The sequence below is a fragment of the Ahaetulla prasina genome, chromosome 11 (assembly GCF_028640845.1).
Source record: "Ahaetulla prasina isolate Xishuangbanna chromosome 11, ASM2864084v1, whole genome shotgun sequence".
NCBI classification, from domain to species: domain Eukaryota; kingdom Metazoa; phylum Chordata; class Lepidosauria; order Squamata; family Colubridae; genus Ahaetulla; species Ahaetulla prasina.
In genome coordinates, this window is record NC_080549.1 from 17,628,801 (window position 1) to 17,700,889 (window position 72,089).

A 72,089-nucleotide genomic window follows, 5' to 3' on the forward strand; every position below is an offset into this window, starting at 1 on the left:
GAAATAACTGAAAAGATCCATTGCGTGGTTGGTGCAAAATCAATACCCACAGAATTTCCTTCACTGATAATCTCCTAAGAGAGAAGACATTTTCTCAAGTACCTAGTCTAATGTTTGCAATTTTCAGGAAGAGGTCCTTAATAAGGAGCTAAATTAAATTAAAAGTGCATGATATCATAAAGGGCACAAAGCAAACCATAAACTCAATTGCTTTCTTCTCTTGTTAAACATAGAGTAACATGATGAGGAGTCATGAGCTAGCATCATCTCCTTGACCTGTTTGCCTAAGTGGCCACCGACACATCTCATTAATGACATGATAGCAGTTTTGATAGCACTTCTTGATAGCAAGAAGAGGGAGTCAAGCTATTCTCCAAAGCACCTGAAGGCAGGACAAGAAACAATGGGTGGAAACTAATCAAGGAGAGAAGCAACTTAGAACTAAGGAAAAATTTCCTGACAGTTAGAACAATTAATCAGTGGAACAACTTGCCTCCAGAAGTTGTGAATGGTCCAACACTGGAAATTTTTAAGAAGATGTTGGATAACCATTTGTCTGAAGTGGTGTAGGGTTTCTTACCTAAGCAGGTGGTTGGACTAGAAGACCTCCAAGGTCCGTTCCAACTCTGTTATTCTATTCTATTCTAAATTCCATTGTTTCATGTGAAAAGAGATGCTTTCATTTGTCTCTTGCATTTCTTCCTTATCATTGAAATGTTTCAGGAGAACATAGAAAGAATTCTACAGGACTCGGTCAGAGACCTTTCTACTTTAACATTTTTTTATTATTTTTTTTTACATTTATACCCCGCCCTTCTCCGAAGACTCAGGGCGGCTTACAGTGTATAAGGCAATAGTCTCATTCTATTTGTATATTTTTACAAAGTCAACTTATTGCCCCCCCAACAATCTGGGTCCTCATTTTACCTACCTTATAAAGGATGGAAGGCTGAGTCAACCTTGGGCCGGGCTCGAACCTGCAGTAATTGCAGGCTTTGTATTCTTAATAACAGGCTTTGTGTTCTTAATAACAGGCATTACCAGCCTGCGCTATTCACCGGCCCTTACATTTGGTCCTAGTAACCAAGCAGAACCCCGTGGGAAGTTCGAGCGGGTCCTACTAGTTTTTCTATTTGTATTTTTGTGTTTCTATTTATCTTTTGGAACGTGTGTTTTCTCTGTGTCTTCTTTTCTTTTGTAAGATCGTTGGTATAACTTCTTGATCACTTTGGCTGCCCTTCTCTGCTCTTTCACCAGTTCTACACTTTCCTTTTTGAAAGCATTCGGTTGTTGGAGGAGAAGTAAATTAATTATACCAACGCTATATAAAAACAGTGGAAGAGCTGCATCAAAGAAATGTTCTCTTTATTTTCTTTTGTTAATGAGCTGATGTGTGCAGTTGTAATGGAGACCTCTGAACCATGCTGTGGATCTCCTTCATAGCCATCTTCTCTAGAGAAAACTCGTGGGAACAAAAGGTTAGAGAAACAGAGGCACAAATTTCATGATTTGGGGTTGATGAGCTTCTTTCATCTGATAGGTCACCAGCAGGTCACCAGTTCAAAGTGGTACCCGGATGATAAGCAGAGAGTCTAATTATTAAAGCAATTAGACCAAATAAGAAATCACTTAAAAGGAGAGATCAAAAACAAGGTCCAGAGCTAAGCCAACTTGTTGCATTTTCTTTTCTTTTTTTTTATTGAAAAAGTTTTACAACAACAATTAAATTTTTTCCTCCCTCCCTCCCCTCCTTCCCCTCCTCCAAAACCTCCTCCCCCCGACTTCCCAGAGCAAACACAAGGTATAGTTCAATAAACAAACAGTCATACATTAAATTTTTAAAATCTAACACAATTATAATCCTTTTCTCTCACATAACCTGACTTCTTCCATTAAAATCAAAAACAACGTCCTTCATTCAAAGGCAATCTGAAATTTCTTAATCTGATATCTATTTTGAATATAATCAATCCAATTCTTCCATTCATTTAGATATTTTTCTTGAGTACTGTCTTTCAAGAAGGCTGAGATTTTAGCCATCTCAGCCAAATTGGAAACTTTCAATATCCATTCTTCTATTGTGGGTAATTCTTTTTTCTTCCAATATTGTCCAATCAACAGTCTTGCTGCTGTTATTAAGTTCAAAATCAATTTAGTCTCAATCACTGTACAGTCTGTTGTTATTCCCAAAAGGAAAAATTGTGGTAGGAACTTTATCTTCTTCTTCAGAACATTCTGCATAATCCACCAAATTCTTATCCAGAAAGACTTAATTTTCTTACAAGTCCACCATACATGAAAATATGTAGCATCATCACAATTACATCTCCAACATTTCGCTTGCATATCTGGATACATACATGATAATTTCTTAGGATCTAAATGCCATCTATAAAACATCTTATAAAAATTTTCCCTTAAATTCTGCGCTTGCGTAAATTTAACATTTCTAACCCAAATTTTTTCCCATGTTTCCAACATTATTGGTTCCTGAATATTCTGTGCCCATTTTATCATACAATCCTTTATTAACTTGTTGCATTTTCCACCTAAGGAAACTGCAGTGTAAAACTGTCCCCATCTAAATGAAAAATGTACGTGCAATAAGAGCACTGATAGCGGTTGATTATGGTCATTGAATTCATATGTTCTGGTGTTCAATCCTTCAGAACAGGACAGGACAGGACAGGACAGGACAGGACAGGACAACAGAATTGGAAGATACTTTGAGGTCTTCTAGTACAACCTCTTGCACAAGCAGGAGTCCCTATACCAGTGATGGCTAACCTTTCTGCCATTGCGTGCCAAAAGTGAGGGAAGCGCAGAGGGGGAGCACGCGTGTGTGCCCATACCCATAATTCAATACCCCCACGTGCCCCGTCGCCCCTGCACATGCACACGTGACACACACACCCATGTTCCCTGTGCTCCACAGGCCTTCTTGGAGCCTGGGGAGGGTGAAAACAGCCTTCCCCACCTCCCCGGAGGCTCTCCAGAGGCTGGAAACGGTCTGTTTCCTGATGCCCAGAGGGCCCTTTTTTCACTCTCCCCAGGCTCCAGAGGCTTTCTAGGAGCCTGGGGAGGGCAAAAACGGCCTTCCCCACCTCCCCAGAGGCCCTCCAGAGGCCAGAAACAGCCCCTTTCCTGACTTCTGGGGGTCCGGAAGGCTTGAAAACAGCTGGCTGGTGCGCGCATGCATGCTGGAGCTGACCCAGGGCAATGCTCGTGTGCCCACAGATATGTCTCCGTATGCCACCCGTGGCACGTGTGCCATAAGTTCGCCATCACGGCCCTATACCATTCCAGACAAGTGATTGACCAGTCTCTTCTTAAAAGCCTCCAGTGATGGAACACTCACAAGTTCTGGAAGCAAGTTGTTCCGCTGGTTAATTGTTAATTGTTAGGAAATTTCTCCGTAGTTCTAGGTTGCTTCTCTCCTTGAGTGGTTTCCATTGTTTCTTGTCTTGCTTTCTTGTGCTTTGGAAAAGAGATTCCCCCACTTCTTTGTGGCAGCCCCTCAAATATTGGAACCCTGCTATCATGTCATCCCTAGTCCTTCTTTCTACTAGACTAGACAAACCCAATCCCTGCAAAATGTTCTTCATGTGTTTTAGCCTCTAGCCCCCTAATCATCTTTGTTGCTCTTCGCATCATCAACTTCTTAAAAAAAAAAGGATTAAATCCTTATGATATATTGACAGCACCTTAGGTAGCACAATGAAGTATCTGGAATGCAAAACTCTGGATGGCTATAAGGTGACAGCCCGGATGCCCATCTTACACTAAACCAGAGTTGTGTGCAAATGTCTGTTGACTTTCTCTATTGAGATATCAACAAGGGGAGGATATTGCCCAGTATAGACAATTGTGTTATGGAAGCTTAGACTCATTGGATTATTTAGGATCTGGACCTTCTTAAAATCAAGAGATAGTCCTCCCCATTGTTATTCCATTGCTCAAAAGCATACAGGGGATCCAGAGGCATTCTGTCCAATTAGCCCCTCAGCCCTGCAGCACTGACTTCTGGTATTCCAAATAATTTTTGGACTGAAATCCAATTTGGATAAAGATCACTGCTGCTCAGGAAAGCCTGAAGGTAAAATCAATTTTCAGTTTGATTAGCCTGAGATGGATAAGCCTTCAAGAGTTGGTGATGTATTGCCATGCTGCAAAGGTGCCAGAGTCCATGAATCATGCATGGGCAACCATTGGGAAAATATATATCTATAGACAGAGAGAAGAATATATCCATTATTTGCTGTTGGGCAGGGTTTGTGAGCAGCTAGAAGATCAATATTAGCGCCTGAAATAAGAGTCTGGAACAAACTGGTACTATTCTTGAGAGGATAGGATAGGGATGAGTCTCCCTTGATGCTTTGATCATGCATAAATACCTCATTATACATCTGTGAGCTAGTAATTGCAATAATTGTCCATGTGTCAAAATGGATAAACTGGAGGTGCAAATAATTTGAAGAGCTGTTTTAAAAACGTTATTGGCTTAGTAATGTGCTTTTCCCTCTTCTCTTGATTCATTGTCAAATTCACAACCAAATTAAGCAAGCTCCCAAGTTCCTCATCAGGTTTTGCTCATTCCAGCTTATAGAAAGTAACAATTTGCTTTCCTCAACATATTCTAAACACAATTCTAAGATGCATGCAGGAATCTGCCACTTTGTCCTCGGTGTAACATTTCACCACCCAGATGTTGTGGGCCTGTATCCTGCACCCTTGTGAAGTACATATGGACCTATTCCTTAATCTATCTATCTATCTATCTATCTATCTATCTATCTATCTATCTATCTATCTATCTATCTATCATCTATCTATCTATCTATCTATCTATCTATCTATCTATCTATCTATCTATCTATCTATCTATCTATCTATCTAGAAGGCTGTATGTATGTATGTATGTATGTATGTATGTATGTATGTATGTATGTATGTTCCAGCATAACTCTGGAACGCCTCGAGCAATTTCAACCAAGCTTGGTACACAGATGACTTACTCTCTAGAAAGAAATACTGTGGGGGTGAGACATCTCTATCACCCCTCAGGATGTGTGTTCTGTTAAGATACAGCCTGTTGTGCCTTAAAATGACTTCTAGTACTGCCTGTACAGCACAGTGGAGTTGCCATGGTAACAGTTTCACAGTACTCCACATGGGGGTTCCCTCTAGTAAGGGGGAAAATCCAATATTAGAAATTATGTTTGGTCCGGACATTTTCAACAAGGCTTTGATTATTCTTGAGGACAAATGTAAGGCCGTGATCAATAAAACATTACTGCAACTCGGTCTGCCTGCACCACTATGAGACCGACACAACGTACTTCATGTGGATTATATACGAGAAAAGAACTACAACGTTGAACACCTTAGTGCATATATCACAGACAAGAAGCCACTTCTAAATCAAGATCAGAAAAAAGCATACCAAATGATCATGGATCAGCTAGCAAAACAACAAGGTGGTATCATTTTGCTTGACACTTCTGGGAGCACAGGGAAAGCATTTTTAATTCTCACTGAAATTAGGGCTCAGGGTGAAGTTGCTCTTCCTCTCTAATAGAGGATTGGGATAAATAAATACCCAGGCAACGCCAGGTTATCAGCTATTGCATATAAATAACTCGTGTTGGAGAAGACTCTTGAGCGTCTCTTGGACTGCAAGGAGTCCTGAGTTCCTAGCAATGAACCCAATTGAATCATGACTCAGAAGCACCATCCAGGCTTGAAAGACCTTTTACTGAGCACATCGTATCGGCACTTAGAAAGGTGAAGCTAGCTCTGTGTCAGCCCTGGAGGCCATCTTTTTTCTTGGATCTTCAGCGCTGCCACATTTAGTGCTGTGGGAAACTGGGAGGGAGGATTCCATGGAATGGTGGAGATAACTAGCCATAATAACATTTTTTTCTCTGGGAGTCAAGGACATTCAGCCTGCACCTGGAGTGGCGTGACTGGGAGGCATCTCCAGTTGGGATAGTGCTTTGATTGGACCATGTGATGGACATGTGGGTGCAGGGTGAAGGATCTTGGACTTTCTTTTGGGTGGGGAAAACCTGGAAGCTTTCAGATTCGGGTTTTCCCAGATGTGCCAATATAACATCTCTAATAAAGTGGCACTTTGAGGAACATCTAGCCTTGGAGTTTTCTTTCGTTGGGGGTGTTACCTGGAACCCTGACACTCTGGGTAATTCCCACACTTCAAAGTAATAAAAAGAATAGAAACTTTCCACCCGCCTCAGATGTCTTGGTTCATGTTAACCAACCAGTCTAGCAGTAGCTCCCCCTTGGTCTCAGCAGATGTTCCTTGCTGTGACTGTGATTCACATGCTTCATCTGGTTGATGTTTTGCCTAGTGAACTCAGGCACCCCATTCCAATCCTTTCTAGCCCACTCTGCTCCCTCCAAGAGTGGCAACTAAGAAACAAAGTGAAAGTAAATATGGCTTCAGCTGAAGTAGTTTCGAAGTTGACAAAATCAGTCAATCAATCCTCAAGGAAATCAACCCTGACTGTTCTTTTGGAAAGACAGATCCTGAAGCTCAAATACTTTGGCTACCTAATGGGAAAAGAGGACTCCTTGGAGAAGACCCTGATCGTGGGAAAGATGGAAGGCCAAAGGAGAAGGGGATGGTAGGGAATGAGATGATTAGATTGTGTCATTGATGCAGTGAACATGAGTTTGGGCTAAACTCAGTGGAGAGTGGAGAACAGGGGACCTGGCCTGCTATGGTCCATGTGAGGGTCACAAAGAGACATGATTTATCAGCCAAACAAGAATAACAATATAAATAATTCAACCATCAGCTCTATGGCCTTCCTTAGCATACATATGGATCGTTTGATGGTTTAGTCTGTGACATATATATGCTCTCTTTCTCCCTTGCTGTTGTGACCCAGGCCCAAGTAGATAGTAGGAAACTCAGTCAGTGTAAAAACAAACTTTATTCAAACAGCTGAGAATTACTTCATTCTCAGCGTAGTTCAACTAAATTAAAGCAAATTCCTCCCAGCACAATTCCTCAGTCCTATCACCAACCTTGGTCCAATTAGGCAAACTGCCAAAGGCCTTTCTTGGCAAAAGTTCAGGAGACATCGATACAAAACAAGTGCAACAAGACAAAGCTATCAACGTTGTTTTCTGGCAAAGAGCCCAAACACCATTGCTGGTCTTTTAAGCCTTATGGGAGGGGCCAATCATCTATTGGCCCTACTCCTAAGTCTTCCTCTTTGCTTGAGCTGCTCTTGCCTTCTGCCAGCTCTTCTCATGCGTGCATTAGGAACAGGCTCCTCCTGTTCCTCTGCCTCACTACTGTCAGGCTCTGGAATCTGTACCTCACTCCCCATGGCCCCGGCTCCACCTCAGCCTCCGACTCAGAGCCCTCATCTGGGCCTTCCCCAGCCTCCAGGACTGGCCCAAGCTCTTCCTCAGTCTCAACGCTGTCTGACTCTGTTGCCAGCTCTGCAGGCTGCTGGTGGACCACAACACTTGCCATCTGTTTTATATTTTCAGGTTCTTAAGGCCTGTAGAAGCTGTCATGCCAGGAAGCCATATTGCCTTTGTGCTTTCATGATCCAGGCCTGCCACAATCCTTCTGTGGGAAGCTGGGAGGGGGGATTGCAAGAGTGAAGTAGATTTAGCCATAACAAAACTCTCCATAGAAGTTCAAGGCCATAGTGTCCGGCAGCTGTGCAAGGAAGAAATTGGAGGATATCTTCTCTTCAAGAAAGAACTGATTGGAGCTGTGGTGGACATGTGGGAGTTGTGGGCAAGGTCTTGAACTTTCTTTTGGGTGAAGAAAACCAGGAAGCTCTCAGATTCAGGTTTTCCCAGATGTGCCAATATGATATCTCTAATAAAAGTTAGCTTTGAGGAACTTCAAGCCTCGGAGTTTGATTTCATTGGGGGTGTTACATGGAACCCTGACATCAGCAGAAAGTCTGCATCTCAGATCCATGAATCATACCTTTTACTCATATTGAACTTCCATGGATGAGTGCTTCTCCATTACAGGACAGGTAAAAACGTGGCCATCCAAAAATACAGCTGTTTCTCCATGTGGACTTGGGGTGAGGAAAGGTACAGTTAGAGGTGTACACTTAAAAAAAAAAGAACTCAACAATCATACACAACCTTGGAACAATGCATTTTTATTGAGATGAACAGCATGTCAACAGAACATTGTATGCAGTGCAATTTACAGCCATTCATTTTGTGACTGTTCAAAGTTATAACTACACTGAAAAAAAGTGACTTAGGACTTAAGCCTTCACATCATGATTGTGGCAGCACGTCTACAGTCACACAATCAAAATTGGTGGTCATATATCGAGGAGAACCTGTACTGTAATTCTCTGATTGCTTAAGCAATTCTAATTTAGTAGAACATCAAAATGCTCACCTAGGACTTAAGTTATGGCCAAAGTCAGCATATGGGATGGTCTTCAGAGAAATAGAGAAAGGATATCTGATGATGTTATTCTAAAGAAAAAGTCTCACTTAGCAACAGAGGTTCTGGTCCCAACTGTGGTCATAAGTCAAAGACCAAAAGCAGCAACCAAAAGAGCCAATGCAATCCTAAATCCTAAAGGGCCTCTGGTGGCTCAGCAGACTAAGTCTGTCTGTTATTAACACAGCTGCTTTCAATTACTGCAAGTTCAAGTCCCACCAGGCCCAAGGTTGACTCAGCCTTCCATCCTTTATAAGGTAGGTAAAATGAGGACCCAGATTGTTGGGGGCAATAAAAGTTGACTTTGTATATAATATACAAATGGATGAAGACTATTGCTTAACACAGTGTAAGCAGCCCTGAGTCTTCGGAGAAGGGCGGGATATAAATTCAATTTTTTAAAAAATGGCATTAACAGAGGGATACAATCAAGATCAAGGGAGGTGCTAATACCACTCTATAACAGGGCTCTCCAACCTTGGCAACTTTAAGACTTGTGGACTTCAAGTCCCAGAATTTCTCAGACAGCAAAACTGGCTGAGGAATTCTGGGACTTGAAGTCCACAAGTCTTAAAGTTGCCAAGGTTGGAGACCCCTCCTCTATAAAGCCTTAGTAAACCCACACCTATGAGTACTGCATCCAGTTTTGGTCACCACAGTATAAAAAAGATGTTGAGACTCTAGAAAAAGTGCAGAAAAGAGCAATCAGGATGATTAGGGGATTGGAGGCTAAAACATATGAAGAACGGTTGCAGGAACTGGGCATGGATAGTCTAATGAAGAGAAGGACCAGGAAAGACATGCTAACAGTGTTCCAATATTTGAGGGGCTGCTACAGAGAGGAAGGGGTCAAGCTATTTTCCAAGGCACCTGAAGGCTGGACAAGGAATAACAGATGGAAACTGATCAAGGAGAGCTTCAACCTGGAAATAAGGAGAAATTTTCTGACATTGAGAACAATCAACCAGTGGAACAGAAGTTGCCTTTGGAAGTTGTGGGAACTTCATCATTGGAAGCTTTCAAGAAGAGATTGGGCTGCCATTTGTCAGAAATGGTGTAGTGTCTCCTGCCTGGATGGGGGGTTGGACTAGATGACCTACAAAGTACCTTCCAACTCTGTTAATCTGTAGACTACCCGTACATACCCCCCTCATGGCAACGTTGCAAAATAAAACACACTTCAGTAAAGGGTGAGAGAGAATACATGGATTGCAAGTATTTCAAGTTATTTCAGCTCATTTGCTTTGATCCAGACCTTGACTAAAACTTTCACAATATGTTCCTGAAAGTTGAACTCATTAAACGTCGGTAGAATGCTCCAGAAGGCACGTAGCCATAAGAGTGAACAGAAGGTCAAGATGAGAAGTCTTCTTGCCTCATTACTGTCTTCACAAGCCCATACCAAAATAATGCCTCACATAAATAAATGATATTTGCATTCAGTTATGCTAAGTGGAGGGTATCAAGCCTGTGTGGGTTAAAGTTGGATTGCCTCTGGAAATGTCTAAGAAGAAAATCTCTCCAGCAAAACTCCACCCTATGCAACACCGTGAGTCCAACTGTAGCTAACAATGTGTTCCCATGAAGTCCACCAGCCCAGAATAGAGATAATAGTGTAGGTGGCCAGAATTCTGGAAACCTTTTGGCAAAAGTGTATTTTTGAGGTTTGATGGCTAATAGCACCACTTTTTTTGGAGTTTCAAAATAATCCTATTCCACTACTGGAATGGCCCGGGGAATAGCTCAGACCTTCACCCAATTGTAAATCTGTGGAGCCGACTAAAGAAACTGAGCCTCTGTGGCTCAGACTGGTAAGACAGTCTGTTATTAACAGCAGCTGCTTGCAATTACTGCAGGTTTAAGCCCCACCAGGCCCAAGGTTGACTCAGCCTTCCATCCTTTATAAGGTAGATAAAATGAGGACCCAGATTTTTGGGGGGCAATAAGTTGACTTTGTATATAATATACAAATGGATGAAGACTATTGCTTGACATAGTGTAAGCCGCCCTGAGTCTTCGGAGAAGGGCGGGATATAAATTCAAATTAAAAAAAAAAACACAATTTGTTAGTCAGAAGCAACCCAGCAATAAAACCCAGTTAATAGAAGCCATCATTCAATCTTGGTTTCCCATTATAACAGCTGCAGAACTAAAAGACTTGGTTCACTCCATGGGAAGACGTTGTAAGGCCAAAATTCATGCTAAAGGTGACCCAACCAAGAACTAACTGACATCAGGATCATTTTTGTATCTCTCATTTTTTTTCTATGGTGATAATTTTTGTATATCTCATTTTTTTCTACGTTTTTCACTTTTCTTCTTTATACTGCAACTGCTATTCTAATGGCAAATCCTTCATAAAAGTTATTGCATTACATTCTTGATTAAATTGTCCTTCCATTGATATATAATTTTATGGTACCACTCCTCCCCCAAAAAAGACGGTTTTATTAGCTAGTTTTAGAAAGTACACTTTTCCCAAAAGGTTTCCACAATTTTGGCCACTACTGCAGTTCTCCTCATTTACTTCTGAGCCAGGGGTCTCCAAACTTGGTCACTCCCAGAATTCTGGGAGTTGAAGTCCACAAATCTTAAAGTTGCCAAGGTTGGAGACCCCTGTCGTAAATAGTTTTAGAGCAAGATTCACCATTAGAATCGCTGATATCAGAACTGCCACCTCACGCTTGCGCTCTGCTTATGGTTGGTGCCAGGCTGCCATGAAGTCTGGATGGGAGGGGGGGAGGATTCAAGGGTAATGAATAGTTCACTTTATCTCCCTGAGACACGGTTTCAAGGTTAAATGGTTGGGAACAGAATGCAGCTGCATACCAATCCACATTTGGAATGACCATTCCGAAAACGTCCTTTTTGAATTTGATTGGACATTGGGGGCCAAAAATGAGAAGTACCTAAGGGTGGGAAAGTTACACTTGAGGATTTTGGCATGCAATTTTCAGTTCTGGCTTTGCATTATTGTAATTCACTTGAAGGGGACACGGTGGCTCAGGGGCTAGGACGTTGAGCTTGTCGATCAAAAGGTCGGCAGCTCAGCGGTTTGAATCCCTAGTGCTGCCGTGTAATGGGGTGAGCTCCCGTTACTTGTCCCAGCTTCTGCCAACCTAGCAGTTTCGAAAGCACCTAAAAATGCATGTAGAAAAATGGGGACAACCTTTGGTGGGAAGGGAACAGCGTTCCGTTCCGTGCGCCTTTGGCGTTGAGTCATGCCGGCCACATGACCACGGAGACGTCTACGGACAGCGCTGGCTCTTCGGCTTTGAAGCGGAGATGAACACTGCCCCCTAGAGTTGGCAACGACTAGCACATATGTGCGAGGGGAACCTTTACCTTAATTCACTTGATTTCTAGTAAACTAGACCTTTCTCAACTAATGGAGTTAAGGATCATTCTTGATTAGAGGTTCAAGCTGAGGCAGGCCTGACAGCTGATCTGTAAGGATTCTGTAGATTTGTATTGATGATCATTTCTTTTTTATAGCATTTGGACATCAATAGGCATTTTACCTAGTTGTTGTTAAATTCAGATCTTTGGACCTTAGAATTCTAACTAAGAAGAAAAGCAGTACACTTGAAGATTTGCATTCATCCACTCTTCTCTTCCATGTCTACGTGAAAATGGATTGCATTCATGCTCCTGCTTCTAGATGAAGATTTGTTTTGAATAACCGTAAAAGTTTATTTATTCTATATGATGCAGCCAGCACATCCACCAAAATCTAATGAAATTAGTATTTAGGATCCAATATGGGTCAGTCACTGGGACCAGAGGTTCTGTCTTCCTGTTGTGACCCGCCAGATTTGGACAGTGAGGTGGTTGGGGAGGAACAAGGGCCAGTCCTGGAGTCTGGGGAAGACTCTAATGAGGTGTTGTGACCCAGGTTCCTGGACCCGGACTCCTGGACTCGGATGATTCAGAAAGTGAGGGAGAAGACCTGGCAAGCCCTGCTTCTCTTGGGCCCTGGCACCCACTCAAAGGGAGGAGGAGGGGCCGGCAAGGCCTGATTCTCTCGAGCCTTCTTCTGATTTGGCAACGCCCTAAGAACAGTTTTGGAGTGATGCAAGACTGCGCAGACGTGACCGGCGCGCACAGCAGAAGCGGCGTTGGGATAAAGCCAAGGAATGATGGTCATGCAGTGACATCTGCAGGGACTATAAATAGGAGGCGGACTTCCTGGTTTTTTGTCTTGGACAAAGCAATGAATTTGCGCGGGCAAACTGTATCAATAGAGGGAAGAATATATTCGTGAGTAATTCTGGCCTTATCTATAATTTCCTCGTTATCTCCAGAAACTTGGCAGGCCCGTGGGTAGACGTGGCCAGGACATTTATCTATGTAAATAAAGTAGAAGAGGAGGCCTTTGACTGACTCTTTGTTGGGAGTATTGGGGAGGGAAACAGAACATGAGGGCTCTGCATTGGAGGCAGGGAAGGGGCCAGGGCCATATTCCATTTATCAGCTGCCTTTGGAGTCAAACATCAGTGAGGCAGACAAACAGCTGGAGCCTGTTCCCAGTGTGCATAAGCGCAGAGTTGCCAGATGAAGAGAAAAGCTAAAGAACAAGGTCGACTAGGGAGTAAGGTCACAGGTGGACGATGAATGGCTCCTCCCAGAGGGAATAAAAGAGGAGTGAAAGGGGAGTGGAGTTTGCAGGAGACAATTAGTTCACTTAACTGGTTCGTGTCTCTCAGAGATTCCTTGCCAAGTCTTGAAAATATCGGTTTGGCAGCTCTCCAAGCCAGATAAGGTCTGTGACTGTAAATTCTCCCTTGAAAGACTTTACTGAATGTGAATGAGAAGAATTCACAGTAACTTAATAAAAAGGGTTTTTTGTCAGGTCAAGGAGTCTGCTTTATGTTCCTTGGAGGCTAGGTCAGAACACTTCCAAGCTTTTGGACTCATGTTGGAGCCAATCCTTAGAAAACTTAGAATAGAATCATCTATTGTAATGTCCTTCCTGTCAAAGACTACTTCAGTTTTAATTGCAATAATACTAGAGCAACTAATAGATTTAAACTTAATGTCAACCGCTTTAATCTAGATTGCAGAAAATATGACTTCTGCAACAGAATCATCGGTGCTTGGAATACTTTACCTGACTCTGTGGTCTCTTCCCATAATCCTAAAAGCTTTAACCAAAAACTTTCTACTATTAACCTCACCCCATTCCTAAGAGGACCATAAGGGGCGTGCATAAGCGCACAAACGTGCCTACCGTTCCTGTCTTATTGTTTTTCTTTTCTTCTTCTTCCTATATATATATATATGCTTATACCTCCTTATATTTACTCATATATGTGTTTATATACTATATTATCTTTTTGTATGATACCTACATATATTGTTGTGACAAAAATAAATAAATAAAATAAATAAAAAATAAATAAACTTCTCTCTACCATAATGTGTGTTTTGAGCTGCAAAATGTGGTATTAATATGGTACCTGTTGTGTGTGGCTTTTTAAATGTTGATTGGGTGTTGATGGCTGGCTATTACGGTAAGTCATTGGCTATTGTCTCCTTGTGCGGCCAAGCCCTCGCCTTCTAAGTATGTGATAAGTTAAAAGCAGGTTAAATGCAGCACTCCTGTTGACCAATGAAGGGCACATTTCCCAGGTTTCAATCACTTCCCTGGCTGTTTTTGTACCGGCTCATCCAACAGTCAGTTTCAAGAGATTGTTTTTCTGAAGACATGCCTGCTTTGATGGTACTGAAGATTAATAACCCAACCCAATGCATGATGTAAGTTGCATTTCAAAAAAATTAAATAAATCAGTATAGGTCACCCGTTCTGAACCTCAGGACTTTAAAGTGTCTGGACTTCAACTCCAAGCTTTCTTAGACTGGGCCAGGGAGTTTCAAAGACTAGTTTAGAGAAAGCTGTAATATCCTACTAATCTTTTCTGGTGGCACCTAATATAAGGTGCTGCTCAGACTGAAGGCATAATCTGTCATGTCTTCCAGAAATAGAAGAGGACTTCTCTATATTCCGTCGCTATGGAAACCTGATTGCTCTGGACCAAATAAATAAATGACTAAGACCAAGTCTCCCTAGATCAAAATGGATCTAAATAATCATTGCTTCCTTTTTCAGCTCTCGAGAGATCTCCATGGGAGGCTGGTTGTGATGCAAGCTGTGACATCAAATGGTGGAATTCTCTCAGCATTTAGCCCCAGGAGCCAGACGTCAATGCTGATAATAGCACATTGTTCGGATGCATCTTTTAATGCCATTAAAGCCGGGCACCAAATGGCAAAGAAAATCAGGCAGCATTAAGGTCAAAAATGCTAATGAGTATTAACAGCTCATAAACAGAAGACTGTGCTTCTGCATGTTATTAGAGCATATGGAATGACTACCCATTGAGGAAGGAAGAAGCACTATAAGAAAATTAAGAGGCTCGTAATTAAGGGGTGAAAATGTGGTCTATTGATATGACTAACGTGTTCGGCAGTAAATAGATTGATGATAATTTAATGTGTGATCCTAGCACTACCACTTATTTCAGGGTGCTAATAGTGCTGGATTTAGGCATAACCATGCCCTCTTGCATTATGACTTTTACAAGTCTACTTGTACGTTCAAAACACGCACAAACATGTCTTTTTTTAAAAAAAAAATCCCTTTAATGGACCTATGGTGAGATTGGCAACAGAAGGGAAACTTTAAATTTCTCAGAATTCGTTTTATTTTAATGAGATTTTAATCAGTTTTCTCTGGTTTCCTTCTGAATTATTTTCGTAATGGCTTAATCGTCTGGGGTAGAACAAACCACGTGCAAAACTTAAAAAGGAGAAACTTCAGACTGCCTGCTCCAAAGTTGTCGGTGGCAAATCTGTATGCGCCGTCTACATTCTGGCTTTCTCTATACCAGGGGTCTGCAAACGTGGCTCTTTTAAGACTTGTGGACTTCAACTTGAAGTCCATAAGTCTTAAAAGAGCCAAGTTTGCAGATCCCTGCTCTGTACCAATAAAGTTAATGAATATAATTTTCCTAATCATCATCTTTTTTTGGGGGGAATAAAGTTTTTTATTTTATACACAAACAAACATTTAATACATCAGTCATTCCTTCCATGTGACATCTTGGTGTTTTCTTCTTGACTTCATCTTCTTTGTGGTTACTTCTATCTTCATTTTCATTTAATCTGTTACATTTTTCCACAAGTACAACATTCTAATTATACCGTTTTCTTACCTAACTATTCATTTGCTTTTCTATATCTTTTTTCTAACCAATGGTAAAATTGATCCCATATCTTAAAATATTCTGAATCCTCTCTCTTTAATCATGAAAGTTAATCTATTCATTTCTGCGCAGTCTACAATTTTTTTTTTAATAACTTCCCCTTCCAGGGGTATTTTCTCTGCTTTCCAGTTTTGTGGAAAAAAAATCCTTGCTGCTGTTAGAATAGAATAGAATAGAATAGAATAGAATTTTATTGGCCAAGTGTGATTGGACACACAAGGAATTTGTCTTGGTGCATATGCTCTCAGTGTACATAAAAGAAAAGATACGTTCATCAAGGTACAACATTTACAACACAATTGATGGTCAATATATCAATATAAATCATAAGGATTGCCAGCAACAAGTTATAGTCATACAGTCATAAGTGGAAAGAGATTGGTGATGGGAACTATGAAACGATTAATAGTAGTGCAGATTCAGTAAATAGTCTGACAGTGTTGAGGGAATTATTTGTTTAGCAGAGTGATGGCCTTCGGATAAAAACTGTTCTTGTGTCTAGTTGTTCTGGTGTGCAGTGCTCTATAGCGTCGTTTTGAGGGTAGGAGTTGAAACAGTTTATGTCCAGGATGCGAGGGATCTGCAAATATTTTCACGGCCCTCTTCTTGATTCGTGCAGTATACAGGTCCTCAATGGAAGGCAGGTTGGTAGCAATTATTTTTTCTGCAGTTCTAATTATCCTCTGAAGTCTGTGTTTTTCTTGTTGGGTTGCAGAACCGAACCAGACAGTTATAGAGGTGCAAATGACAGACTCAATAATTCCTCTGTAGAATTGGATCAGCAGCTCCTTGGGCAGTTTGAGCTTACTGAGTTGGCGCAGAAAGAACATTCTTTGTTGTCCTTTTTAATGATGTTTTGATGTTAGCTGTCCATTTGAGATCTTGCGATATGATAGAACCCAGAAATTTGAAGGTTTCTACTGTTGATACTGTGTTGTCAAGTATTGTGAGAGGTGGAAGTATGGAAGGGTTTTTCCTAAAGTCTACCACCATTTCTACGGTTTTGAGTGTGTTCAGTTCCAGATTGTTTTGGTTGCACCACAAGGCTAGTCGTTCGACCTCTCGTCTATATGCGGATTCGTCATTGTCTCGAATGAGACCAATCACTGTTGTGTCATCTGCGAACTTCAGTAGCTTAACAAATGGATCATTGGAGATGCAGTCATTGGTATACAGAGAGAAGAGAAGTGGGGAGAGCACACAGCCTTGGGGCGCCCCTGTGCTATTTGTACAGGTATTTGATGTGATCTTGCTTAGCTTCCCCTGCTGCTTCCTGTTTGTTAGGAAGCTTGTGATCCACTTACAAGTCTGTTCCGGTACCTGTAGCTGGTTTAGCTTAGTTAGAAGAATGTCTGGAATGATGGTATTGAATGCTGAACTAAAGTCTACAAAAAGGATCCTTGCATAGGTCTTTGGAGACTCAAGATGTTGTAGGATGTAGTGCAGAGCCATATTAACAGCATCATCTGTTGATCTATTTGCTCGGTATGCAAATTGCAAGGGGTCCAAGAGCGGATTCGTGATGGTTTTCAGGTAGGAAAGCACAAGCCTTTCAAAGGTTTTCATGACTACAGATGTTAGAGCAACTGGTCTGTAGTCATTCAGTTCCTTGATGGTGGGCTTCTTCGGCACTGGGATGATGGTAGAGCGTTTGAAGCTTTGAAGTTTGAAGTTTGAAGTTATTACCTGTATAATCAAGTAAATATTTTCTTTGCATCTTCCTCTTGTTGTGCCATATCCATCACCGGACGTTGGTGATCATGTTGACGATCCTATTTTTATCAACAGCTAAAACTAACTAAACTTTGTGATAATAGGCTTGGAGCGAGGAATCTCTTGGACATGACTACAGATAAGGAGGGTGAAGGTTTGTTCTCCGAGCTTGTGGGTTGGATTCCGAATATTTTGTTACCAGGGTAGGTAACAGTGGACCTTAAGGGACATCAGTCAGTATTCTTCTGTTTATAAGGGCTTCATATTAGAATTAAGAACTAAGAACTAAGCAACTTAGAACTAAGGAGAAATTTCCTGACGGTTGGAACAATTAATCAGTGGAACAACTTGCCTCCAGAGGTTGTGAATGCTCCAATACCGGAAGTTTTTAAGAAGAGGTTGGATAACCATTTGTCTGAAGTGGTGTAGGGTTTCCTGACTAAGCAGGGGGTTGGACTAGAAGACCTCCAAGGTCCCTTCCAACTCTGTTGTTGTTGTTGTTGTTGTTGTTGTTGTTGTTGTTGTTGTTGTTGTTATTATTATTATTATTATTATTATTATTATTATTATTATTATTATTATTATTATTATTATTATTATACATGAAACTCAATCAACTGAACATTCAAAAAGGCATCACAAATACCATTGACTGGTGCTAATGGTTGATATGGGTTGCTGCCAGTGTCCTAGTTATCAACCAAGTACCTTCTTAAGATATATGATGTTCCAAGTAGCACAGTTTTTTGCAGTTCTGCTGGTATTATTGCAGGAAGCTGCAATTTGTTGATGTATCCTATAAAATTCTTGGACATGGTACCAAGTGCCCCGATGACAATGGGTATCACTATTTTATTATTTATTTATTTATTTATTTATTTATTATTGTTTACTACTACTACTACTACTACTACTACTACTATATGGTCAGTAGGTTGTCAGCCCTGGGCTGACATTGGTCTTGTAATGGGTTCGGTGATGGGTCAGGTGCAGATGTGTCTCACAACTCTTTTGGAAGGAGACGGATTCCCATCATCCTGGCCTTCTGCACCTCTTTGTAGATTTGTGGGCCTTACCAAATGCAAGCTATGGGCCCATACGTCTAGCCCCACTGATCTCTAGTTCCCTAAAATCAACCTATTCCACGGGAACACAATCAGGGCATAAGGAAACATAATTGTTGGACTATTGCCAGTGGTGAGTGGGGTATTCCTTGAGTTCCATTGAGAAACAGGAAGAAAATAACATCACCATTCATTTACAAAGCAACATATCTAGTGGAAGGTTAAATTTTACATCAAATTTTACATTTCTGCATCTAGCTTTTGCGATGGACGATAGATCTGAAATAACAGGACTCTGGACTCTCTTTATTTATTTTATTTATAGCGCTTCAATCACCTTGGTAACAGAGTAGGTGCTATCAGATATGACTTTTAACACGGTTAATTATATCATTAGCAGTCAGAAGTCCCTAACAACTTGCATAAACCTTCCCCAGCCTAACTCTATCACTGTTGCTATAGAGATGACCCTTGTAATGGGCCTTCTTTTATGGCTCAGAGAAATGATCTACTGTAATGGGTGGTAGCAAGCTAGCTGAATGTGTGTGTGTGTGTCTATCTCTCTCTCTCTTTCTGTGTCTGGGTTCATGTGTTTTTTCTTATAGATGCTAGCTAATATTTGGCTAAAAATAACCCACTCCTATAGATGGCTCAGTGGCTAAGATGCTGAGCTTGTCAATTGAAAGGTTGGCAGTTCAGCAGTTCAAATCCCTAGTGCCATGTAACAGAGCTCCCATGACTTGTCCCAGCTTCTGCCAACCTAGCAGTTCAAAAAAATGCAAGTAGAAAAATAGGGACCACCTTTGGTGGGAAGGGAACAGCATTCCATGCACCTTTGGCGTTTAGTCATGCCGGCTACATGACCACGGAGATGTCTTTGGACAGTGCTAGCTCTTCGGCTTTGAAACGGAGATGAGCACCGCCGCCTAGAGATGGAAATGGCTAGCATATATGTGTGAGGGGAACCTTTACCTTTACCTTATAGATAGAAAATTGGAAGATAAAAATTTTAATAAAAGGAGGACCGGATACTTCCTGGAATGTGTCTTCAAACTCAAGAATTACCAGTCAGTCCTGTCGATGTGTACCTAAATAAATAAACTCATTGAATCCATTCCAGGTGGACCAATGTTCAATTATTTTTCCATTTGGCCACAATGTGAAAAAAAAAATTCATCACGATAGAAAAAAGATGTTGAGACTTTTAGAAAAAGTGCAGAGAAGAGCAACGGAGATGTTTAGGGGACTGGAGGCTAAAATATATGAACAGTTTCAGGATTTGGGTATATCTAGTCTAAGGAAAAGAAGGCCTAGGGGTGACATGATAGCATTGTTTCAATATTTGAGGGGCTGCCACAAAGAAGAGGGGCTCATCCTATTCTCCAAAGCAGGGGTCTCCAACCTTGGAAACTTTAAGCCTGGAGGACTTCAACTCCCAGAATTCTGGGAGTTGAAGTCCTCCAGGCTTAAAGTTGCCAAGGTTGGAGACCCCTGCTCCAAAGCACCTTAGAGTTAGAAGGGTCCTATTCTCCAAAGCACCAAAGTGTTGGAAAGGATCTTCTAGTCCAACCCCCTGCTCAAGCAGAAGACCCCATACCCATTTCAGATAAATGGCTGGCCAGTCTCTTCTTAAAAAGCTCCAGTGATGGAGCATCTACAAGTTCTGAAGGCAAGCTGTTTCACTAATTTATTGTTCTCACTGTCAGGAAATTTCTCCTTAGTTCTGGTTGGTTCTCTCTTCTTGACTATTACACTGGGGCAATTATAATCCTAGGAAGTCTCCGTTTGATCCTGTTTTCCCTCCTACTAAGAACAAAATAGGTTTTCCAGTTTCCTATCAAGTGTTCCGCGAAGCCCGAGAAGTCTTTATGAATCGGCAGGCCTATTAATTCATAAAAGCTCTTAATGCCCTCTCTACGATACTAAACAAATGAGTTAAAATTCATTACAACTCAGCATCACCAATGATCATGTTTATATTCAGTGCTACGTGCCAATTTGACTAAAAAACAAGAGTCTTCCTTTATGAGCAAACCCTTTCCCCCTTACGATACATGAATGAAGCCCAACTGTGAAAACAATGAATTATGAATTAATGATATTTTCCACACCCCGCTAACTAATTATGACCGCTTCCCCAACTGAGTTCAAATCGGGACAGATTAACTAACGGTTGAGATGTAAAGCAAGACTTATCAACTGGCTTTGCAACCAGCTGGTTTCCGCTCATCTCACTAATATTGTTGACATGTCAGCTTTTCAAGTGTTGTCATTATATGATGCCTATGCTTAAAACAAGAGTTCGGAGATCTTTCTCCTGGTTTAAAATGGAAAGTACTCTTAAAACACGAACAGCGTTTTTGGTGGGGAAGAATAAGAATTCATCGCACATGGCTCAGTTGAAAGTGGAAATGAAATTTCAAGGGAACAGTTGTATTAACTAATTGCACAAAGCTGTTATTTCTCCAGGTCACAACGTCATAATCCATTATTTTTACTATTTGCCCATCACCTGAGAAAACTGTTAACTCTCAGTCGGTTTTGTGATGACCCAGGGTGTGACACAAAGGCAACACAGCCAGAGAACCGACATGAGTCCCTTTATTAGCACCAACTGTGCCCCCAATGTCCCTTTCAACTCTCCAGCCTGGAGACAGTTCGTCCACCAACCTGTAAGAGTCTTTGGCTGGCAATACTTCAGTCCCAAACGTTGTAAGCAGAAAACTTCTAACAAAAAATCCAAAGGCAAGACAAGGTAATTAATCCTAGACAGCTACTCTTGCGATGTGGACCTCCGAACCTTCAAACGGGAACTGAAGACTATTATTTAATCGGGCAGGACTAGCCTAAGTATTTTAAGCATTTTAATTTAATTTTAACTTAATTTTAATTAAATTTTAATGTATTAATCTATTTATAATTTTAAAATTTTAAAGGTTTATATCGGGATTGACCGTTTTAGTAAATTTGGCCTATTAAATATTTCGTTTTAAATGTATTTTAAATCTGGGATTTTTGTGTATTTATGTGTTTTAAATAAGGCTGTACACCGCCCTGAGTCCTTCGGGAGAAGGGCGGTATAAAAATTTAATTAATAAATAAAAATTAATTAATTAATTAATAAACTATACTGCTATTGCTTTTCCAATGACATCTCTCTTCTTAAAGCCATTATTCTGTGCTCTGCACTCTGATAACTCAGAATATATTTGGGTATGTATGGCCAACCAGATGTTTGAAGAGTGTTATGGAATCTAGTTTTTTAGTTGGTTCAGGATAACCAGAGTTAGAGTTTTTTTCCCAACAAGTTTGCTCATTCTTTGCTCAAAGAGTTCAGGTGAAGGAACATGTAGATCACTGATATACAGATTTCCTAACTCTCTAACATACTCACCATATATTATTAGCTCCATAGATCATCACATTCAGGAGGAAGCAGAAACATATTTTTCATGTCTTCTTTGGGAAATAAGTAGCTGTAAAGCAAAATCATATTCTCTCTTTTTTTTTTTTAAATATACTTTATTGAACTTTTTTACATTAAAAGCATAAAAAAAAGGAAAAAGAAAAGCTTATATCATTTAACAGCTATTTGTGGTGTTTTTCATCTGACAATAATCCGTGCAATAATGACAAACATTAAATTCTACATATTTGTATTCTTATTTTATCTATTGATTATGCTTAGTAACTAAAAATTCCTATCTCCTTTCCATCCATCCATACCACCGTTCCCATATACCATAAGATACTGATGTCTCTTTACCCTTCAGACTCAGAGTTAGTTTGTCCATTTCAGCGCAATTCATAATCTTTTGTATAATAAGTCTCTCTGAGGGCACACATGGCTGTTTCCAACATTGAGCAAAGGCCATCCTAGCAGCAGTTAATATATGTAGTATTAAATATTTTATACTCTTCAAGTATTTTTTTTTTAAAAATCCCCAATAAAAAAAGTTCGGATTCTAGATCCAATGAAACAAAAATATTTCCACAGACATTTGATTAGAGATTCCCTAATAAACAATTGGATTAAAATTAAAAAGAAACACTATATAAAAATCCCAATTTGGCTATCCACAATGGAAGCGATGATTCACCCAAATAATTTAGATTTGAATAAAATGCTAAAATATAAAGATCTATTAGATACTCATGGAAAATTAAAAACACTACAGGACCTCCCAGAACAAGGACTATGGGTTGACTGGTGGGCCTATCTTCAGTTACAAAATCGATACAAACAAGATATAAAAGAATATGGAATATATCTTAAACCACAGCAATTAGATAAAATTTTACTAGGGCCAGACAAAAAAAATATTACCCCAATTTATAAATATTTGCTAGAAGTAGAATTGGAAGAAGAAGTAGTGAAAGGATGTATGATTGCATAGGGCCAAAATATTGGACATAACATAAATTTATCAGATTGGGAGAAAATATGGAACAGAAATTATAAATTAACAAAATCAGCAGCATACAAAGAAAATGCATATAAAATGTTCTACAGGTGGCACCTGCCCCCTTCGAGACTAGCGAAAATGTATCCCAAAATGTCTCCCATATGCTGGAAATGTAAAAATAAAGATGGAACATATTACCATATGTGGTGGTCCTGCCCCGAATCACGTAAATATTGGTTAAAAATTAAAAAGTGGCTACAAGAAATTACGAGCAAAATCATATTCTCATTCTATCTTTTCTTTTTCCAGAATTGACCAATGCAATTTTTTCCATTCTCTCCTGTCGCCGTTCCCTGAATCCATTTCAGATTAGGGTGAAGGTTCGTTCTCTGAGCACGTGTTCTGACCTAGGCTTCTCCAGCAGCACGAGGCTGAGTCCTCGTCCCAATAAACCCCTTTTGTTTAATTTACAGTGAATTCCTCTCCAGAAAATTCTTTCCTCTCCCACAGTCTTTCAGGATAGTTCACAATTACCGACCTTTATCAGGGTTGGACAGTGGCCAGGCCGATATCTTTCAGATGCTGCAATTCTTGGCAAGAATGCAGTAATGAATTAAGTGTCTCCTGAAAACTCCACTCCCCTTTTGCTCCTCTTTTATTCCCTCTGGGAGGGGCCATTCATCGTCGACCAGTGGCCTTACTCCCAAGTCGACCCTTGTTCTTTAGCTGTTCCCTTCATCTGGCAACTCTGTGCATGCGTACACTGGGAACAGGCTCCAGCTGTTTGCCTGCCTCACTGATGTCTGACTCCAAAGGCAGCTAATAGCTGGCATCCGGCCCTGGCCCTCTCTCTGCCTCTGATGCAGAATCCTCATCAAAATCTTCCCCAGACTCCAGGACTGGCCCATGTTCCTCCCCAACCTCCTCATTGTCCGAATCTGCTGCCAATCCGCTGGCGGGCCACAACAACATGTGGGTTGGTTTCTGAACATTTCGCTACCAGGCTAGGTAACATCTTCAGCAGTATTTAGGGGATGTCAGTGTCAGTATTCTTCTGTTTATAAGGGCTTCAGGTGTGAGTGTGTCAAGTGAGGGTTTTGTGATGGGTCTTATAATAAGGAGGTTTTCTTTCTTTCAGATTTTCTTTCAGATTTTCAGTATCTTACAACTTTCTGGAATGTTGTCTAGAAACCATTGCTCTATTGTTTATTCCTTGCTACCTTTAATACACGAAGACCCCTAGTAATGTTTGAATGAGTGAATGAGTTATTGAGAAAAGAACATCCCTGGATCAGTGGTGGGTTTCAAAATTTTTTACTACCGATTCTGTGGGTATGGCTTGATGGGCATGGCAGGGGAAGGATACTATAATATCTCTATTCCCACCCCACTCCAGGGGAAGGCTACTGCAAAATACCCATTTCCTCCCGATCAGCTGGACTTGGGAGGTGGAGAATAGATGGGGGTGGGGCCAGTCAGAATTTTTACTACCGGTTCTCCGAACAACTCAAAATTTCCACTACCGGTTCTCCAGACTGGTCAGAACCTCCTGAAACCCACCTCTGCTCTGGATGCATCTCCAATTTGGGGGAGGAGGTGTATATCTAAAGGTAAAGGTAAAGGTTCCCCTTGCACATATGTGCTAGTCGTTCCCGACTCTAGGGGCTGGTGCTCATCTCTGTTTCAAAGCCAAAGAGCCAGCGCTGTCCGAAGATGTTTCTGTGGTCATGTGGCCGGCATGACTCAATGCCAAAGGCACACAGAATGCTGGTACCTTCACACCAAAGGTGGTCCCTATTTTTCTGCTTGCATTTTTTAGGTGCTTTCGAACTGCTAGCTGGGACAAGTAATGGGAGCTCACCCCTTTACTTGAACTGCCGACCTTTCGATCGACAAGCTCAGCATCTTAGCCACTGAGCCACCATGTCCCTTTTGGTGTATATCTAGACACATGCAATTCATAGGAGCTTCAGAAACATTATATGGTAGTGAACAATAATCTTCTCTTGAAAATAAAAAGAACCGTTAAGTTCCATTCCTGCTTCCATTCGGTCTTCTAAAAGGAGCTGTTAAAAGGCACCAAAAGATTAATATGTGTTTACACTTGGTGTCTGTCAAGCATAATGTGTAATAGCATCAGCGGAGAAAACAGAAACATTGACAGCTGTGTTGGGTTCTGAAAGTGTCTCTTCCTCTTTATGTAAATAAAGGAGCATATGGTATCATGATGTTTTTGAAATCATGATGATGTCTAGAAAAGAACAACTCACAAGCTCGGGCAGAGTGGCTTTCTAAAAAAAGATTGAGCATAAGCTCAAAAAAAGAAATGTGTTCAACCAACCATCCAACCAACATTTTTAGTGGATGAACTAGGCATATGTTATATTTATTGTGCTTTCCTGAAGCTAGCTTTTAAAATAAAGATAGCTTACTAAAAGCTAGACCCTCAAGAAAAGGAATTGACCACATGAGATCCATGACTGCAAAATAAAGAACTAGATATGCTAAATGGGAGGAGGGAATTTCAAGTAATTTTTATTATTGGGGATATGTGTTTGCACCTTGTGCTTTGATATGGTCTATAGGCTAGTCAATAAAGCTATCATATCATAGCAAGTAATGTTTAAAGTAGCATAACTTTGTCCTTGCTCCCAAAACTTTGGAATGACATAGGTAGAAACACACGACAAATTCCATGTCTCTGGAGATCCTTCGTCATTTGGTGCTTTCCAACCTTGGCAACTTTAAGACTTGTGGATTTGTTTTTTCTCTTTGAAAATGGACTTGTTTTTTCTCTTTGAAAACGTTTTGTTTCTCATCCAAGAAACTTTCTTCACTTCTTCAGTTTTCAAAGAAAAAAAAAAAACCCAAGAAAGTTCAGTTGCCTTTTGGAAAAAGCACACTTGGGACAAAGTCCATGAACGATTTAAAGAATCTGTTGCCCATTCAAATTACCTTCTTTACACTTATAAGAAAATAAGAGTCAATGTGTAATTTGGGGGTGCCCCAAATCGAAGGTTATTAGTGGATTCTGAGTATAATCTATAACAACAACAACAACAACGTTGGAAGGGACCTTGGAGGTCTTCTAGAACAAACCCCCTGCCCAGGCAGGAAACCCTACATCACTTCAGACAAATGGTTATCCAACACCTTCTTAAAAATTTCCAGTGTTGGAGCATTCACAACTTCTGGAGGCAAGTTGTTCCACTGATTAATTGTTCTGTCAGGAAATTTCTCCTTAGTTCTAAGTTGCTTCTCTCCTTGATTAGTTTCCACCCATTGCTTCTTGTCCTGCCCTCAGGTGCTTTGGAGAATAGTTTGACTCCCTCTTCTTTGTGGCAGCCCCTGCGATATTAGAACATTGCTATGATGTCTCCCCTAGACCTTCTTTTATCTTTATCTAATTACAAGTTCCCCTTTCCAATTTTATCTGGTTGGTTATTGCAGATCCTCATGAACTGGAACAGCTCATCCATAATGCTTGATGCACTAATAATTCCACAGGTAGATTTTGAAATAACCTCTGTGTGGGCTGATTTTGAAACTGGAAATAATCTTGAATGCAACAAGCTGAAAGTCGGGTTAGTAAAGAATGAAACTTACTAGCAGCATATTCTACTTGTTTAGGAAAAAAGTAGCCTCACTTCCAATATACTACCACGCCAACTTCAAGGTGGATCCTTTGCATTGGATTTCTGCACCCTTTAATTTTTTTTACCTGGGACTCAACTTTTAGCACCAATGTTTTTCCAATTGGGAAACAACCACTGACAATTGAACAATTGATCATTTTTTCACTGTGTGTTTCTTCTACATGCAGGGGTGCAGGGTGGCCTATCAGGCCTGGAAGCCATCTTTTTTGTTGGATCTGCAGACCTGCCACATTTACTACTATGGGAAACTGAGAGGGGGGATTGTATGGAGCCAGGATGATATATACTCATAATAACATTCTTTTCTCAGAGAGTCAAGGACATCTTGCCCTGCACCTGGAGGGTTGGAATTGGGAGACATTTCCAGTTGGGACAGTGCTGGGATTGGACCATGTGATGGACATGTGGGTGTTGGGCAGAGACTTGGACTTTCCTTTGGGTGGGGAAAACCTGGAAGCTTTCAGATTCGGATTTTCCCAGATGTGCCAATATGACATCTCTAATAAAATGGAACTTTGAGGAAACTCAAGCCTCGGAGTTTTCTTTCATTGGGGGTGTTACTTGGAACCCTGACATTCCCATTATAACTTGACTTCTCATGCTTCCTACTAGAGTTTCTTTGAAATGTACTTAAAAACTGAGTATTCAGCTATGCTTGAAAGCTCTCCCTCCCTTTAAACATGATTTGGAGTTGCTCTATTCATTTGTTTACTTATTTTGTTTATCTGCTCTTTGACCCTTCAAGAAATGCTCTAGAGCAGGGGTCTCCAACCTTGACCACTTTAAGACTTGTGGACTTCAACTCCCAGAATACCTCAGCCAGCAAAGCTGGCTGAGGAATTCTGGGAGTTGAAGTCCACAAGTCTTAAAGTGGTCAAGGTTGGAGACCCCTGCTCTAGAAGACAAATGAACTTTTAAATGAATGTTTTTGTCTGTCATCAGTATCACCTCAGAACCGAGACTATTTGATGATATCAAATAAATATTGTGACAACTGAAGTGATTGGTTATGTGCGATAGGGTGACATCCTGGTATTTGTTAGGAGTTAATTGGCTGGGAGAAGCTAATGTGGAAGGAAGGGAGGGAGGGAGGGAGGGAGGGAGGAAGGAAGGAAGGAAGGAAGGAAGGAAGGAAAGAAAGAAAGAGAGAGAGAGAGAGAGAGAGAAAGAAATAGGAAGAAAAGAAGGAAAGAAAGAAAAGAAGGAAGGAAGAAAGGAAGGAAAGAAGGAAGAAAGAAAGAGGAAGGAAGGAAGGAAAGAAAGAAAGAAAGAAAAAGAAAGAAAGAAAGAGAGAGAGAGAGAAAGGAAGAGGAAGGAAGGAAGGAAAGGAAGGAAGGAAGGAAGGAAGGAAGGAAGGAAGGAAGGAAGGAAGGAAGGAAGGAAGAAAAGAGCTAAGGGAAGAGAAGAGAGCGGAGGGGGGGAGAGGAGACGAGAGGAGAGGAAGCAATATTTATAAACCAGAGGAAATGAGAAAATATAGATAAAAGTCTACATTTAGAAAGAAAGAAGACACTTAGATTAAAAGCAGATCATTTATTTAATGAACATTCCCCATATACCCAAAGGCACTAGTCAACATGTAGACTAATGACCTACAAATAGACATGATCAATACAATTATTTTAGCATTGCCAGTTGTTGTCATTGTTGGTTTCTTTGTTTTTTTGCACAACTTGAGGTGGCACATCAAGTGAATTACATCCTTACAATACAATTCCATTCCCAAAACACCACCACATCAGTGTCTGATAGTAAGACTAGAAAACATGCTGATGAAACGAGAAATTCTGAGCAGGAGGTACAATTCTGATCAGATTGAATATGTATCCAATACTTTACAGTATTTTAATGCATACTTTCTCAGCAATTCTTGATTTAGTACAGGCTCTGGCCAAATTTAAGCAAGGACACATCTACATGGCAAGTTCTCAAGCTCTCTCACGCAATAAAAAAAGCACAGTGATAGAATTTCTCAGGCTTCCCAATCAATGTCATAGCATTCTACTAGAGATTCCAGAAAAGAAGCAGCTGATTATCTCAGCCTACTTCCCCCCGTGCCCAAATTTTAAAAAACAAAACGCTCAAAATTCTTTCTGGAACAATTTCTAAGAATCTATTTGGAAAACAATTTGCATGTATATTCTTGTAATTTGATCCATTTCCTCCAGCATGCCCAATTATGGATATGGATAGAATTACAAGGCATAAAAAAATGAAACCAGTATCCTTACTCAAGTTTATATCCGTACAGTAACATTGTTAAGAAAGCTTTTGTCAGGCATGAAAAACCAGGTTCACACATGAAGGTCCAATTAATCTAATTTACTGTTAAATCAGATCTGCTGAAATAATCTGCTAAAATGCCTCTGGATAGGAAACTTTTCAACTCATGGTTAGCACCTACTTGGAAGAGTCAGTGCACTTCAAGGGGGATTGGATTTAGTTTTCTTGTGGCTACATAAGAATTCTGGACTGGTCCCTCTTTTAACTCCACCTCCATCCTCCAGTTTCTGCTACTCCTTCTTCTGCAGCTTTGATAGTTTGATGTTGTTGTTTTTTTACAGAATTCTTCTGAGTAAAAAATTATCTTTTTAAAAGATGAAATAATAAAACCAAAATTGAAATTTTGAAACCTTGGCATTAAAAACCCTCCACAGCCAAAACCTCAGAATTAGATTTGGAATCCTAGCCAGGTTTTTTGCATGAGTTGCCCAGGAACATATATGGTTGCAGGTCATCCAGACCTGGCTAGAATGGAAGAAAAGAGATCCTTCCTATTGCATTGGAAGAATTCAGTGCATTGATATGGAAGGCCTATTACCTTAATGAGAGCCTTAACGATGGTTCCTAATTTCTATTTCCCAATGGAAAAGTTATCCAATAATCTTTTATAAAATAAAAATCCCTGAATGCTTTGCATTGCAAAACCACTGTGAAATTTGCAAGGAAGATTTCCATTCCAGTCGCTTCCAGAATGCATAGGAACTCATGTTTTACAAGAGTTGAAAAGTTTCTTCATTGACCTCAAAGTTAATCTTGGTGTCTCTTAAGTTCTCCTCCATCACACTGAATGTGGAGCCCTTGAGTCTATAAGAAGCCACCTAATAATGCAAGACTGGCCCCAGCCCGACCTCATGGACTGTAGGTGACTTCTCATGGTCTACTTCTGCAGTTCCCACAGTTCCAAGAACTGCAACTTGGTGGTAAGTTACAGAATAAGGATGGCACAATTTTTTTCATCGATTTTCAATGGGAAATCAAACAATATATATATATATTTAAGCCATATCTTTCAAAAAGTGAAACGGGGAGAGCAGAACCAACATTCTGACCTTCCAATCTCTCGTTGACTTCACCTCATCACTGGTCCATCCTCTTTGGCCCTTAGCCATCAAGTACAATATTCCTTAAGTATTATGGACTCTGCTCCCAAAAATGTTCTCTGCGTTCCAATGAAGAAGACCATCGTGTCCTCCAGGCGGTGCTGAATTATAAATCCAGCCAGTACATGCAGTAATGCAGGACACAAGGAGATGCTTTTGCCATATGTGGTGGGACAAATGCTCTATGAACCCATGCTGTGCTTAACCATAACGTCTTCCAGAGTCTCAGGATGAGGCCTTTCCCACCATATGCTACCTGATCTTCCAAAAATAAAAAAAATAAAATAACGGGAGATGCTCAAATACCCTCCAGATGCAACCCGGGGACTTTTGAGCTATACGCAAGAGGAGTTTTTCTCAATCTCAGCCACTTGGGAGATGTATGGACTCCCATAATTCCTACAACCTCATGCTGGTTGGAGGAATTCCAGAAATTGAAGTCAACAGGGTGCTAAGGTTGATCAACACTGCCCAAAAGGGTTGCCTTATTTGCATAACAGTTCCTTGAAAACGCTTGTTGAACTTGGGACAAGAAGATAGGAGGTCTACAATGGCAGGATAATGTGCGTGTGTAGCTTGTCTACTTTTATTTTTAAAAACGGGAAACAAAAACAGCCCATTCTTTGTTGGCTCACTGGCACACAACAAACATATCATTCTGATCGCGAACAGCGCCACGACTTTTTAAAAACTCATTGTGTGATAAAACATCAACATCTTAAATAGTATAAATGTCACAAAGTACATGAAAATACCATAAAATATCTGTCTCCAATCTCTGACGATTATAACAAAAGACCTTAATAAGGATTTCTATTTTTTTTAATATATTTGTCCCTCTATATATTTATATTAAGAAAGCACTTAGACCTTTGCACACATGACCTCACAACATTAGGTTACTCGAAGCTGTAAACTTTGGGAAAGTTTTCTGAAAACAGTAGATCAAAACCAGGCATTCTAAAAAGTAGTCATTAGACATATTCCAACACCATTGACTGAATAAGAGTTTACATAAACATTTAACAAAACGTACAGATATTTGCAAAAAAATAAAATAAAAAAAATCAACAAAATCTTGTAGATAAGATTTTATACCTGGAGGTAATAACATCAGTACCTGGTTATTACATTCATTGGCTGGGGTGTCCCCCCTCAGATATCAAAGAGAAAGCGGACGCCAAGTCAATGCACCACGCACATAATGTAATATTGTCAGAAAGGCGATCACAACGGCGCCATCAAAACTTGGAGACAGATGTCCAAGCAGAACATGCAAGAGGAAACTGATGCACAACCACAGGATCACACAGAGAATCTATACGGGTAAATCCAAACTCAAGAATTAACCTAAGGGAGCCTCTGGTCCTTCCCCCAACAGAGGTGCGAGTGACATCAATGATCCTCACGCTTAAAAAAAGTCGATAGGTTACTGTAGGATAGTCATGCACAGTAGCTTCACAGTATATGTACAACTCTGGATGGAAACCCCGCCTCTAACATTACATTATGTGGGTGGTGGAGGATAGGGAAGTCATTCCATGCTCTGCAACACAAACAGGTTTGTCAGTCTATGAATGTATGAACCAAGACATGGATAAGGTGCATCATCAGGAATTTAGAGTAGAGAGCCAGGGAGGCATTGAAGGCCAAGAGTGAGGAGGTAAAACACAAACAGGCTTAGAAGACAATAGTTCTAATCTCTCTGTTAAGTTAGTTTCTTGATCTGATCTTCCCCGTAGGACTGACACTTATATAGTGTATACACTTATATAGTGTACAGTGTATATGCACCAAGACAGATTCCTTGCATGTCCAATCACACTTGGCCAATAAAAATGCTATTCTATTCTATTCTATTCTTTATAGCAATGAAATATGATGCCCCTTCCTAGACATACACAAAAGATCCATTATATCAAATCCAATTATTTATTCACCTGGTTTAGGACTATCTGGCTAGGAGCAAACTGTCCAAGGCAGGGGTCTCCAACCTTGGCAACTTTAAGACATGGACTTCAACTTCCAGAATTGGAAGTTGAGGGATTCTGGGAGTTGAAGTCCACAAGTCTTAAAGTTGTCAAGGTTGGAGACCCTTGGTCCAAGGTATCTTGCCTATGACTTTGCTACTTCTACTTCTTATTATTATCCAGTCTGGTTAACTTCTTTTGGGAGCAAGCGAGTAAGTGCTGCATGATGAAACACCATGTTTTAATACATGGAGAAGCTTGCTCAGTGCTCGAGCGTCTAGTTTGCAAGCAGCAGATTCAACTCGTGGCATCTCCTTAGCAGAAGCGCTCCTGTCCACAACTTAGGGAAAGACTCTGTAGTCAATTTAGATTGTGCCAAATTGAGCTGAATGGACCAATGGTCTGATTCAGCATAAATCTGTTTTCTTTGTTCCAATTTTAGGATGTTGTGTATGTGCAATAACTTGGGCATATGGAAAGACTGGTGATGTTCCATCCAGCATATGTCCTGGAACACATCTATCATGTACAGTAAGTTATTACTGAATGTTTTTTTTTTAATTTAACAGCAGCCACAACACTCAGTATAATCCAAGTGTACAACTGTAAGATTGTACAACTTTGATTGATTGGAATTGAGATTTTATGAGGGCTGTTCTTACCCTTATGTATCCAAGACCAAAAAAGTCATTTTTTTTTGCCTTGTATTTGACAAGCTCACAAGAGAAAATGGAATGTGTACATTTCCTCTGGTGGCTGCATCTCAAAAATGAACAAAAACGAGAATCAACACTGCTGAAAGCATCCCTAAATCTATTGGAGCTTTTAATCAATAAAATCTTATAGATATAAAAATATTCTGCTCAGTTTGATTTCTATATATACACATCCCAAATAATTTCGCTCTGGAGACGGTCAACTGCTACCTATATGTAAGAAATACAAGAATATATCAAGAGATTCAATTTATACCTGAGACTCTTTTTTTTTTTTTTGCATATTGATGTTCTTCAAACTGTTTAATGGTTCAAACCCATGTGGTGTAACTTCTCATCAAAATGAAAATCTCTGTTTCCGTTGGGGTCTATGAAGCACAATTCAAAACCTGCTGGTATGAACTAAAAACATAACGACAGCATAAAGATACAAAACGAAACCAAGTTAGAGGAATAACTAATAGAAAGCGAGGCAATGTGGTTGGCGAAGACCAGCAGGTCTTATTTTGTTGATGATATACATACTGATCCTCAAAGATATAACAATGCAGATACGTACATCATAATACTAAAAGGCACACCTTCTCCTGGCTACACTTTCTTTTCTAAGTCAAGTGTCAAAAGCAACAAATTGAATATATTACATCATCAGAATGATACCCATGAGAAGGGGTGAAATCCAGCAGGTTCTGGAGAACCGGGAGCGGACATTTTGAGTAGTTCGGAGAATCGTCAGATACCACCTCTGGCTGGCCCCAGAGTGGGGAGGGAATGGAGATTTTGCAATATCCTTCCCCCTGGAGTGGGGAGGGAATGGAGATTTTGCAGTATCCTTCCCCAGGAATGGGGAGGGAATGGAGATTTTGCAATATCCTTCCCCTGGTGTGGGGAGGGAATGGGAATTTTACGGTATCCTTCCCCTAGAGTGGGGAGGGAATGGAGATTTTGCAATATCTTTCCCCTGGAGTGGGGAGGGAATGAAGATTTTGTAGTATCCTTCCCCAGGAGTGGGAAGGGAATGGAGATTTTGCAGCATCCTTCCCCTAGAGTGGGGAGGGAATAGGGATTTTGCAGCATCTTTCCCCTGCCATGCCCACCAAGCCATGCCACACCCACCAAGGAATGCCCACAGAACCGGTAGTAAAATAAAAATGGATTTATCCACTGCCCATGGGTATATGGTAAAATACATGTATTAGGAAGATGTATCAGTTGCAGCTGGGTTCGGCTCAGCGTTATGGAAAACACACTGTGCAAATCAACTCTTGGCTTGTATTTAAATGTACGGGAAAAAATATGGGGGACACATATTTAAAAACTCAGAGTTGGCAATGATCGGCTTCTTTCCCGCTAAAGTTATTCTGAAGTTCCTCCCCCACCTTCAGAATGACAGAATATAGGATTAGCTCAAAATATCGACTGATTTTTCTCTTTCTCCGCTAAGTTCTATGAAAATACAGTGGAAGCAGGCACTTTGGCACATGAAAACTCTTTTCTTGTCTCATTTGGAAAAAGACACGTTTTTAAAACAATGACAAGAAGAATGTGGGGGTGTGGGGGTGTTTCCCCCCCCCCCAATGCCAGACACACAATATTGGATGTGTCCACCTTTACTGAATGCAGCTCTTGGGGAAGAGAGGAAATTCAAGAGGTTGGCTTTTTCTTAAAGATCCTAATTCTACCCACTATCGCTCCAGTTAATACTGTAACTTTGTTGCTGGCAATCCTTATGATTTATATTGATATATTGACCATCAATTGTGTTGTAAATGTTATACCTTGATGAACGTATCTTTTCTTTTTATGTACACTGAGAGCATATGCACCAAGACAAATTCCTTGTGTGTCCAATCACACTTGGCTAATAAAAAATTCTATTCTATTCTATTTGGTGGGAATTTCAGAATTAGGCATTAAAAAAGCCACACACTTTTTGGAATTTTTGAAAGAGTACCTCTATTTCTGATCAATCTTTGCTTCTGTGTCTTTTATCCAACATTCTATCCTATTCTGTTCCAGAATATCCCTTTGAAATCTCTCTCTCTCTCTCTCTCTCTCTCTCTCTCTCTCTGCATATATATTGTACATGTACAAATACTTCGCTACTCCAAATACAAGGAGATACTTCCTCCTAAATAAAAATCATGTGGCATGTTTCAACTGCCAAGCACGGCAGGATGACCTATGGGTGCCCACATAAATTCACGTCGGGATCTAAATTACAGTCTAACCCAGGGGTCTCCAAACTTGGCAAGTTTAAGACTTGTGAACTTCAACTCCCAGAATTCTTCAGCTAACCATGCTGGCTGGGGAATTCTGGGAGTTGAAGTCCACAAGCCTTACACTTGCCAAGTTCGGAGACTCCTGATCTAACCATTAGTCTCAGAGAGGTGAATCCTTTCTTGCTATAGAAACATTCTTCAAGGAGGGCAAAAACATTATTTTATGGCCACTGTTGAAGACAAAATGAAAGAAGAATTGAACAGGACTATTCTCTTCAGTGACATTCTTGTGCCTTCTAAAACATCTTGCTCCATCCAAACATACCAAAGAAAACACCAACATTTGCCTGTCCAGTCAAGAACTTGTTTTCTCTCTTAGCTTTATGAAATACAGAATAAGAGATGTGGAAGTGACCTTGGAGGCCTTCTAGCTAGCCCAAACCCCTGCTCAAGCAGGAGACCTTAAACCACTCCTGACAAAAGGCCGTCCAATCTCTTCTTAAAAACCTCCAGTGATGGAACACCCACAACTTCTGGAGGCACGTTTTATAACTTTGGGGTCCAAAGTCTGTGCTTGGGAATAAACATGATATGACTCTCGTTCCGTCTAGTTCAGCGCTACGGTTGTCTCTTGGCCCTGCCCTTCATTTCCACATGATTCTGAGGTATGCTTGTATCGAGGTCATACTTAAACATGGAATGTGCATAGGCTTATGTGCATGTGATCTGGTAGTTCTCATGTATGGTGTTGTTGGGGCAATGGATGCCACAAGCTGCAGTTTTGTATGGGTGGTCTTTGAAGGGGAGACATCGATAACTTAAATCTCAGTGAAGTGGGTTGAGGGATACCCATTCCTCATCCAGCAGATCCTTCAATCGGGCAATGCCAGGCCTTTATCTAATTCAATTAATATCCCTCACTTCCAATTACAATTAATATACGGAAGGACAACTTCTACCTTCTCACAGTATAGAATTAAAGGGCTGGAATTCCTTCTGCAAACCACAGCAGAACTTCTAAAAATGCTCAGAAACATTCTTTCACCCTTCAAGTTTTGTTAGAAATCATGCTGGTCACCTAGTCTCTACGAAACATCTAGAATCTTTCCTAACCTGGGCATCGCCAGATATCTGAACCACCTCCCCAAAATTCCCAGATAACTTGATCATTGCTGAGAGAACGCTGGGAGTTGAAGTTCACAAATCTGGAGGCCGCTTTGGAGAAAGCTATATCTACTGTATTCCAGATTTCCCCAACCTGGTGCCTAGGAAAATAAAATCCAACGTTGGGCTTTAATTCACAAAATTCTCAACCAGCAATGATTGACATTCTGGGAAATGTAACCAAACACCATCAGAAAGGTACCAACTTGAAGAAAGCTGCTTCCATAGTGAACTCTCATGGATGTTTGCACTTTTCTTCAGGCATGGCATCATCTCCCATCCCTTTGTGACACTTGTAAAACCTTATCACCGGCTACCCTTTTCTAGCCTTAGGTCAACTATTGCAATAAAGAGAGAAGAACACAAATTGGTACATGAAAAGAAACAAAGAGATCATCGTTTTACGGCACTAGTTGAGAATGCGACGTGTAGTTAATCAAAACACAACACCCCCGATATACAAGTCAATCTTTCCCAAGCTGCCTGAAGGTTATTTCAAGATCTGGACCGATAGATGGACGTTTGCAATGACATATGTACAGGTGGGTACACACACCAAAAGATGTCCTGCTAATCAAAAGTGGTGGGAAAATTTGCTGTAACGTGGGCTTTATTTTGAAGAGAACTGTTGGGTGGAGCAAGGGCAAAAGTAGAGTTGGTTGAGTGCTGATGTAAGGCAAGGAGGTTTCGTGATCGGCTACACCATACCACTTTGCATGTGTATGTGGAAGGAATAGGGCTGGTAGATAATAGACGGTTGTCCATGAGCGATATAGTAATTGCTGAAGTTCCTGTCGCTGATATAAGGGGCAGGCTGATAGTAGCAGGTTACATTGGCTACATTGGGGATGATGTTCTGCTCTCCAAGTACTTTGAGAGCCAGGATTGTAATCATATTTAGCGTTTGCCTTCTTTCGTGGCCCATAAGGCAGACCGTACTCTCGTTCACAACTCCGCGCAAGGTCATCAGGTAGTCATACTTGCTCTTCTCTTCCCCAATGAAGTGATTGCGCAGGTAAGACTCAATCTTCCGTTGTTGCTCAGCTACATCTGGAAAATCGATGAAGAACCGAGAACACATGTAACGTTCCAATGACTTAATCTCTACTTCATCCGCTGGCTTAAAATCCCGGACCAGAAGATTGCTGTATTTAAGAAGACCGCCTCCACGGATCTCTTCCGGGTTCCTGGTAGCAATGAGTTTGTATTTCAAGTGGTCCATGGCTTCCTCAAAGTCTCCATACATGCTCTCAGCAACGACAGACAGCTCTGCATCTTCTGTCAGTTGGCCATTCGCATCGCTGTAAACATCCAACACAGTGTCGAGGATGATCTGAAAGGAATCTACACTGAACTCAAATTGCCTCCGCAGAGAGTTGACAAACTTGAGCTCCACATTTTTGCCACTGTTGTTGGACAGGGAGATGAGGCTCCAGCGATCATGATCTGTGGATACTTTCACCATCTTCTGAACGTAAGCCTCCTTCATGGTCTGTGCTGTGATTTTTTCCTTGTTGACACCTTTTGGTAAAAAATCCAAGAGGCAATTCAAGACAGATTCCTTCACAACCTGAAATTCATGTGCACTTGGAAGCTCCACGCCAAAAATGATGTCCAGGTCTTTGTAGCTGGTGCCATTTTGCTTAACCAGGATGTGACTCGCCGTGGATCCGTTCAAGCGAATGTCATGGACAATGATCTGTTTCTTTATCAGTTGCTCTTTGACAACATGAATGATGTCTTTTGGCTTCACCTCTAAAGTTGGAAAATTCCCTCTTCCATGAATGGGGATCACCTCAGTCAGCACTTGATCCAGTATTTTAATCTGTTCCCAGGTGAGATAACTGAATCTGTGATCTAAATCCTCAGTCATCCTGAAATCAGGTGGTCAACTAAGAAGAAAGCACAAAAAGAGGAAGAAGTCAGGAACATCTTAAAAGTTAATAAATTTGGCAGTGTGGTTGCATGATTAAAAACTCAAGTTAGAATTGATTGACTGAGCAATTGATTGATCTGGAGTTGAGGAAGAAATTATAACTTCAGTAATTCCACTGGCCAAGGAGATATTGACTATGGTCTCCATGCACGCCTTCAAGATTTGCACAGGAGGCCATTCTCCTCAACTTCAAAACATTTATGAAGGGTTTTAATGCAAATTTATATGTGCATGTAGCTTTTTACTGGACCGAGAACCTTGAATGGACACTGTTTTGAACCTGGATTGAGATAAACTTTGTGTATAAAGTATTGACATAGATACTCACTTTAGACACCTGCCCTAGGCCACTAAATGTTACCCCAGTGTGCCATTTACTCAGAATGTGTGCAGAATTTTGAATAAACTATTCAAAAACTAAACTATTCCCTATTCCCTATCTCCTTATCTTTGCATATAGCAAGGCAAATAACTTTGCTGCTTGTATCCTATGATCAATATTGTTTACTTAACATCCTTGTGTGTCCAATCACACTTGGCCAAAAAAAATTCTATTCTATTCTATTCTATTCTATTCTATTCTATTCTATTCTATTCTATTCTATTCTATTCTATTCTATTCTATTCTAGTATGATTTATGTTGACTGTAGTATCCACGAATATCAGTAAGTGTCATATCCATTGTTTTATGAGAAATGTATTTTTACAATGACTATGATAATAATCTATCACTATTGTTGTATGTACACTGAGAGCTTATGCACCGGAGAGAAATTCCTTGTGTGTCTAATCACACTTGACCAAGGGTGAAATCCAGCAGGTTCTGGAGAACCGATAGCGGGAATTTTGAGCAGTTCCGAGAACCGGCAAATACCACCTCTGGCTGGCCCGAGAGCGGAGAGAGAATGGGAATTTTGCAGTAGTCTTCCCCTGCCACACCCACCAAACCATATCTACAGAACCGGTAGTAAAAAAATTTGGATTTCACCACGTCACTTGACCAATAAAGAATTCTAATAATCTTAATAATTCTAATTCTAATAATTCTCATTCTAAACGTCCCAAGAGATAGTATGGGTCTTAGTTTTTGGTTGCAGTTTGAAGAAGAGCAGATACCTACCCACCACAGCACGCCGTTAATATATAGCATTTCTATTTTATTTTTTCCCCTCATCACCTGATTCATGCATCATACCGGTTGAGGAGTTCTTGCATGCTCATTTATCTTAATTTGTTTGCTCCTATTAAATGTCTTGCTGGGGTGGGAATTTCAGATTCCCCCCTTTTTTTTCCCCCTGATAGCTTTACTGCTGTTTTTGTGTGTGAGAGTGTTCTATTCTGAATCGTACCATTAGCTCAGTTGGACTAATAAAAACACACAATCCACCACTTAGAGGAGCATTAAAACAAGCCAACCACAGGGTGTACTTAACAACCCCACGTTGACATAAGGCACTTCCGCACTTACTCTGTGTGCTGCCAGTTTTACCACCCAAACACTCAATTGAGTTCTGCTACTGCAATTTGAAACCTCGATAAATGCTGGTGGGGCCAGCTAGTGCCTTCCACCCCCCCCCCACAATTAGAGCAGTTGTGGGGTGTTTTTTTTTGCTTTTGTTTTTTGTTTTGCAATGTTAGCTTCCCACAGCAAGGGAAGAAATTTTCAGTAAAAAGAGGCAAACCCAAGCACTGTCAGAAAAACAGCAAAGTAATTCCTGCTTAGCTGGAAACAGCAGAAGAAGAAGGGGGGAAAAAACACCACACACAGAGAAAGAAATCTCAGAAATAGATGCTTCTCGATTTCAGATGGCCGAAATTGATCCGTCTCCATTTCAGAGCAGCACTGCGAAATTATCATGGTAATACTTTCTCTGGAGGAGAAAATGAGTCGATTGACTTTGAAGTTAACCAAGTAAACCCCCTGGGGCGGGAGTTTTAATATACAGTAATACAAATATTAGAAGAAGAACCAAAGAAGAAAGTACAGTGAATAAATAAGAAAGAAAATAGGAAATAATAAGGAGGAGGAGGAGGAGGAGGAGAAGGGGGGAAGAGAAGGGAGGAGGACGATGAAAGAAAGAAGGAGGGAGGGAGGGAGGGAAGGAAGGAAGGAAAGAAGGAGGAAGGGAGGGAAGGAAGGAGGGAGGGAAGAAAGGAAGGAAAGAAAGAAGGACAGAGAGAGGGAGGGAGGGAGGGAGGGAGGAAAGGAAGGAAGGAAGGAAGGAAAGAGAGAGGGAGGGAGGGAGGGAAGGAAGGAAGGAAGGAAAGAAGGAAGGAAGGAAAGAAAGAAGGAAGGAAGAAAGACAGGGCAAGAAAGAAAGAAGAGAGGGAGGGAGGGAAGGAAGGAAAGAAGGAAGGAAGGACAGAGGGAGGGAAGGAAGAAAGATTATAACAAAGCAATTTTCAATTATTTGACATCAATTATAAATGCATTTATATTTTATTTTTTTTCCAAGGTGACATAGTAATTTCTTTCTTTCCATAACCTATTGTCTGTTTTCAAGGGAGAGAAGACAAAGAATAATGGATGGAAACTGATTGAGGAGAGATTCAACCTAGAAATAAGGAGGGATTTTCTGACAGTGAAAACAATCAACCCATGGAACAGAAGTTGCCTTTGGAAGTTGCGGGAGCTTCATCACTGTAGGCTTTCAAGAAGAGATTGGACTGCCATATGTCAGAAATAGTGTAGGGCAGTGGTGGGATTCAAATAATTTAACAACCGGTTCTCTGCCCTAATGACCAGCTGGGTAGGTGTGGCTTAGTGGTCATGTGACCGTTTGAGCGCGGCCAACTCAACATCACTCACGTTGATGGGTGCTTCACCTTAGCTGTTACAATGTAATAAGGGTTAACCAGAGAGATAGTTTCTGTAAGCAGGGCAATACAGATTAGGCTAGAAACAACACCAGAATGTTTCCTTCCTGCCTTCCTTACAGGATTAGCCCTGTAAAGTGGAAAAAAAACAAAATAAGATTTCTTCCAACAACCGGTTCTCCGAACTGCTTAGAAACTTAACAACCGGTTCTCCCAAATAGGTGCGAACCGGCTGAATCCCACCACTAGTGTAGGGTCTCCCGCTTGGGCAGGCGGTTGAACTAGATAAGGTCCCTTCCAACTCTGTTAATATCATCAAAAATGCTCATTTAGGCATGGCCAAGAGCTTCAACTGGCTACGGTATTTAAACCAGACCTTTCCTGCTTTGCAAAGGAAGATCCAAAGCAAGGAATTACTTTTTTCCCCCTGAAAGATAAAAGTGTCAAGATGCTGTGAAAAGCCAGGCTACCTGAAAAGCAGATAGCTTCTGGGTTGAGGGTCTTCTGTCCTTGGAAGACCCCTCTTTAGCTGGTGCAGCTGCCCAGCACTGAAAAGCTATAAAAACAGAGCAGAAACACATCTGGGTGTTCTTGTGGAATAGAAGGGAGGATTTTTCTGTGATTGTGCAACTAGAGAAGTGGAAGCAACCTTGGGTTCAGAGCAGGGGTGGGCTTCAAAAATTTTAGCAAGGGGTTATTGGTTGCTGAGTGGGCGTGGCCATGGTGGGTGTGGCCTTGTTAGCCTCCTGCACCATGGCGGGGGGGGGCATTAGTGTCCTCCCTGGGCTCCAGAGGCTTTCCTAGAGCCTCCAGGAGGGTGAAAAAAAGCCTCCGTAGGCTCCAGAGGCCCTCCAGAGGCCAGAAACAAGCCCGTTTCTGGACTTCCCAAACTTCCAGTAGGCCCATTTTTCACCCTCCCTGAGCCTGTGTGTGTGCCCTGCACTTACCTGCATCCAAAATGTGCCGTATGGGGACTCCTGGGAGGGGCAGGGCAGGGTGGACGGGGCCAGCCAGGAGTGGGATTTGGGGGTTCTCTGAACTGCACAGAATCTTAGCTAGAGGTTCTCCCGAACCCATGTGAACCCCCAGCAGCCCATCCCTGGTTAAGAGACAGTGGTAGTTTATTACCAGTAGCAGCAGCAGTGATAGACCTGGGGAAAGGAACTGGGATTGCTACCCAAGGAGGACTGGGTTGGCCCTCTGGGAATTTGGGAGCTGAGAGTTCACTGAATTTGGATACTGACAAGGGAACCTCTAACAGATGCCTATCTCAACCTTCTATTACATTCTGATTTGCGTCCATAAGAAACACGATTTTGAATGCACGGGCAGAGGCTCTTTGTTCTTAAGCCAAGATCTGATACAGATCCAGATTAACAGGGTTGGAAGGGACCTTGTAGGTCATCTAGTCCCAACCCCCAGCCCAAGCAGCAGACCCTACACCATTTCTGATAGATGGTGGCCCAGTCTCTTCTTGAAAGTTTCCAAGAGATGAAGCTCCCACAACTTCTGATGATATGAGTCAGAAAGCATAATACACTTTCAGTACCAACTTTCTCCACTCCAATACTCTCCCTTGTGTGTTTTAACTACAATTCCCAGAATTCTTCTTTAACCATGCTGGTGTTGGGAAACTGACAGCTAGGTTGGAAGGAAGGAAGCATCAAGTGAGGACCTAGCTTAGAGCCTTGCACAGCCTCAAGAGGCATAAGCTTGACCTCCCCCAAGATCCATGAAGCCTATCTGCTTGTTGTCAGAGTTTGTTGCAGGACACACACAATCAGACACACAATTAAATGAACTGCAGGATTCATCTACATAAGAAAACGTCATTATATACAATACCGTTGTAGGTGTTTCCATGTTGTAGAGAAGAGAAATAGCAAGTACAAAATATAACACAAAATGGAAGCACAAAACAGAGAAGGCAAAATGGAGGAGAGAGAAGCTAGTGCTCTCAAGCTTATATACAGAACAGTTAAGCCATGCCCAGGCTCCAAACTGTCTCTTACGGCCTCATACAACAAATACTTTGTTTCAGTTACCAAACAGCCCTCATTGGCTAGCTAACCTGTTGCTATTCCTATTCCTATTCCAGTTCATGAATATACTGACACTTGTTCCCAGGGGAAAGCAAATCTGGAAAGATCCTTGTATCTTAGGTAGAAGACAATAAAATTGCTTAGCTCTTTGAGTGCCTCTGGTTACTTGCATCAGACAGCTGAAGAACCATCTAAGTCGCCATCAATTTAGTGGATGTCATGCTATGTAGTGGGAAGAATCTGAAATGTTTAGGTATACATATCAACTGATCATTGATAATTTAGCTCAGATTATATTAGCCCCTCAGTACATGGAGTGAAAATTGAGGGAACAAATGAGCCATCAAGGCATCATTCCAGAGGGGAATTATCTCTTTGTGGTCTTTCAAAATTACTCCCATGATTTATTTGTTCTTTGTATCCCTCGGTTTTTAAAAGGGACACTTTGGCTCAGTGGCTAAGATGCTGAGCTTGTCGATCAAAAGATCAACAGTTTAGCGGTTCGAATCCCTAGCGCCATGTAACAGAGTGAGCTCCCGTTACTTGCCTCAGCTTCTGCCAACCTAGCAGTTCGAAAGCATGTAAAAAATGCAAATAGAAAAATAGGGACCACCTTTGGTGGGAAGGTAACAGCGTTCTGTGCGCCTTTGGGGTTGAGTCATGCCAGCCACATGACCACGGAGACCTCTTCAGACAATGCTGGCTCTTCGGCATTTGAAATGGAGATGAGCACCACCCCCTAGAGTCGGGAACGACTAGCACATATGCGCAAGGGGAACTTTTACCTTTATGCTATGTAGTAGGAAGAATCTGAAATATTTAGGTACACATATCAACTGCCTTAGAGCACAAACGTGCCTACCGTTCCTGTCCTATTGTTTCCTTTCATTATATCCAATTAATATAGTTATTACATACTTATGCTCATATATATGCTATATATATTATATAGTTATTTTCATGTTTATGCTTATATATACTGCTGTGACAAAATAAATAAATAAATAAATAAATAAATAAATAAAATAAACTGATCTTTGATAATTTAACTCAGATTATATTAGCCCCTCAGTACACTGAGGGAAAATTGAGGAAAAAAATGAGTTAGCAAGGCATCATTCCAGAGGCGGGATATCTCTTGTTGGTCTTTCAAAGTTACCCCCATGTTTTATTTATTCTTTGTATTCCTCATTTTAGCAGTCATTTGAAGCAAAAGATTTAAGATAACTAATCTGTCCTTCTGTTTCGAAGGAGGAGGAGGAAAAAAGAAAAATGTCAAAATTAAAATTAAAAATCAGTTTCTGAATGTTGCCAACAGAACATTTGGGAGGCATTGTTTTCCTGGACATTTATGATGGGTTGCTATAAAATTAAATGTTCCAACGTTGTGATTTTAAATCTGAACTTTATGAATGTAATTAAGTGAAAATTATACAGCTGTGTAATTAAAAGTAATTATATCAGTTAAATACACCATCAAACATGGCGGGCAAGCAGTTTTAATTTTTTTAAAAAAAATCAGCTATGATTATAAGTTTGTTCATTTCTGCTCATGAGATCATCTGACTAGCAACAGTGGGCAATTTTTGCTCATTTATCCAATAAAGAATTTGCGATCTGGTGATATTTGATATACTTCTAAAAACGGACTTGCTGCCTGTTCAGTTTTTCTAGGCTTGCCACCTCTCTGATCAAAAGACCAAGTATGATCTGGTATCATAGTGTTTCAGTACACAAAATGAGGAATTTGACATTCTTTGGGTGGAGTGAAACAGTTGGGGTTGGGATTGTGGGACTGGGGAGAACAATGGAAATGAAGGAAGAATTAATAGACTCCTTTATTTATCTAGTGCAGTGGTTCTCAACCTTTATAGTGCTGTGACCCCTTTAATACAATTCCCCACGATGGGGCGACCCCAACCATAAAATTATTTTAGTTTTGAATTTATCGCGCCTGAAGCCGTATTGGCTAGCGATCTGAACTGCTTGCGATTGCCTTGAGGACGGAGGCATTAAAGCGGAGACTCCTCCCCTATTAAGTTTATCGCGCCTGAAGCCAGATTAGGCTAGCCATTGGGAGTGATTGCAGGAGAGGGAGACATCAGAGCAAAGATTTCTCTCTTTTTTAATTCATCGTGCCTGAAGCCGAATTCGGCTAGTGATTTGAAGAGCCTGCAGCTGGCTTGTGGAGTCAACCATTGGAGCGCGATTCTTCGACTCGCAAGTACACTTCCCATATTTCCGATGGTCTTAGGTGACCCCTGGCAAATCGTCATTCAACCCCCAACGGGGTCGCGACCCACAGGTTGAGAACCGCTGATCTAGTGTATGGCCTATCATACATGAACACACTCTCTCTCTCTCTCTCATCTCTCTCTAATTTTTCTCTCTCTCACATATCTCTCTCTCTTATCTCTCTCTCACACACATCTCTCTCTCTTCTCTCTCTCTCTCATCTCTCTCATTTCTCTTTCATTTCTCTCTCATCTCTTTTCCTCTCATCTCTCTTTCATTTCTCTCTCATCCAGTGGTGGGATTCAGCCAGTTCGCACCACTTCGGGAGAACCGGTTGTTAACTTTCTGAGCAGTTTGATGGACTGGTTGTTGGTAGAAATTATTAGGGCAGAGAACCGGTTGTTAAATTATTTGAATCCCACCACTGCTCTCATCTCTCTCTCTCTCTCTCTCTCTCTCTCTCATCTCTCTCTAATTTCTCTCTCTCTCATCTGTCTTTCTCTCTGATCTCTCTCTCTCTCTCAACATTTCATCTAGATTAGGTAAAGGTAAAGGTTCCCCTCGCACATACATGCTAGTCGTGATCCTGCAGATGAAACTCAAGTACTTTGGCCATCTAATGAGAAGGAAGGACTCCCTGGAGAAGAGCTTAATGTTGGGAACGATTGACGGCAAAAGAAGGAGGGGACGGCAGAGAATGAGGTGGCTGGATGGAGTCACTGAAGCAGTTGGCATGAGTTTAAATGGACTCCAGAGGATGGTAGAGGACAGGAAGGCCTGGAGGAACGTTATCCATGGGGTAGCAATGGGTTGGACATGACTTCACAACTAACAACAATGCGCGGGAATAATTCAGAGCTAGCTTCACCTTTTTAAGTGCCGATATGATATACTCAATAAAGGATCTCTTGAACCTGAACAAAGTGTCGGAGTCCTGATTTCCCTGAGTTCATTACTTGGAACTATGTCATTAACCATTGAAACATTGCTTATATATTTTTAAAAAAATCAGAGAGTGGACCAGTATATGCCCTCAGCTTACAGCCAGCCATGACATGATCTACAGTTTGATGTGGGACCACATAGTCACACTGAGGGGAGGATAAAGGTAAAGGTAAAGGTTCCCCTCGCACATATGTGCTAGTCGTTCCCGACTCTAGGGGGCGGTGCTCATCTCCATTTCTAAACTGAAGAGCCAGCGCTGTCCAAAGACGTCTCTGTGGTCATGTGGCCAGCATGACTCAATGCCAAAGGCGCACGGAACGCTGTTACCTTCCCACCAAAGGTGGTCCCTATTTTTCTACTTGCATTTTTTATGTGCTTTTGAACTGCTAGGTTGGCAGAAGCTGGGACAAGTAACGGGAGCTCACTCCGTTACGCGGCACAAGGGATTCAAACCGCTGAATTGCCAATCTTTCAATTGACGAGCTTAGCATCTTAGCCACTTATGTCCCATTTACATAGAGTCCTGGCAGATGCCATGTGAGGTGTGGATCCTATTCAGGATTGTTTATTGCTGATGTGGTAATTCAAAGCCTGGTATTTCATTTATATGTCTTCCTATGTCTGGGCATTCAGCGACCCATTTGGCTTTCCATTGGGAATTGGGCAGATGTTGTGCCAGTGGGGAACTCCTTTGATTCTCTGCGATAGTTTGATGGATTCCAGAATTTGGCATTTAGCCTTAGAATATATCTCTCAGTGAATCTAACTTCCTGCCCCACGTGGGACTCTGAATTAAAATGGCCCCATCAAATAGGAGCATAGAGTTGACTTGAATGTGTAACATTTCTCTGAAAAATTGAAATGGAAAATCTTGATTGTACTTATCCACCAGTTCAATTTGCAAAATGGATTGCACCCTGAAATTGAATATGTCGCTGCATATCTGCAGCCTTGCCTCCCACAATTGAGGCCCACATCTGCGTTGTCCTACAGTCTAGGACCCTGATGGCAAACCTATAGCATGTGTGCCACAGGTGACATGCGGACCCATATTTGTGGACACACGAGCCGTTGCCGTAGCTCAGCTCCAGCACACATGGGCACGCTGGATAGCTGGTTTTCATCTGGCCCCACTCATGCCGCCCTCCCCTCCCAGGAGTCTCAACATGGCCCGTTTTGAATGCCAGGTAAATACAGGGCTCACACAGAGGCTCTTGGGGGGCTTTTTCGGCCTCCGAGGGGGTGGAGGAGGCCGTTTTCACACTCTCCAGCCTCCAAGAAAGCTGTCATGTCCCACTCCTCTGCTGATGGCCGGGTCAGGGAAATCCAAATCAGGTGTGCCTCTGCAGCTCTGTCAAAGTCCTAGCAAAGTCCTCAAGGCAGACAGGAGACCAGAAAATGACTTCAGCAAGATATGTTTAGACTTTGCATGACTCAGAGAATGCCAGAAAGCAGGTCCTTTATATAGGCCATGGGGTGTGGCTCCATGACTCAGCACTTATCCAGGTCTGCCCCTCCCTTCCTTCTGTTGCCTCCGTATATCAAGTCTTCTGACGCAAGGGTCACTCCAGTCTGCAGCTGTTGGCAATTGACCTCCCTCAGGCTCACATGCTGTGAAGGAGGGGGAGGGGTCTAGTTGCTCCGTTTGCCTGGGCATGGAGCCAGAGCTGGGGGCTGGAGATACTTTCTCCTCTTCAGCCTGTCTGGGCATGGAGCCAGGGCTGGGGCCGGGAGGCATACTAGGACATTCCTCCGTGTTCGGAAGCAGATAAGAAGGCCCCGGCTGTAGTGAGATCGGACGAGACACAACAAAAGCCTCTGGAGCCTGGAGAGGGCGAAAAGCGAGCCTTCTGGGTCCACCGGTCACCTTTTTGCCATTGTGCGCCAAAAGCAGGGGTGGAAGCACGGGGAGGGGTTCGCGCATGCCTGTGCTGGGGGCGGGGGGCATTGAATTATGGGTGTGGACACATGCGCGCATGAACCCCCCCTGCACTTTCCCCGCTTTTGGCACGCAACAGCAAAAAGGTTAGCCATCACTAGTCTAGGAAGATAAAAAAACAGCTTTTGATTTTCTACTACATGGTGCCTCTTGGGGACTTGAAGGCTACTATCATCTCTACTGTCAGTTACTTTTTCTCAAGGTTAGCATACCCAGTTCCTTTGGTCTTATGGGTTTCCTGTCTCCTTATCATTCTTTTTGCCCTTCTTTGCCCTTTTTAGTCTCTGGTCTTTCTCCATATGTGGTGCTCAGCATTGGTCAAATGCAGGTAGGATTCAACCAATGCAGAACATAATGGAATTATTGCTTCACAACGGTGAAGCTTAAAATTACATTCGCCCTTTTCTGCAGCCGTGTCCCATTGCTGATATTCATTTAGTCTGATCAGCAAGTTCACACACACGCACACATCTAAAGAGAGAGAAGAGAGAGGGAGAGAGAGAGAGAGAGGGAGAGGGAGAGAGGGACAGAGAATGTAAGCAAAAATGTTATGGTGAATACTGGCATTATTTTGAATATTAATTGTTGCGGATCACAGATTTTTTTTTGGGAATTTATTTATATATTTATTTGCATCCTGCCTTTATTATTTTTACAAATAGCCCAAGGTAGTGAATACACACAATATTCCTTCCTCCTCAGTCTTCCCCAACAGCCTAATGAATTGAGTTGGGGTGAGAAAGGACTGGCCCAAAGTCACCTAGCTGGCTTTCATGCCTAAGGCAGAACTAGAACTCACAGTCTCCTGGTGATTGGCCCAAAGTCACCCAGCCAACTTTCATGCCTAAGGCAGAACTAGAACTCACAATCTGCTGGTGATTAGCCCAAAGTCACCCAGCCAACTTTCATGCCTAAGGCAGAACTAGAACTCACAGTTTCCTGGTGATTGACCCAAAATCACCCAGCCAACTTTCATGCAGAACTAGAACTCACAGTCTCCTGGTGATTGGCCCAAAGTCACCCAGCCAACTTTCATGCTGAAAGCAGAACTAGAACTCACAGTTTCCTGGTGATTGACCCAAAATCACCCAGCCAACTTTCATGCAAAACTAGAACTCACAGTCTCCTGGTGATTGGCCCAAAGTCACCCAGCCAACTTTCATGCTGAAAGCAGAACTGGAACTCACAGTTTCCTGGTGATTGACCCAAAATCACCCAGCCAACTTTCATGCAGAACTAGAACTCACAGTCTCCTGGTGATTGGCCGAAAATCACCCAGTTGGCTTTCATGCCTAAGGCAGAACTAGAATTCATAATCTCCTGGTGATTGGTCCAAAGTCACCCAGCCAACTTTCATGCCTAAGGCAGAACTAGAACTCACAGTCTCCTGGTGATTGGCCCAAAATCACCCAGTTGGCTTTCATGCCTAAGGCAGAACTAGAATTCATAATCTCCTGGTGATTGGTCCAAAGTCACCCAGCCAACTTTCATGCCTAAGGCAGAACTAGAACTCACAGTCTCCTGGTGATTGGCCCAAAATCACCCAGTTGGCTTTCATGCCTAAGGCAGAACTAGAATTCATAATCTCCTGGTGATTGGCCCAAAGTCACCCAGCCAACTTTCATGCCGAAAGCAGAACTAGAACTCACAGTTTCCTGGTGATTGACCCAAAATCACCCAGCCAACTTTCATGCAGAACTAGAACTCACAGTCTCCTGGTGATTGGCCCAAAGTCACCCAGCCAACTTTCATGCCGAAAGCAGAACTAGAACTCACAGTTTCCTGTTGATTGACCCAAAATCACCCAGCCAACTTTCATGCAGAACTAGAACTCACAGTCTCCTGGTGATTGGCCGAAAATCACCCAGTTGGCTTTCATGCCTAAGGCAGAACTAGAATTCATAATCTCCTGGTGATTGGTCCAAAGTCACCCAGCCAACTTTCATGCCTAAGGCAGAACTAGAACTCACAGTCTCCTGGTGATTGGCCCAAAATCACCCAGTTGGCTTTCATGCCTAAGGCAGAACTAGAATTCATAATCTCCTGGTGATTGGCCCAAAGTCACCCAGCCAACTTTCATGCCTAAGGCAGAACTAGAACTCACAGTCTCCTGGTGATTGGCCCAAAATCACCCAGTTGGCTTTCATGCCTAAGGCAGAACTAGAATTCATAATCTCCTGGTGATTGGCCCAAAGTCACCCAGCCAACTTTCATGCCTAAGGCAGAACTAGAACTCACAGTCTCCTGGTGATTGGCCCAAAATCACCCAGTTGGCTTTCATGCCTAAGGCAGAACTAGAATTCATAATCTCCTGGTGATTGGTCCAAAGTCACCCAGTTGGCTTTCATGCCTAAGGCAGAACTAGAATTCATAATCTCCTGGTGATTGGCCCAAAGTCACCCAGCCAACTTTCATGCCTAAGGCAGAACTAGAACTCACAGTCTCCTGGTGATTGGCCCAAAGTCACCCAGCTAGTTTTCATGCCTAAGGCAACATAGAACTCACAGTCTCCTGGCTTCTAGTTGCTGCTTTAACCACTAGATCAAACTGACTCATGCCCCGTTTAAGGACTTTTAAAGATCTATTATAGGTCAAAGATGCTTGTGATTGGCTGAGGAGAAGCCAAAGCTTACAAGTAGAAGGCTGCTTGGTATACAGAACTTTATATACAGAGATCCAGCTTAGATTCCTGGCATCTCCAAGCACCTGAGAAAAACTGCAGCCTGGAACCCCATCCTTCAAAATATCTGATGAATTGTCGTGCACATTAAAATATCTCTTTCCCCAGACATTGACTCATTCATCAATCTATCTTTTACACTCATGCACCTTGTTCAAATTTTGCTTCTAAAATTAAGTTAAGGCTTAGATTGGCTCCTAGCTGACAGAAAACAGAGATGAAGAAAAGGGTGGATGACTTATAGAGAAACCCCTGGAAAGAGATGCAGCTGCCATGGAAACCAGAGATAATGGAGCAAATCCTGAAGCCATAGATGTAATCAAAGGCCTGCCTGCCTTATGAGTCAGAAAATAGAAGAACATCGGACTGCATGCTGGAGGATTGTAGGGAAAAAAAATTGATCCTCTGTTTGCTAAAATTCATTAAGTATGAAGAAAAAGAGAAAAGACCCATGTTAGCTTTTAAAAATGGTGATAAATATTTCGAATATGGCAGACCTAACCAAAATGTGACCAAACCCAGCCCTATTGAAGGAATTCTCAAAACATCCATTCTGGAGTCAGACAAAAACAAACTTAATGGGACTTAGTTGATTTAGGATAATACCGATGTCTATTATAACATCCATTTAGAAATATTAGTGCTCTGATTACATTCCACCCAGCGATTTCTTCTAAACAATTACTTACAAGAAAACCACCTTCAAAATCAAGTTAGAATAGAATAGAATAGAATAGAATTTTTTATTGGCCAAGTGTGATTGGACACACAAGGAATTTGTCTTGGTGCATATGCTCTCAGTGTACATAAAAGAAAATGAAATGGGTGGATATTGTATGTAAATTGCAATATCCCCCAAAACTTCTGAGTAATTGCCAATAAAAATGCCCAGAAATATATATGCAATCTGTGATTTATATAGTTTCATATAAGCATGCCATATATTGATAAGAGCCGTGGTGGTGCAGTGGTTAGATGCAAAATTGCAGGCTAATTTTGCCGACTGCCAGCAGTTCGATTCTGACCAGCTCAAGGTTGACTCAGCCTTCCATCCTTCCTAGGTTAGTAAAATGATGAACCAGACAGTTTAAGGCAATACGCTGACTCTGCAAACCATTTAGAGAGGGTTGCAAAGCACTATGAAGTGGTATATAAATCTAAGTGCTATTGCTATTGCCATTGCTATTCCGCTTTAGGAAAGACTCATCACGAGTCAAACAATGCAAGCCATCAGTTTGGATTTAAAAAAAACTCTAGCTGAAAAAAAAATGCAGGTTTTTGAAAAAAAAAATCTAATTTGCTTGAAACAAACAAACAAATTCATTTGCACATTGGAATGTGAATCAATGAATTATTGCCCTTTGGCCACTAAACAAAAATGCAATTACATCACAACTGGAGCATCTTACTTAAAATAAAAGTCAGCTTAATGCACTCAGCTCAGTTGCATCTACCATAATTGGGCGCTCGTCTTAATAACAACATAAAAGAACTTGGCAGCCATTTTACTTACCTCTGAACTCATATCTGCAAGGCAGTTAAATTAAATAAAATATTGTAAACAATTTCTTCCTGGGAACCTCAAAAGCAGTTGATCTATATATTCCTTTGATGTGACTATATAAAGGACATGGGATAGGACAGTGGTTCTCAACCTGTGGGTTGCGACCCCATTGGGGATCGAATGACGATTTGCCAGGGGTCACCTAAGACCATTGGAAATATGGGAAGTATACTTGCGAGTCGAAGAATCGCACTCCAATGGTTGATTCCACAAGCCAGCTGCAGGCTCTTCAAATCGCTAGCCGAATTCGGCTTCAGGCACGATGAATTAAAAAAGAGAGAAATCTTTGTTCTGATGTCTCCCTCTCAAGCCAGTTGCAATCAATCCCAATCGCTAGCCTAATCCGGCTTCAGGCGCGATAAACTTAATAGGGGAGGAGTCTCCGCTTTAATGTCTCTGTCCTCAAGGCAATCGCAAGCAGTTCAGATCGCTAGCCAATACGGCTTCAGACGTGATAAATTCAAAACAAAAATAATTTTATGGTTGGGGTCACCACATCATGGGGAATTGTATTAAAGGGGTCGCCACATCGTGGGGAATTGTATTAAAGGGGTCACAGCACTATAAAGGTTGAGAACCACTGGGATAGGAGAACACATGTCACAGTTTCGATGGCAACCCAAGTCACAAGATGAAATGCTACTAAAGGGCTGGAATTTGGCAACACCCCAACATTGTGAAAAGATCTGATGGTGATATGAAACTTTGTGAACGGAGCTCCTCTCATCATCACATGTGACTTGGTGGGCATGGCTTGGTGGGAGTGGCAGGGGAAGGATACTGCAAAATCTCCATTCCCTCCCCATTCTGGGGCCAGCCAGAGGTGGTATTTGCTGGTTCTCCGAACTACTCAAAATTTCCGCTACCGGTTCTCCAGAACCTGCTGGATTTCACCTCTGCTTTAGGAAGAGAAATGCTGAACTGTGTATGTCAGATGCTATATTGGCTAGACTAGAGAGAGAACAGAAGTATTTAGTGTTCAGGACCTTGGACAGTTCCACATCTATGTCTGTGGAGCTCTGTCTGATGCTATCCGAGTTAAATCAGGAAGGAGAAAGATGGGAATATTCTAGAATGTAATGTATCATTGGTAGAGTGTCTCACAAGGCTCCACTCTCTTGGGCAGATAAAGCTGGAAGATATCTAATGAGGGAATCCAACTCTTGCTGCATCAGCTTGCTGGCTTCTCTAGTTCAGATTCCTAAGTGTGATTGATTGATTGATTGATTGATTGCAATAATTAAATCTGGGGTGGTTCTTCACAGCGCTAGTTCAGAATATAAGATTATTTTTTCTTGGTAGACCATTAATGGCTCAGAATCTAGGATTGTTTTTCTTGATAGACTATTGAGACTATAAGATAAGAGTTATGACTGTTATGATTGTTGTTCTAAATCATCTGTAAATAAATCCATGAGCTGCATTGCTCTGGTGAATTCTTACCTTTTTTTCTTTTGCTTTCCAAATGACAGACAATGATGATTTTCTGAAATGCAAATACAGTACTTACGTTTTACTCTATTATTTGGTATGATTCTGTGCTGATGGCTGAGGCATATTGGTATAGAAAAAAGCATGCCTAGTTGAGACCGTTTAATTCATCTTTAGAGTAGAGTAGAGTAGAATAGAACAGGAATAAGAATAGAGTAGGGTAGGGTAGGGTAGGGTAGGATAGGATAGGGTAGGGTAGGATAGGATAGGATAGGATAGGGTATGGTAGAATAGGAATAAGAATAGAATAGAATAGAATAGAATAGAATAGAATAGAATAGAATAGAATAGAATAGAATAGGAATAGGAATAGGAATAGGAATAGGAATAGGAATAGGAATAGGAATAGGAATAGGAATAGGAATAATAAGAAGAGGGTAGGGTAGGGTAGGGTAGGGTAGGGTAGAATAGGAATAAGAATAGAATAGCACAAGAATAGGAATAGAAATAGAAATAATAAGAAGGGGAGAGGAGAGGATATATAAGGATATATAATAATAAGAATATATAAGATAGGATATATAATAAGAATAGAATAGGAATAAGAAGATAGGATAGGATAGGATAGGATAGGATAGGATAGGATAGGATAGGATAGGATAGGATAGGACAGGACAGGACAGGACAGGACAGGACAGGACAGGACAGGACAGGATAGGATAGGATTCTTTATTGGCCAAGTATGATTGGCCACACAAGGAATTTGTCTCTGGTATATAAGCTCTCAGTGTACATACAAACAACAAAGTGATCTAATCATATAGGAGAAGGTAATAGAAAAGATGAGAAGGATAATAGTAATGCAGCCCTACTACATGGGTAAATATCCTTAGGCAGTACTGTGGCAATTAGGTATTCAACAGAGTGATGGCATGGGGGGGGGGGACTGTCTCTGTATCTAGTTTGTTTTGACATGCAACGCCCTATAGCATCATCCCAAAGGGAGGAATTGAAGCAGTTTCTGTCCAGGATGTGAGAGGGTTCTGTAGATATTTTTTCTTAGTCCCCTTTCTGACTCGTTCGGTGTACAGGCCCACAATGGAAGGGCAGGCAAATGACTCTTTCCCACTTTTAATAAGATGAGTTCAGTAGAAAATCTGGTTTATGAGACACCACGAGAAGGGGATGGACTGCATTCGGTTGTTCAGCTCTGTCTCATAGGTCAGGAATCTATAAAGAACAATGTTGTTTATTGGATCCGATAGGTTGCTGTAATTTTTTTCCCTAGATGAAAAAATCTCATGTCCCTTGAATGTTTGCACTCTCTCAGTTGTTGCAAAATCATATCAACCATTACTATCACTACTGCAGGTGATGCACTTTGTCAATATATAAATTTCTAGGAAGAAGGGAGCATTTAAAAAAAAAAAAACTTACGATGGTTGGATTTTTGCCAAGCATGCACTCCTGCAGAATTAACGTGAGGATTCACTGGATTTGTTGGCAAAAATACAAATGGTCATCTTGCCACTGATAAAATCATGAACCTCCCAAGAAAATGCTGTGGAGTAAAAACAGACAAATAACAGAGAACTTTTGTTATATAATGTCACAGTCCGGTCACAGAATAAAGCAAATGTTTGGATTATTAAATCCTGTATTCGCAAGATCTTCTTAAGACACAAGAACAAGACAGTCATGACTCGTCAAAGTTATATCCACTGGCTCCCGGTGGTCTTCTGGGTTCACTTCAAGGTACTTGTTATCACCTTTAAAGCGCTCCATGGCTTAGGGCCGGGATATTTACGGGACCGCCTACTGCCACCATTAGCCTCTCACCGACCAGTGCGCTCTCACAGAGGGGGCCTCCTTCGGATACCGTCAGCTAAACAATGTCGGCTGGCGACCTCCAGGGGGAGGGCCTTCTCTGTGGGGGCTCCTACCCTCTGGAACGAGCTCCCTCTGGGGCTTCGTCAACTCCCCGACCTCAGGTCCTTCCGCCGCGAGCTGAAGACGTTGCTGTTTCGAAAAGCAGGACTAGCGTGAACGTAGTTTTAAATTGGGTTTTAAATCAGGGGTTTTAAACAGGCTTTTAAATTTGTATTTAAAAGTTTTAGGCCATCAATTGAATTAATTTTCTACTCTTTTTGCTGTTTTATATGTATTATATATTTTCTGTTGTTTTATTGGCTGTGAACCACCTTGAGTCCTTGGGGAGATGGACGGTATACAAATATAATAAATAATAATAATAATAATAATAATATCCAGGGATGGGCTTCAAATGTTTTAGCAAGGGGTTCTTTGCCTGGTTGCTTGGTGGGCATGGCCATGGTGGGTATGGCTTAGTCGGCCTCCTGCACCATGGGGGGGAGGGCTTTTTGCCCTCCCCAGGCTCTGGAGGCTTTCCTTGAGCCTCTGGGAGGGCGAAAGCGGCCTCCCAAAGCTCCAGAGGCCCTCCGGAGGCCAAAAACGGGCCTGTTTCCAGCGTTCCCAAACTTCCTGTAGGCTCATTTTTTGCGCTCCCTGAGCCTCCATACGCCCCCTGCACTTACCTGCATCCAAAACAGGCCACATGAGGACTTCTGAGATGGGCGGGGTGGGCAGGGCCCACCAGGAGTGGGATTTGGGGGTTCTCTGAACTGCACAGAATCTTAGGTTCTCCCGAACCCTGCGAACCCACAGCAGCCCACCGCTGCTTATATCCATTTCCTTCAGCCGCTCAGGGTAATGAACATTGTATTCCCTCCTCCATGTTTTCCACACAACAGCCCATGAGCCAAGTTGGGTCCAGAGTGTTTAAGGATCGAAAATCGGATTTGCGGAAACCAAATATGTTGTCAACGCCAAGACAAAAACAGATGTAATTAAAGCTTAAGCTGGAAGACCAGAACAATCATATTCAAGAGCTTTACAGACTGGGTGGGGAAGACTGGTGGGCGATATGGGCTGGGCCATTGGTGGGATTCAAGAGAGCAAGAAGAGCTGTTGTAAACTGCAAACATTTTGCTCACCTCTGTTTAATAGCAGAACTGCATAGGTACCATAGAATAGAATCAGTGGTGGGATTCAAGTAATTTAACAACTGGTTCTCTGCCCTAATGATTTCTCCCAACAACCAGTTTGTCAAACTGTTCAAAAAGTTAACAACTGGTTCTCCTGAAGTGGTGAGAACTGGCTGAATCCCACCACTGGGCTGGGCTACTATATCTGCAGTAGACAGAGTTCATATCCAGTTGGATCATTGGCACCCCATCCCATCCCATCAAAGAAATGTTCTTCACCTTTGCTTGGAAAGTTATATGAAGAAAATCCAGTAACTTTGTTTCCAGTTTTGACTGGAGCTGGTAAGTCATTTGAATGCCGCCATGCACTTCTTAAAGGAAATCCAAGGAAAATAACAAAGATAACAGAGAGTTATGACTAACTCAAATTTCACTACTTTTGACGAGTCGACTTATTCCAGATTAAGGCTGGCTTCAATATGATTGTTCAAAACCCAAAGTTTTGAATTGTTTAGATTAATTTTTGATGTTACAATGATGCACATGCGCACCCTTGCCAGTAGCAGTGGTAGGTTGCCCCCTGTTCGGACCAGTTCTATAGAACCGGTAGTAAAACTGGCGGGAGGCTCCACCCACTCACCCAAACATCACCATAACTCTTCTGCGCATGTGCAGAAGAGTGCACATGCGCACGAGTGGAGCAACCGCACACGCGCGGGCATGATGGGAACCGGTAGTAAAGGTAAGTAGAACCCACCCCTGGCCAGTAGAGACATGAAAGACCCCATCTGTCGTGTCCCACCCCACTCTGACGAACGAGTCAAGGAAGTCCATAACAGACTTGGCAACGAAGCCTCTGCAGCTTGCCAAGTTCCTTCGAGGTTTATCAGGGCAGGCAGGAGTCCAAGTTGTGACTTCAGTGATAGGGTCTGATATCAGCAAACTAGATAAGACTTTGCTTGACTCAAGGTTGGAATGCCAAAAGCAGGTCCTTTATATAGGCTGTGGGGTGTGGCTCCATGACTCAGCATTTATTCAGGCCTGCCCCACCCTTTCTTCTACTGGCGTCACCTCTCAGATCTCCAGAAGCGAGGGTCCACCCACCCTGAATTGTCTTCAGCTGGATCTGCTGTCAGTGTCTGGGAAAGGGAGGGGTCAGAGGGAGTAGGCCCGGGTAATTCTACCACCTGGCTGGCTTCCTGCTCTGAAGGCTGAGCCAAAGGAACACATGCTGTATGAGTGAGGTTTATCGGGCTTCTCCTTTCACTCCTTGAATCCTCTCCGGGCATGGGGCCAGGGCCGGGGGCTGGAGGCATGACAGGCTGTTCATCTTCATTATCAGACTCGGAGTCTGATAAAAGGCCCGGTTGGAGACGGGAGGGGCCCAGCTGAGGAGAGGAGGGAGGACGAGTCACAACACCATCCCAACCGATTGACCAGGTTAGGAAAGTCTGTCTTTACTTGACAAAACCTCCTCATTTAACAGAGTTTAACAACTCTAGAAAGTGCCGGGAGCCAAAAAAAAAAAAGATGTTCGTCAATGAAGTTATCAGGGCCAAGGCGGGTGGCCAGGAAGGAACAAAGCATCCAATTCTTCTCCTAAGTTAATGAGAGGAAAGGATATGGGGAAGGAAGCCTGCTTCAATTACATCCAGAAAAATATGAAAGGAAGGAGCCTTTCTTGACAGAAAGCCTCGGTCTGAGCCCATTCATAAAACTGCAATCGTTCATTACATGTAATAGTTGAGTTTGAAAGAACTGGACAAGTCTTTAAAATTGAATTAAGGAGGTTCAGAATGACATCTGCAAGCTTTTCTTACGTTCCTAACAACAGACCAATGATATATTTTATAACCATGCGCCGTCTAATTTCCTTCTTTCTGCAAAACAAGCTCTTGCATTGTGAAAAGAAATGGGGACAAGGAAAAAAAACCTGTTATAGGTCTGATTCACACAATAGATTAAACCTCAGTGGCTTAAATGGAAGTTATTAAACAAACATCCACCAGAAGAAAAAGGTTTCATAACCTGCTTTCTAAAACTATGTAGATGTGGTCAATTAAGATATTTATTTACAATAAAGGTATTTAAGAAGAAGGCAAGGGCAAACCACTTCTGGAATCTTGCCAAGAAAACTGCAGGAAGTTGTCCAAGCAGTCATCAACAACACTGACTTAAAGGCACAAACACACAATAATATTGAAGCCAGCCCTAGTCTGGAGTAAGTCGACTCATCCAGGGTTCTCCAACCTTGGCAACTTTAAGCCTAGAGGACTTCAACTCCCAGAATTCCCCAGCCAGCAAAGCTGGCTGGGGAATTCTGGGAGCTGAAGTCCTCCTGGCTTAAAGTTGCCAAGGTTGGAGAACCCTGGACTCATCAACAGTAGTGAAATTTGAGTTAGTCACACTATCTGTAGTAGATAGTAACTATCTTTAAAAAAGATGCTGAGATTCTTGAAAGAGTGCAGAGAAGAGCAACGAAGATGATTAGGGGACTGGAGGCTAAAACATATGAAGAACGGTTGCAGGAACTGGGTATGTCTAGTTTAATGAAAAGAAGGACTAGGGGAGACATGATAGCAGTGTTCCAATATCTCAGGGGTTGCCAGAAAGAAGAGGGAGTCCGGCTGTTCTCCAAAGCACCTGAGGGTAGAACAAGAAGCAATGGGTGGAAACTGGTCAAAGAAAGAAGCAACTTAGAACTAAGGAGAAATTTCCTGACAGTTAGAACAATTAATAAGTGGAACGACTTGCCTGCAGAAGTTGTGAATGCTCCAACACTGGAAATTTTTAAGAAAATGTTGGATAACCATCTGTCTGAGATGGTTTAGGGTTTGCTGCCTGGGCAGGGGGTTGGACTAGAAGGCCTCCAAGGTCCCTTCCAACTCTGTTGCTGTTGTTGTTGTTGTTATCTGTTATCATTATTATTTTCCTTGAATTGCCTTTAAAAAGTACAAGGCAGCATCCAAATGACTTCCTAGCGCCAGTCAAAACTGGAAACAAAGTTATTGGTTTTTGTAATATAACTTTTCAACACAAAACAAACACACACACACACACACACACACGAGACCCCAAATTGAAACGAATTTCATTTGGATAGTTCTTGATTCTTGTAGAAAAGCAGTTTTTAACACAGCCCCCTCACCTACCAGAATCCAGCAGTTTCACCCTGTTCTCCTACATTTGCGTTATTGCCCAAGATCTAAAACTGAGGCAGGGGGGGGATCCATGTAAAAGCAAACCCTAGATTGGTGTTTGAGATTTGCTTTCAAGCCAAGACATAAAAGGAAGGATGCTGGGTTGCACCACAACTTTGTTGTTTTATTTCTGCTCCAGGGTGCTGTTTCCCAGCTCCAGTTGTAATGAAAAAGCATAAGAGAATCCGATGGCGCCTTCCAAGGAATAGCTCTCGTGCTGATTCATTGCAGCGTTGGGCTACCGACTCCTTGGAGAAGAAAAAAAAAGAAAATACAAAGGTACAAACACCGGGAATAAATGGAAAAGGATCGTGTTAAACAGACAGGCTGTAATAGTTACTCCTGGTTTTGACCTCCGGAAGTTCTAAGCGCCGGACTGCAAATGCTTAGACAACTTCAATCAATCAGTGACCGGGTCAGGAGGAATGAATAATAAGAGGTGTGCATAAGCGCACCAGCGTACCTCCCGTCCCTGTCCTAATGTTTTCTTTTATTCGTATCCTTTACATGTATTTATAATTCTGTTTACACTTGTATCTGTCAGAAAATACATGCTTGACAAAATAAATACATAAAAAAATTAAAATACATGAAAATCTGATCCAGCTCCAACTGCTTCTGATTGCTTCAAGGGAGGGTGGGTGGGGGGGTGGATAGCAAATCCCTCAGACCAATGATTCATTCAGGAAGTTTTCCTGTCACCAGAGTGCCGTTGAGACAGTTGGCAGGGATAATTAGGAGGTGAAATTTGAAAGGAAAATCATCTCGCAGTGACAGCAAAGTTAATCATCCAAGTTAAAAAAAAAAAAAAAAGAGGAAAGAGGATAAGAGGAGGAGAAGGAGGGCAGATCCATAACTGGACATTCAGTGGTTGCCCAGTCATATTTTCCCATTGCTTTGTTGCCTCTCCCAGCCCAACCAATTCCTCTTATTGAGGAAGGTAAAGGTTCCCCTCGCACATACGTGCTAGTCGTTGCCGACTCTAGGGGGCGGTGCTCATCTCCGTTTCAAAGCCGAAGAGCCAGCGCTGTCCAAAAACGTCTCTGTGGTCATGTGGCCGGCATGACTCAACACCAAAGGCGCATGGAACGCTGTTCCCTTCCCACCAAAGGTGGTCCCTATTTTTCTACTTGCCTTTTTTACGTGCTTTCGAACTGCTAGGTTGGCAGAAGCTGGGACAAGGAACGGGAGCTCACCCCGTTACACGGCAGCACTGGGGATTCGAACCGCAGAACTGCTGACCTTTCGATCGACAAGCTCAGCGTCTTAGCCACTGAGTCACCGTGTCCCTGTCTTGCGGAGTAGAACTTCTCAATGTGAGTCCTTCCACCAGACACGAGGGGGTTAGCTGAATAAAATCGCAGAAGTTCTCTCCCTAATCTGCGATTTCCCTCCCACCCTGAGGAGGACATGTGGGCAGACTCATGCCTCTTGGGGGAAGAGGAGTAAGAGCTGTGGATCACATATGCGTGATCCTACAGAAGAAAGAGTAGCACATCATTTATTGACAGCATCCCATAATAGTCAGGTCTGTGACTGAAAAGGGAATGTGACTGAAAAAGGTCTGGAGGGGGTTTTGGGGATTGGTAGAAACTTGTCTAGCCCACTAAGAGGAAAGTGCATGGATTTTACTAATAGGACACACATTCTATACTCAGTCGTTGGTGCCTCTGAAGAAGTGATCTTCTCATCAAATGTGAGGATTTTTCCCTGTCAGACCAGGCTGAAACAAATTTGAACTGGTGGCACCCACACACTCTATGCCTCACATGTTTTTTTTTTTTTTTTAAAGGAGATACTCATTAATCCACGGATGACACCAAAGGAATTCAGCAAGGTTCACAATAATAAAATAAAAAACTCAGCAAGTTTTTTTTGCCAGTAGAATCCTGGAAATTCAGAGAGCTGCGTTGCTGAGCCCCCCAATGGCTTTTAAAGGAAAGACAGCTGAAGACTTTGAGTGCTCTATCGATTATAGAGCAGTAAAGAGTATATTTGCATCTACGTTTAACAACTGACGTTCTACAAGTAAGGGATTATATTCAGAGATTAAAACTTGTAAGCAGAAAAATTGCTATCGCCTCCAACCAGTTGCAGTTCTCACACAGAGTCTAAGTTCAAGGAAGTCATAAAGGCAGGATTCTTCACTTAATAGAAAATAGTTGTCCGGATACCATACAAACAGGAGCACAAAGTCTACAACACCTACACAAGGTCACATACACTGGTTGGATCCTCTCATGTCTTTTCCCAGTTTGTGGGTTCCATGGAATTCAGCTCCCACTAATATCCATCAGTATAACCATTGGTGTAGGATACTAAGAGATAAATACATTCTTAGAGCAATAAGTAAACAACGCCAGTTGCAATCTACAGGAAACTCAGGTTTTCTGTAGGTTGCAACTGGCTTTGTGTACTTATTAACTGGCTTTATGTACTTATCACTCAGGTTTTCTGTAGCAGTTAAAGAGGTTTTTATTTTAAAAAAATCTAAAATGCCACCCTTTAATGACTTCTACAATCAGGACAGCTTGTCTGACCTACAGCAAAGCAATAATAGTAACAACAATAGACACATATTGTTCTATCTGAATAGAAATTCTTATGAACGTGATTTTCCTCATAATGTATGGGTATTATAATGAACCTGTAGCACATATAGGGAAGTCACAGAAATGAAAGACATAAATCTAAATATTTCTATTTGGCGGTGTAAAAGTTCCAACCCCAACTTCCATTTAATATAACAACATGCTTTGGTTTTAGCTACTGTTCTTGCCCTTTATCTTCCCCCTCCCAGATCTCCCTCATTTTAGTGAATCTCTAGAAAACTAGAAGTATCTAGAGACTTTTCTGAGATGACAACATTCAGAGCTCAGCAAGGCTAGTAATATTGCGTCTTTCCGCCAAATTCAAATTCAGATTAACAGAGTTGGAAGGGACCATGTAGGTCATCTAGTCCAACCCCCCACCCAAGCAGGAGACGCTACACCATTTCTGACAGATGGCAGTCCAGTCTCTTCTTAAAAGCTTCCAGTGCTTTTATGGATATTGGATTCTATGGATAACTATTGAAGGCAAGGCTCTGGGGAGGTCCAGAAATAATAGTAACAATATCCATAGCTGGAAACCACACTAGGAAATGTTTCTGAGCTCCATCACACTCTTGTTGGATTGTTCCCTTCGGATCAAGAGGATTTCCAACGATGTCTTGCATGGATTTCAAATTAGGCTATTTAACCTAACAATTTGCTGACATCAGGAGGCAAAGGGAGGGGGAGAGAGAAAACCAAATGCTTCTCAACCAATAAAGTTGGCTATAGAAAGGGGTCTTGAAGTTTTAGCTGGGACCTAAGGGAGAAAAACCTTCTTGGCCAAGATCTGGAGAAGGGTACACTCAAAACTCTTTGAGTTTCATGTGTGGAGTCCTTATATTTGACCATGAAGTGTTGGACTACTACAGTTGAACTTCATCCGGTCTCCAGAATGCCTTCCCAATACAAGGACCCCTTACCTAAGGCTCAAGAGTTTGGAATGTCGTCTTCACCACCAACCACGTAGATCACAACAGATCCCCAATAATAACAACAACAGCAGGAATTCTAATAGCAAAAAAAAAAAAAAAACCCCAAAAAAACAAACAAACACGATGCTACGAAATGCTGGGGATGTTCTCTCACTCCAAGGTTGCCCTGTCTTTTCCCGCCTGCTCCTCTGCCCGAAGAGCGAAGTACTCACCGGGACGGCCTCGTGGAAGCGTCAGCTTAAGGTCCCCCCTCTCCCCGCTGGCGTCCCCCAAGCCTGCCGGCGAGGGGGTGGGGAGACGCGCCCCTCACTGCCCTTCTCTTCCCTCCGTTTCCTCCCAGAAATGGATGGCTCAGCCCCGAGCTGGTAAGGGCGCCGGGGGAGAGCAACGATCGTAAGGCACCCCAGGACCCGCCAGTCCCCCCCCAAAAGAAGACAAGGGGGAATGGGGGACAGGAAGGGAGACCCGACAGCCGGGATCGGGAGGGGAGGGAGGGGGAAGAGCAGCGCGGTGTGGCGGCGGCGCCGAGGCTGCTGTCCTCCTCCACGGTGGTGCTGAAATGCGCCCCGACCCTCCCGCTGGCTCGCCCGCTCGCCCGCCCGCCTCCCGCGGCTCAGCCCTTGTAGCGTAAAAGAGTGCCCATGGCAACCCCGCGTCACACAGTTTGAGGTGGGGCTGCCGGACAGGGCTTCCACGCCGCCCTGCGCCCCGGCGGAGAGGGACGCAGGCGGTGAGGGTGCTGGGGATGGGGAGCAACCTCTCCCCACGCCGCCCGGCCGGCAGCCCTTCGCCCGTCCTCGGGTTCAAAAGCGCCACCGCCCTTCCCAAACACGATCCCAGGCAACTTTCTTTTAGGGGGATAGGTGGCTGGGAATCTCCCTCTTCCCACTCCAAAGTCGGCTTGTTTTGAAGCCAGCTGGCAGGGCGGAGCTCCGGCACGTTGTTTACCAGCCTGGCTTTGGGGGAGCCCACCCCTCTTTTCAACGAAAGGTAGGCTCGGAGTCCCCGACCGTCAGGCCCGGTTGAGCCATCCAAGCCCACCCCGTTCCCAGCACTGTGAAACAGCCGGGTGGTTTCGATATGGGAAACCAACGCTTGGAAGAAACGACGTGGTGATAAATATAGGCGACACCCTCGGCGCCGCGGAGAGAGAGAGAGAGAGAGAGAGAGAGAGAGAGAGAGAGAGAGAGAGAGAGAGAGAGAGAGAGAGACCGCGCCTTAATAAGTAGGCTTAGAGGAGGATGTCGGTTCCAGAAATTGAAAAATCACCAAGGGTAAACATGCCAGATAGCTCAGTCGATCAGTCTTTCCTCTTTCTGCTTTGCATATTCGGGGACTTTTTCCTGTACTTTTATTATTATGCCAGCAGAGGTTGCTTGCCGCCTTGCCAAGATTCAATTTTGAGAATGAAGTCTGAGAATACAGTCCTAAGCAGAGAACTGCTCAATTCAGATGCACTTGTAAGTGCTCTGAGATTTAGACCAGGTTCATACATGACACCAATATAGTGTGCTTAACTATGGTTTAGAGAGTAAAGTAAACCACTGCATTGCACAACAAGACAGACACAGACTTCAGAGGATAATTAGAACTGCAGAAAAAACAATTGCTACCAACCTGCCTTCCATTGAGAACCTGTATACTGCACGAATCAAGAAGAGGGCTGTGAAAATATTTACAGACCCCTCGCATCCTGGACATAAATTGTTTCAACTCCTACCTTCAAAACGATGCTATAGAGCACTGCACACCAGAACAACTAGACACAAGAACAGTTTTTTCCCGAAGGCCATCACTCTGCTAAACAAATAATTCCATCAACACTGTCAAACTATTTACTAAATCTGCACTACTATTAATCTTCTCATAGTTCCCATCACCAATCTCTTTCCACTTATGACTGTATGACTATAACTTGTTGCTGGCAATCCTTATGATTTATATTGATATATTGACCATCAATTGTGTTGTAAATGTTGTACCTTGATGAACGTATCTTTTCTTTTATGTACACTGAGAGCAAGACAAATTCCTTGTGTGTCCAATCACACTTGGCCAATAAAATTCTATTCTATTCTATTCTATTATGACTGCATGATTGTAACTTTGTTGATTGTATCCTTACAATTTATATTGATTGTTTCCTAGTATGATTTGATTGCTTATTTGTACCCTATGACTATCATTAAGTGTTGTACCTTATGATTCTTGACGAATGTATCTTGTCCTTTTATGTACACTGAGAACATATACACCAAAGACAAATTCCTTGTGTGTCCAATCACACTTGGTCAATAAAGAATTCTGTTCTGTGCTGTGCTGTGCTGTGCTGTGCTGTGTTGTGCTGTGCTGTGCTGTTCTGTTCTGTTCTGTTCTATTCTATTCTATTCTATTCTATTCTATTCTATTCTATTCTATTCTATTCTATTCTATTCTAACCTGTGAAAACATGGTTTGCAAACCACAGTGGCTGGCTCCCCATAGCTAGTCAGGAAAAGTCAAATGAACCATATCCTTGCTTAATGCAGGATGTGAATCTACAGCCTCAAATTTAAATTCGGGAGAAATATCTCTTTTATCAGCCCTGTTTTGTGTCTTCAGGGAACTTAAGCAGAACAAATGAACCATGTGTATCAGTGGTATTTCAACACCCACCCACCCGCTGAAGTTTTTGGCATCAATAACATGTGTTGAGTACTCAGGTTGCTAACTTGTTTCAGGAGAGTTGGCCAAATGGGTCAACTCTAACATGAATGGTTCAATGACAAGGCACAGGGGGGCCCAGTCTCACTCAGCCCTTGACTACTTCAGTTGTCTCTAAGGCCACAAGGGCATCTCACAAAGCCTTCACTCACCTGCTCCTAAAGAGCTGCCATCAATTCTAAGAGAGAAAAACAATGAAGTACTCAACGTATTGAGAATAATAATATGAACTGTGCCAAATTACTTTTTAATTTAAAATTAATTTGTAATTCAGTGTTTGCCAGGCCCATTTTTTTTTTTGCAAGTTTTGAATGGTGGCACCATTCAAATGGTTCTTTGTTCAGTAACTCTAGGCTTGGAAAAAAACGGGATACAGGAACCAATTCAGGTATTTTTAAGAACAAAATAAACACGAGCAATTTAGATACTAGGGTTAATTCCACCCAGTTTGGTAATTCCAATTTTGCCCTTCTAATAATAGATATTGACTAAGTAGGAAATGATGGTATTTCAGCTCTTAACACATCCAGAGATGAGAAAGGGGAAGCTTGAACTGTAGGATAAATTTTGAAGCTGTCCTGAAAACATACAGGTTTACCTGGGAAGGGATCACAGCTCTGAGTTAACAAAGAGTCCATATGACTTATTACTACAGCAAGAAGTAGTAGTACATGCGCATCTCCATGTATTCAATGAATCTTCTAGGGTAGGGATCTCCAACCTGGGCAACTTGTGGACTTCAACTCCTAGAATTCCACAGCCAGCAAAGCAAAGCTGGCTGAGGAATTCTGGGAGCTAAAGTCCACAAGTCTTAAAGTTGCCCAGGTTGGAGACCCCTGTTCTAGAGGAGTTTAGCTCCATAAAGAGGCACACATCAAATAAAATCTTAAAATTGTAAGTATCTCTTAAGGTCAGCTACAGTTCTACAGAGGAATTATTGAGTCTGTCATCTGCACCTCTATAACTGTCTGGTTTGGTTCTGCAACCCAACAAGACAGACACAGACTTCAGAGGAGAATTAGAACTGCAGAAAAAATAATGGCTACCAACCTGCCTTCCATTGAGGAACTGTATACTGCACGAATCAAAAAGAGGGTTGTGAAAATATTTGCAGACCCCTCACATCCTGGACATAAACTATTTCACCTCTTACCCTCAAAACGATGCTATAGGGCTCTGCCCACCAAAACAACTAGACACAAGAACAGCTTCTTCCCGAACGCCATCACTCTAAACAAATAATTCCCTCAACACTGTCAAACTATTTACTAAGTCTGCACTACTATCAATCTTCTCATCGTTCCCATCACCTATCTCCTTCCATTTATGATTGTAACTTTGTTGCTTGTATCCTTATGATTTATATTTATATTTATATTTATATTATATTAATATTTACTATGTAACGGTTTACTAACTCAGTCTCTACCATTTCTTATCCAAGACGCACAGCATAATTATATGCTTTTTAATTGTAGCTTGATTAACAAACTCTGAATTATAGTGTGATTAACAAACTCCAAATGATAGCTTAACAAACTCCAAATGATAGCTTGATTAACAAACTCTGAATTAGAGCTTGATAAACAAACTCCAAATGATAGCTTAACAAACTCCAAATGATAGCTTGATTAACAAACTCCAAATGATACCTTGATTAACAAACTCTGAATTAGAGCTTCATAAACAAGCTCCAACATAGGAATTCAGGTTTTGAATGGAAATTGAAATGTTAGGTTCCACCTATCAAACTAAGAACCTCAAGAAAAAAAAAAGAATTACTTAAGATGCAATCAAGTTTCAACCCACTTGCTCTTTGCTGCCCTATGAAGTAATTTACTTTTTTTTACTCTTGGATACTGGCTTCATATCCAAAATATTAGTCAGCAATGAATCAACCACTTGGACCAGTGATGAGTAACTACTCTTACAAAAATCCATTTTGTAAGACAAATGTCATGTCCTTTTTCTGCTTGGGCTGAATAATTCAATTAGTCTTTTACTTTCCTGTTCACATCCCTCCCAACAAAGTAGGATTAAAATGCAGTAAACCAGAAAGTGCTTGATGATAACTCAGGTAAGGATAAAGGAACACAAACTGAGCTCACCCACCCACCAAATTTTGGGGGAGATAACAAAGCCCCTTTAAGCATTACATGACAGAACTGAGAGAACTCATAAGTGCCTTGGGATTAGTCATAATGACTGTATTTAATTCAATTTAAACTAAATTATATAAAAAGATAACGATTTCTCTGTCCCAGTCATATCTGATTCTAGGGGGAGGTATTCATCATATCTTGGCCCAGGGAGCTAGCAGTCTGAAGACATTTTCCATGATCACGTGGCCAGCATCACCAAATGCTATTAACTTCCCACCAAAAGGGTACCTTTTGATCTACTCGCATTTGCATGCTTTCGAACTGCCAGGTGGGCACGAGCTGAGGAAGGCAACGGGAGCTCACCCCATTGTGCGGCACACGGGTCTCTAACCTGGGCTGTCAGCTTCCCAGCCGACAAACTCAGCGACTTTAATGCTGAGCCATCGCACCCTCTCAAAATACTGTATTTTTTGGAGTATAAGACGTATCGGAGTATAAGATGCACCTTAGTTTTTGGGGAGAAAAATAAGAAAAAAGCTGATTGGCAGCTGGATCAGCCTCCCGGAATATCCCCAATCAGCTGTTCCCAGAGGTGAATTTTAACAACAGGTTCCTTGGTTGTGAGCTCTGTGATTTGCTTTTTTTTTTTGCTTTTTTTCTGCCTCTGAAAGCCTCCAAAAAAAGCCTTCAGAAAAAAAAGCCTCTGAAACTCTGTTTGGGGCTTTTTTTCCTGAAGCTTCATTTCTGATGCTTTTTTCAGCCTCTGAAACCTCTGTTTGAGAACCTGGGTGGGGCTACATTCGAAGTATAAGATGCACCCAGATTTTCACTCTTTTTTGGGGGGGAAAGATGTGTCTTATACTCCGAAAAATACAGTATGTAAAGCATTCATCACATCCAAATTAGCTTTTGCCCTGACTCTTATCTATTTCTGGAAACGAAGGAATGAGCATGCCAATCAAAAGCCATTCAAAAATTTTGGTCTAAAAAGAAATTGCACACTTTTGAATTAAAGCCTGGTCAAATTAAATATATTATATTATATATACAATTTTGGATATGTGGATAGATAGATAGATAGATAGATAGATAGATAGATAGATAGATAGATAGATAGACAGATAGATAGATAGATAGATAGATAGATAAGATAGATAAGATAGATAGATAGATAGATAGATAGATAGATAGATAGATAGATAGATAGATAGACAGACAGACAGACAGACAGACAGACAGACAGACAGACAGACAGAGATAGATATAATTTCAAAATTTCAGCATTGAGGGAAGGGGAATAGCTTGTTTTCAGAAGTTGTGGGAGCTTCATCCCTGAAAGCTTCCAAGAAGAGACTGGACTGCCATCTCTCAGAAATGGTTGTAGGGTCTCCTGCTTGGGCGGGGGATTGGACTAGATGATGTACTAGGTCCCTTCCAACTCTGTTATTCTATTATTATAGGAATTAAGCCCTTGAAGACATGCTTTGTATTTTGGCTAAGAGTGTGCTATTCTCTACCATTAAGAATTGTCTGGAGGATGTCCAACCTCAAGAGTCTTGATGAAGATGGAGCTGCAGACAAGCAAGGTTACCTGAGCCATGCCTCTCATGGCCAGAAGTGCGGAATGCTAAATCACCTGGCTAGATACCCTCTTCTGATAGGGGACTTGAATTGTTTCCCAGACAATCAAAGACAATCCAAAAAGCCAAGACCAATAAATATCCTTCATTTTCTGGATGAGAACTGTGGAGAATACAACATGACTGGGCAGATGAAAAGTCTGGCTTTGGAGATATCTCCAGGGCAGGGGTCTCCAACCTTGGCAACTCTAAGCCTGAAGGACTTCAACACCCAGATTCTGGGAGTTGAAGTCCACCAGGCTTAAAGTTGCCAAGGTTGGAAACCCCTGCTCTAGGGTGCTGAATTAACACACTTCAAAGACTTCAGGTAATAGAATCAGTGGGGTTCTATGTAGCTTTGCCCAGAACCAACCTCAGCTGTGTCCAAAAGTGTTTTCATGGATCATTTTGAAAGATCTTTGTTCTTCTCCAGCTACTCTCTGTATGTTGGAGTTGCTTAACTAATATTAAGTTGCAAAATTCACTTAACAAACGTCTCGCTTAGCAACATAAATGTTGGGCTCAATTGCGGTCGTACATCGAGGACTCACCCGTACCGAAATAAGAGGATCCCTGCATAACTCTTTTGTTGTGGTTCCCTTGAACTTGGAGCCAGTCCAGTTTGCAAGAGGAACATGCTATGTCAGAGTCTGGCGAACCTCCAAAGGGAATTCACAGATGGTTCTCTAAGAATCAGGTCAAGGATAAAACAGGCTGTGAGGGGGGTGGGGGGAGATTGGCCAAGGGGTGGGAGATGGTAGCCAGCCTGAGAAAAGGCATAAAGCAGTAGACATAAAGTATCAAGAGACGGAAGGTGAACCGTCTCATAACTGGCAACCCAGCCCAGGAGGCAAGAAACGTGGAGAAAAACTTTAACCCAAGAGCTTATTGAATGGATGATAAATGACAACATTCCTCTTGAAACTTTCCAAGATTCTGTATTTAATCCCAGACCAATATTATAAATACTTGACCGAAGTCTATACTGTATAGCAGGAGTCACCAACCTTTCGGACCTCAGGGACCACTAAATTCATAATTTTAAATCCCGCGGATCATTAATATGATCTGTCTAATGACCGACTGGATGGGCGTGGCTAGATGGTCATGTGACTGGATGGGCGTGGCCAAATCAATGTCACTCATGTCGAGGGGCACCTCACCGGCCTCTACTCGCCCCTCCCCTCCCAGCCACTCTTCGCCTGCTTGCCCGGGCTCCTTAGTGCCCCAACAGGAAGCAGTTGTTGGAGCTAAGCAGCTACCACGAGAAAGAGTTCGCAAAACAGCTCAGTTCAAATTGGATCTGGCCGAGAAGGAGGCTCAGCAGAAGCACCTCACTAAGGACTAGGAGCATAGGCGTTCCAAGCAGAGAGAAGACCTGCAGGAATGCAGGAATGCAAGGCCAGCCTACCAGCCAGCCTGGAGGCTCAGTAGGCTGAGATGGTCAGCCAGTTCCAAGCCATGATGCAGTCCCACTGGAACAAGGTCCTCCGGCTCTTCGCCACCAGCAGCACTTCCCTCCAGCCTTCGCCCAAAGCCCCATACCAGGAGGCTGAAGTAGACCTCAAGTCGGAATTTCTGCCCCACTATGACCCTCACAAAAAGACCCCGAAGGGGGAGACTCTACAGCTACACAAACGTTCATTGTACATATCCAGCTGAGGGGCCGTAGTTTGAGGACTTCTGATTTAGTGCAAGATAAAAAATGCAAATAATTTTTCTGCGGACCACCAAAATTTCCTCGCGGACCACCAGTTGGTGACCGCTGCTGTATAGTGCTTCCTTTTTTGATCATAGCTGGCTGGGTGAGACTTGGTATTTTTTTTTTTAAAAATTTAATTTGAATTTATATCCCACCCTTCTCCGAAGACTCAGGGCAGCTTACAATGTGTTAAGCAATAGTCTTCGTCCATTTGTATATTATATACAAAGTCAACTTAATTGCCCCCAACAATCTGGGTCCTCATTTTACCTACCTTATAAAGGATGGAAGGCTGAGTCAACCTTGGGCCTGGTGGGACTTGAACCTGCAGTAATTGCAAGCAGCTGTGTTAATAACAGACAGACTTAGTCCGTTGAGCCACCAGAGGCCCAGAGGTATAAGGTAAGGTATAAGGTAAGTTATAGAGTGATATTAAGTTATATAAAATTTTAATAATTTTAATTGGGGTATTTTATGAATTTTATGGGTCAAATTTGACGGTTTTAAATTTTCGGCCATTTATAGAATATGTTATTTTAATTTTTGTTTTAATTTGTATATTGTACTGTTTTTTAATCTGGCTGTACACCGCCCTGAGTCCTTCGGGAGAAGGGCGGTATAA

At 42.0% G+C, this 72,089-nt stretch overlaps 1 protein-coding gene across 1 annotated transcript; it reads right to left on the minus strand.

The window, feature by feature from the left end:
* Nucleotides 1–36,717: 36,717 nt before the first annotated feature.
* On the minus strand, nucleotides 36,718–55,154 carry TENT5D (terminal nucleotidyltransferase 5D). The gene is made up of 3 exons (XM_058197074.1): nucleotides 55,048–55,154; nucleotides 53,623–53,665; nucleotides 36,718–37,912 (listed from the first exon to the last, which is right to left on the minus strand). Exon 3 carries the CDS (start codon nucleotides 37,891–37,893, stop codon nucleotides 36,718–36,720), a length of 1,176 nt encoding a protein of 391 aa, XP_058053057.1. The 5' UTR covers nucleotides 37,894–37,912; nucleotides 53,623–53,665; nucleotides 55,048–55,154.
* Nucleotides 55,155–72,089: the final 16,935 nt, after the last annotated feature.

Bases quoted from the DNA above. Each gene is read 5' to 3' on its own strand.
- TENT5D (XM_058197074.1), bottom strand. From the start codon at position 37,893: ATGACTGAGGATTTAGATCACAGATTCAGTTATCTCACCTGGGAACAG.